General features: G+C 45.7%; 2 protein-coding genes across 5 annotated transcripts; one reads left to right on the top strand and one right to left on the bottom strand.

The window, feature by feature from the left end:
- Window positions 1–20,634: 20,634 nt before the first annotated feature.
- LOC100924791 (zinc finger protein 501-like) lies at window positions 20,635–46,881 on the bottom strand. 2 transcript variants are annotated; one of them, XM_031944816.1, is made up of 4 exons: window positions 46,572–46,881; window positions 43,899–44,015; window positions 41,030–42,068; window positions 20,649–22,749 (listed from the first exon to the last, which is right to left on the bottom strand). In XM_031944816.1, the coding sequence occupies exons 2-4, from the start codon at window positions 43,978–43,980 to the stop codon at window positions 21,531–21,533; spliced, it is 2,340 nt and encodes a 779-aa protein (XP_031800676.1). In that variant the 5' UTR covers window positions 43,981–44,015; window positions 46,572–46,881; the 3' UTR covers window positions 20,649–21,530. The 2 variants fall into 2 exon arrangements, with proteins under 2 accessions (XP_031800675.1, XP_031800676.1); XM_031944815.1 differs by lacking the exons at window positions 41,030–42,068; window positions 43,899–44,015; window positions 46,572–46,881 and adding exons at window positions 25,359–25,572; window positions 36,506–36,612 and having other exon boundaries at window positions 20,635–23,173.
- Window positions 46,882–52,598: 5,717 nt separating this feature from the next.
- Window positions 52,599–68,972, top strand: LOC100926957 (zinc finger protein 391). 3 transcript variants are annotated; one of them, XM_023507069.2, is made up of 7 exons: window positions 52,599–52,660; window positions 57,225–57,302; window positions 60,332–60,518; window positions 61,060–61,179; window positions 62,120–62,195; window positions 64,775–64,969; window positions 65,566–68,972. In XM_023507069.2, exons 4-7 carry the CDS (start codon window positions 61,084–61,086, stop codon window positions 67,005–67,007), a joined length of 1,809 nt encoding a protein of 602 aa, XP_023362837.1. In that variant the 5' UTR covers window positions 52,599–52,660; window positions 57,225–57,302; window positions 60,332–60,518; window positions 61,060–61,083; the 3' UTR covers window positions 67,008–68,972. The 3 variants fall into 3 exon arrangements, with proteins under 3 accessions (XP_023362837.1, XP_023362838.1, XP_031800674.1); XM_023507070.2 differs by lacking the exon at window positions 60,332–60,518; XM_031944814.1 differs by lacking the exon at window positions 57,225–57,302 and having other exon boundaries at window positions 52,614–52,660.
- Window positions 68,973–70,707: the final 1,735 nt, after the last annotated feature.

The following is a 70,707-nucleotide window of genomic DNA, read 5'->3' as shown; positions in this document are numbered from 1 at the left end:
CAGAGTTAACACCTCCAGAAGAGTTTCTTCCCCAATTCCACCTGGGAACTATGGATTATAGTAACAACCTGGCCATTCCTCAATGCCACCTCTAAGCCATAAAATTAACCTATCAATGACATGAAACACCGGGTTTCTCTTACTTTTCCCAATAAATTTACCTGCTTGTTCCTTGTTCTTTGTTATCTTCCTCTTGGAATTTAGCCCATTTTACTTGGCGTTACAATTATGATAAATCTTGCCCCTCGACTTGAAGATGAGTCTGAGCCTGCAAATTCTCTTGAAATACCTCACTACACTGGTCTGGAGCACCAACATTTGGGGGTCCCTTGAACCCCAATGTTTTGGGGGTTTCCTTGAACTCCAACACTGTGTTGCTTCAAAGGAACTCCACCTTTCTTTAAATTCCCATCCAGACTTGCTTAAACCTTCTGCCTTGTCCCCCTTACATTGGACTTTGAGTAAATTGTCTTCAAAATTGCCCCTTTTTTGGGCAATTCAATATCACACTTTACCTTCACACTTTGCTTTATTTCCATTTCATCTTCATATTCCAAGCAGCTCCCAGTCTCACACATGCCACTGAATCTTTCCATTCTTACATTGTACCAATTAATTGCAAAGGTTGTACATTTTGAGTTGTATATTCTATTTGTTTCTTTTAGGTGACTTTGCCTCTGATTTATCCAAACACCTAGATTCTGTTGGATCATTCACAGAAGAAAAGACAGTGGTAAGATAAAACATTCTTCTAAGATTCAATTTTCACCTGCTAAGGCCTAAAGGCTGCAGACAGAAAACATTTTTCCTTTGCTTTAAGGCTTTCTTAGGCTCTCCAAAAGAAAAAAAGTCTTAATTGCTGTTTGCGTGTAATCTTAGTCCTAGAAAGCTTCGAACCTCCTCCTCTACCCCTCCAAAAAAGTCCACTGATATATTTTAGCATTTACTCTATCATCGAAAGCATGATTTGGAAATTTGCAATACAGATATTAACATTTCAGTTGCAAAGTTAGTGTCTATTTTACAATACCATAAACTTCTGCAAACTGGGGGACATATTTCTTTTTGTTCTCTGCTACCTCAAACTGACCAGGATTGAGAAAACCTAGAAGAGACCATCTTGCAGTTTTCCCTATCTCCTCTTAAAGTCTGATGGGTCAGCAGAAGTAAGTCCCTGGTTATTAAGAAGGAGACTTAGCATCAGAACTGTAGAACATCACAGAGAATACGGTAAGCTATTTTAGGTATATTGTTCAGTCTTTTATTTGTGGTCCAACTCTTCTTGACCTCCAGACCTTATTGTCCCTGGGGTTTTCCTGGCAAAGATTCTGGAATGGTTTGCCATTTAGGGTTATCTGGTAGATTATTAAGGCAAACAGGGTGAAATGACTTGCCTTGGCTCACACAGAGGAAGGATCTGAGGCCAGATTTGAACCTGACACCAGGCCCAGTGTTCTACCCACTGAGCCAGAGTACTAGGTAGAAAACAAATTAATTAAGTCGTGCAAGATTTTAATTTTTTTTTAAATGACCATCTCTTGTGATGCAGGCCACTTAGAAGAAGGCAACCCCAAATGAACAGCAGCAGCATAAGCTTATTGCTCCCTCCCTTTTCTGGAGAACAGTTAGGGGGAGTTTATTTTATGCCTGGAGTGGGGCCAGGACCCAAGCTTCCCACATGCATAAGAATTATCTGATTATCAAATCCTAGAGACACACCAGCAGTGATGGGGATCAAAACCAATTGTTTTTCACTTTTAGGGCAGAATTTTTGATTCTTGGGATCTTCCCAAATTCTCAAATATTCCCAAATATACTAATAATTTAGGGTTAGGGTTAGTATATAGTTAGTATATTATTATACTAATAAAAAGGTATTAGTTTTCTATAGTTGCTATAAACCCACTAGGGGTGTTAAAATCAAAGGATTCTTCTCAGAGCCAAGGAAGTCTACCCATTTACATTAATCTTGTCCAAACTTTTTCACAGAAAGTGTTGAAACTACACTTTTGATCATTTGGATTCTTTGAAAGAAATCTTTTCCCATTTCATCAGGAGACAGTCCATGGTCTTTAAAAACATACTGACTATATCCTATACTTAAAAAAATTTTTTTTAATTTACCGGAAATATTTAAGCCAGAATCTGAACAGACCCAAAAGAATTATTTTGGATCTAAATTATTCAACCAGATAATTCGCTACAATGAACTCACTGAAGCAAACCCCTCAAAATAAATGTTTATGTCAATCCAAAGCTTTGTGGGTTGTGTCAACATGCTGTGGAATACATAATTGGGACAGTAAACAGAAAGAAAGCTTCCCAGGTGACTTTTGACCCATATGACACTGAGGTATATGCCAGGATGTGCATTCTTACCAGGAGCACTTAACCACTGATGAATCAGAACCTGAACCAGACCAGAAAGGGGATCTCTGAATATCCAACTGCAGTCCTTTATATACATCAGAGCCACTGAACCAGGACCACTTAACCAGTGGTCAGAACCATGGTGCCAACCAGAAACAGTGGCCACAATACAGAATCCAGTCTCTTGGTTATGTACCCAGAGAAAAATTAGGCAAACATAGCAAGTGCTTGTTAAAATCCAGGCCTTGCTTCAGACACCTGAATCACCACAGTACCATGTTCATCAGGATGTCTGGGAAGCTACCATATGGAAATCCCCCCCCCGCAGTTTTAACAGACTGATTAGTCAAATGCTGGACAAAACCTAGAAATATAGATGAATAATACATAGAAATCCACAGGACACACCCAGGAGACAGACTTACCTGGCTTTCTGCCATTCGGGACCGTGATCTTTATAACTGAACTTGGTTTGCTCCGTAATCTCTAAGGTAAATTTACTCTTGTACAAAAAGGAGAACAACTCAACTTTTCAACTTTCCTACCCTCCTCTAATAGTTGCCAAAGTTGTTATATGAGAAACGAGGTAGGTAATACCTGCCAGAATAGATCTATGACAATGCAGAAATTCTAGAGGTAAAAACCTAGGTCTTGTGGCTTACTCACAGATTTGATCTTAAAAAAAAGTGAATGCCAATTAGGACTCTTCTAAAACCTGTTATATAGATACATTATATCAGCAACGGAAGTAATTCTTTTACAAATTGCAATCTTGTATGTTCTTCTTAACTCATAAAAGCTACAGGAAAAATACGTGTCATAATTCCATACTTCCTTCAGTGTTTTGAAAGCCGAACAAATCTAGTAAGGCAAGGTCATAATTTCACACATCTGCTAGAGAGACAAACCTAGTTAATGGACTAGAGGTACGGATGAAATACCACGTGTGCAAAATCCTAATTTACAAAATTACAAGGCTACATTTCAAAGAAGTCACGATGGGCTAATTAAGAGGAAGAGATTTTACATGTCAAAAACTTGGCATCAAGGAACTTCTTCCATAAAATAAAAATTGAGGGGAAAGTTTTATAGATGCCATGTTCCCATCTTCCTTCATTGGGTTTCTCATCTCAGGATGGCAAACATCTTCCCTTACTGCTATTCCATAAGTCGTGTCTTGGTCAGGTGAGGTTAATATTAACAAAAGACCGACTTTCAGTTAATCAGCAGTTGCAGGAGAAATGGCCCTGTGCCCCAAACAATAAAAATTATAAAAGGAAATCAAAGGTAAAAAATTCTTTTCACAAGATCATATCTATCAATGAAATGAGCATGTATGGAGCATCTTCCTCCTGCTGTGCATATATCCCTCTCTTTAATCATGACAGTATTTAATTCCCAGGTTTACAAAGTTGTTCTTCACAATGCCCCCTGTGAGGAAGGACCGTGCGAATATTGCTACTGTTATGCCCTGAATAAAATTCTTATAGCCCCACCCCTTTTCCTTGCCATTAGGACTGGGAGAGTTGAGTCAGGAAAAACCTTGAAGCTCTGTCCACTTTCCATTCCACTGTATCACAAAATCCAGGTGCATTATCTCTATCCTTGTGGGGATAATTCCCCCTCCGTTTGAGTATTGCCCCTCGCCTTGCTGTCTCCTGCCCCCAATCTTCTTATCTTGACTCTTATCCTGTCAGGACTAAGTTATGATCCTCTTTTGGAATTATGGCTTGTCCACTCACCCAGTGTCCTCACTCCCTTATCTACCTTTGTTTCCCCTATAAGATTGTATACTCGGGTTATTCTGTTGGCAAACCCTAGTTAGCTATAAAGGTTCCCTGCTTCAGTCCCATCCCAATCAGCTAGCCTAAACTTTCCACAATTAAAAGATTAAAAATCAATCTCTGTTTTGCCTCAGTTTCTCTGGCATTACACCATCCCCACATCATAGAGAAGGAAATTGGACCTTAGAGAGAAAGAACTTGCTATGGGTCCCAGTCATTGGGATTGGGATTAAAATGCAGGTCTTCTTCACGTAATCCAATGTACACATAATATACGATGTACAATGTTTTCATTTATTATTTTTTCAATTAAAAAGCACTTTCCTTTTTCTTCTCAATTGAACCAAAAGAAAATCTTCCTGTATTCAAATACATGGCCACATCAGCTTTATGGAGAAATGTATGGTTCGTTCTGTACTTTAAATATACAGTCTCTCACAGGACATAAGTAGTGGGCTTCATCTACCATCCGGAACTGCATCGATCAGAAGTCTAGACTTTTAATTATTTTTTAGATTTGCAGCTAATGTGAACCTAGGAGAAATCACTAATACATTATTCTGGGCCTGCTCCCTCCATTGTCAGTTCAAAGAGGTCTTCTTGGGTTCCTCTGTGAAAGTCATAGCAGGAATAGCCCTACGATGGATTTTCCTACTGGGAATTGATTTGGCTTTGGGGGGGGTGCAGTTCAGTGCCCAAAGATTCAGCCCAGCAACAAGAGAGAGAACAAGTATCAGTGAAAAGAAAAAAGGGTTCTGAAGTATATTTGAGGATACTAAATTCATGTCTCTAAAAAGTGGGAAATCAAATGGAAATTTGGAGCTGAAGGAGATGAGACATAAGACCAGAAGAGTGAGTTCATGAAAGCTTAGAGTTAGAGTTCATTTCTTCTGGTTAAGGAAACAAGCCCAGAATGAGCTAGACATGGTCAAAATTCATACAAACCATAAGTAAAAGAGTTGGGTTTCAAACAAATGTTCTATTGTATTTTTATTTTATTTTGTTGACTCTTTTCCAATTACATTTGTGTCTGGTTCGGGCCTCACTCATGATTTCCCATCAAAGTAGCCCACTTTGTCCCCTCCAGTTTAAATGAAACTTTTATCTACTAATATTCTATTCCTTTAAGAAAGCAGAATGAGAAGCAACAGGATCTCCATTTTGTCACTGTACTGACAAAAATGGCATTTAAATTGACCTCTCTGCAATTTAGGTCTGTCTTCTGGGATAAAGTTAGACAAGGCTAATCCTTCTATATAACAGCCATTATCTCCTATGGGCTAAACGCTTCTCCTTTCTTCAAATGGATGTGTGTGTGTGTGTGTATGACAATCTCCAGTTTAGCTTGCCCATTATAAAAGATGGTACTCTCCCCTCCCTCTAGCATCTTCTTATTCCCCTCCCAATCTTTCTCTTTCTTGCTTTCTCTCCTCCTCTCTTCCCTCTTTTCTTTCTCTCATATTCTTATCTCTGTTCTCTTTTACCCTCCCTTCCTTCCCTTTTCCCTTTGTCTTTTTCCTAGTTCTCGTCCTTCCCTTCTCAAACCTCTTCCTTCTCTCCAACAACCCAAATCAAAGCCACACATTTATATTTTATTTATTTTATTTTTCTTATTAAAGCTTTTTATTTTCAAAACATATGCCTGGATAATTTTTCAGCATCAACCCCTGCAAAACCTTGTGTTCCAAATTTCTCCCCCCCCCCTTCCCTCTACTCTGCCAGATGGTGAGTAATCCAGTATTTGTTAAACATTTTAAAAATATATGTTAAATCCAACATATACATACATATTTATACAATAATCTTGCTGCACATGAAAAATCCGATCAAAAAATAAAATGAGAAAGAAAACAAAAAGCAAGCAAACAACAACAAAAAGAGTGAAAATGCTATGTTGTGAACCATGCTCAGTTCCCATAATCCTCTCAGATGGCTCTCTTCATCACAAGATCATTGGAACTGGCCTGAATTGTCTCATTGCAGAAAAGAGCCACATCCATCAGAATTGATCTTCATATAATCTTGTTGTTGCTGCACACACTTATATTCTTATGAAAATACATTTCCTTCTTGGCCAAAGATAATTTTCTTGCAGGATAAACAGCTTCTCCATCTAAGGCCCTGAATTGAATCTCAGTCAGAAATAATGCCAACACTTATATCCCAAAGAGATCATAAAGAAGGGAAAAGGACCTGTATGTGCACGAATGTTTGTGGCAGCCCTCTTTGTAGTGGCCAGAAACTGGAAACTGAGTGGCTGCCCATTAGTTGGAGAATGGCTGAATAAATTGTGGTATATGAGTATTATGGAATATTATTGTTCTGTAAGAAATGACCAACAGGATGATTTCGAAAGGCCTGGAGAGACTTACACGAACTGATACTGAGGGAAATGAGCAGGACCAGGAGATCATTCTATACTTCAACAACAATACTATATGATGACCAGTTCTGATGGACCTGGCCATCCTCAGCAATGAGATCAACCAAATCATTTCCAATGGAGCAGTAATGAACTGAACCAGCTATGCCCAGAGAAAGAACTCTGAGTGATGACTAAAAACCAGTACATTGAATTCCCAATCCCCATATTTATGCCCACCTGCATTTCTGATTTCCTTCACAGGCTAATTGTCCAATATTTCAGAGTCCGATTCTTTTTGTACAGCAAAATAACAGTTTGGTCACATATACTTATTGTGTATCTAATTTATATTTTAATATACTTAACATCTACTGGTCATCCTGCCATCTGGGGGAGGGGGTGGGGGGGTAAGAGGTGAAAAATTGGAACAAGAGGTTTGGCAATTGTTAATGCTGTAAAGTTACCCATACATATAACCTGTAAATAAAAGGCTATTAAATAAAAAAATAAAAATAAAAATAAAAATAATTAATTAAAAAAAAGAAAGAAAGAAATAATGCTAACAAAAGCATTCACTATCGCAGGGCCCGGAGTACCCCAAACAAAAGAACTCAGCTCCCTCCCTCCCAAGCAAGGGGCAAATTGATACTGAAGAAAGAAACTGGTATAAGTATAGAAGTCCTTTAATAATCATCTGGGTTATATACATAGGGGCTGGTGGGGCAGCTACCACACAATTCATTGGATCCTCTGATCCCTGTCATGTGATCTGAGGTGGTAGCCAGATTATACAGTGGATCTCCAAAAGCAGCCCCTCTCTCCAAAAAAAAAAAAAAGATTGAGGATAATTATAAAAATCAAACAGAGAAGGAGTTATAGGGTATCATGCATACATTAATGCATTTTGGCTAACGTTTAGATTTACTGCTCAGTAGTGGGCCTGGTCATGTACTGGTCAGTTTGAGATACACACAAGGTTATTGGCTGAACACAATGTCCTTGTTATGACTTTACCCTCTCATCTCCTCTACCTTGCTATGGCGTTTACCTCAATAGGAACCCCATATATTACTCCTGAAATCCTTATGGCTTTCACCATTGGGGGCCCCCCAGCTATCATGGCCTGTTCTCAGTACTCATCCCTCTTGCCGCTGTTGCCTACACCCTTCTTTATTTATATGAATAATTAAAAGTCATATGAAGAAGAGGTCCAGGTTGTGAGAAACGGGACAAGGGAGATCTCCTTTTCCCCTGAGGAAACAGAGGTGGAGGATGATCCTAAGTCTGGTCAGTGATCATCTGAAATTATTTTGGAAGGTGTTGATTTAGGAGGAAATGTCCATTTTCTAATCTATTATTCCATGGTTTATTGCCTTTGTCAGGACAGCGGTTTATTTAGTGATGGATTAATAGGTGTCTGCAGGTTCTATTGTCGAGAAGCCTTCCATTCAAGACAAGTGGAGGCCTTTTCTTTACTGTAGATTGTCTGATGGTTAAGGTTTGAACTCTTGACTAAAGGCGAAATTTCCCCCATTCTTTGTAAAGATAGGGTTTCTCTACAGCCTGCAAAAGGACCTACAACCTTGCTTTCTACATAGTTAATTGTGAGTTAAAAGGGTAAAGAACAGATGCAGGAGTTGAGCCACCTTGTTCCTGATTGGTGGAGACTGGGAGACATTGAGGCGCAGATGGAATTAGTCTTGTGACTTTCCTGTGATCAGGAAAAAGTTGAAATTTAACAGAATGACAGATAAAAAGCAAGATGTGACAGGTTTAAAAATGTGTTCTTACCTTAGACTACAAGCTGCCTTTCTGCAGCCTCCCTTGTTCTTCCTAACTCTGCTCACTGGGGCTTAGAACAGCTCTTTAGATTCCGCCAACCAAGTCGTGAAAAAAAATAGAAAAATAGAAAATATATAAAAGATCTGATGTTCTGGTGGACACGTGACAATGTTCTCTTTTGTTTTGGTTTTCCTTTTCTGTTTTTATTTTTTTCTCATTCTTTTTTTTTAAAAATAAAATAAATCTATTTTATTTTTATAGAAGATTTTGCAAGGGTCAATGTTGAAATTTAAAATAAATTAAAAAAAAATATGAAGGGCATATAAAATGGACCCAGTGAAATCCAGGCATCATAACTTGGACCCACCTTTTTTGAACCTGGAGACGAGAACTTTCTGGGCCTGTCAGAAAACACACAAGCAATACATAAACAAATCTTCTTCAAAATTGTAATGGATAAAATTATATTTTAAGGAAAGGGTTATCATCAACCCAATCATCAAAGTTGTCTCCAACAGATCTGAAGTGGGTCATGGGAGTTAAAGCAGATGTAGGTTGGGTATATGACGCCTCAGGGTCCTGTGGCAGTGAGGCAATACTAGCTATGTGACCTTAGACTGATCCCATCCCTTCACAGAGCCTCAGTTTCCTCAACTGTTAAATGAAGGAGCTGGACTTAATTTTCTTTAATATCCCTACTACTTTTTAATGATTTTATTATTAAATTCTGAGCTTAATGAACACTCTACTCCAACAGAACACGCCCCCCCCCCCAATTTCCATATATTTCCCTTCTATTTCTGTCAAGTTCTGATTCAGTCACTTCTTCTCTCCAGGCCTCTCCAGGCCTCATCAGGAAGATGGGACACAATCTCAGCTCCCATGAGTCCAGTCAGATGACAAGCAGATCTATTTATCTGTAGGAAGGGAGGAGGCCCATGAGTTCAGAACGCTGTCAAAACTGTTGGCTGAATTGATCAGTAATGAACAGAACCAGCTACACCCAGCAAAAGAACACTGGGAAATGAGTGTGGAGCACAACATAGCATTTACACGCTTTCTGTTGTTGTTTGCTTGCATTTTTGTTTTTCTTCTCAGGTTATTTTTACCTTCTTTCTAAATCCAATTTTACTTGAGCAGCAAGAGAACTGTATTAATATGTATACATATACTGCATTTAACATATACTTTAACATATTTAACATGTATGGGACTACCTGTCATCTAGGGGAGGGGGTGGAGGGAAGGAGGGGAAAAGTTGGAACAGAAGTTTTTGCAAGGGTCAATGCTGAAAAATTACCCATGCAGATGTTTTGTCGATAAAAAGCTATAATAAAAAAAACTGTTGGTTGATTTTGCTTTAGTTTTTTATGACTACAAAGGAAGATTCAAAGGGGAGGAAGACTATAAATGTAACACCAAAAGGGATTAAGACAAGTTTTAAAAATAAAGTCTTTAAAAATTACAGAATCTTCAATTTGGCATTTCAGGCTCCTCAGTATCCAGGCTGACCGAACATCATTCCCCTTCAGGTACTCCACACTTGAGCCAGCTGGTCCAAACTCATTCTCTTGGCCCCAAACCCCTATCTCTCCTTCATCCTCCTCTCAGGCAGTCACCCTCCGAGTCATCATGAACTCCTCACTGTCAACCCCCCATATCCAAGCTATGACCAAGGTCTGAGAATCTCCCCTTCTCTTTTCTGACACTGCTTCTATCCTGGTACAGGCTTTCCTTCTCTCATACCTGTGATTAAGCTATATTAAGCTAAGGTCCCCTGACCTTAGGGGGCTTTCTGTTCTAACAATCTCTCAGTGATTCTAAATCTTCCGACTTTAGAATCTGTGATCCTGAGGCCCTCTGATCTAAGCATGCTGTTGTTCTGTCAATGATTATAAAAGTCTTCTGGCCTAGGAATATAATATTTCTTCCCTTAGACTTTAGGGAAGATATATTAGTGATCCTGAAACTATTGTTGTAATAATCTGTCAACGATTTCAATTCTTCTGACCTTAAAATAGTCCTACAAACATTACTGTCTGTTGGTCAGTGATAACCATATTCTTGAGTCCACTCCTTGGTTCTGCTCCGAGGCCACAAAATTAGCCTATCTGCATATATATAACATGAAGAACTAAACAAATGTCTCTTTGCTAAATCTTCTGGACTTCAGCCCATTTCAGTTGGCCTTACAATTACAATAAACTTTCACCCCTTGATTTGGAAATGGCTTCAAGCCTACAAATACTTTTGAGACACCTCACGACGCTGCTCCGTGACCCCAAACTTTTGGGGTCCCTTCTCAACTTCAACATCTGGACTACCTGCCTCTACTCTCACCATTCTAGTTCATTCTTCATTCAGCTACCAAAGTGATCTTCCTAAAGTTCAGGTCTGACTATATTACTCCCCTACTCAATAAAGTTCAATTGCTCCCTATTTACTCCAAGAGTAAATAGAATATGCTTTGTTTGATCCAGTGACACTGGCCTTCTGGCTGTTCCATAAATAAAATACTCCATCTCTTGGCTCCAGGCATCCTCTCTGGCTGTCACCCATGTCTAGAACAGTGTCCCTACTGTCACTTGCCTTCCCTGGCTTTCTTAAAGTCCTAGCTAAACTCCCATTTTCTGTAAGGAAGCTTCTTACAGCTCTTCTTATCTCTGGTGCCTTCATTGTCCATTATTTCTTATTCATCTTGCATTTGATTCTTTGCTTGTTGTGTCTCCCATTAAATTATGAGCTCTTCGAAGGCAGGGCTGTTTTTTTGCCTCCCCTTTGATCCCTGAAGCTTAGTATGTCTGGCAAACAGTATTTGCTAAATAAATGTTTGCAGGCCAACTGACCAATTGTTCCATGAATTCAGAGTTCAAGTTCCCACCTCCATGTCTTTTTCCAGACTCTCCCTTGTGCCTGGAATGCATTTCCTCCTCATTTCTACCTCTTAGACCCACGGTGCATAGAGTGCTAAGAACTTAAATCAGAAACACCTAAGTTCCAAAATGTTTTCAGACACATACTAGCCGTATGACTTTAGACAAGTCACTTAACCCATTTTCCTTTCCTGTAAAATAATATCACCTACCTCCCAAGGTTGTTGTGAGAATCAAATTTAATAATAATTGTAAAACAGCATAGGATCTGGAGATGAAGGGGCTATGGGAAATATTAGCTATTATGATTATTATTAGCACTATTTGAGTTTCAACTGGGTGGCTACTTTCCATGAAAAGCATTTCCTGAGTAGATGAGGATTTTCTCCTCCTCAAATCATCTTGCATTTATAGTTTACATATGGTCTCCCCCCTTCGATAATATATAAGTACCTGCAAAATAAGACTCCCTCCCTTGTCTCTTTATCCTTTTTTGTCTAATTTGTAGTAATTGTCAACCAGTTATTGAATTAAATAGATTGAGGCAGGGGGTCCGCTAGATTTGGAGTCAGTGTCCAATGAGATCTTACATGGACAGTGCTCGGCACAGTGACGGGCCTAGAACCCTGAAGCCCCCCAGTGGAAAATCAAGTCTGCATCCTAAGCCTGGCCCTGGGTTTGGGCGTCACATTAGGCCTTTTTAGCCCTGGAAGTGGCTCGGATAACCCGTTTGCTCAGGGCAATCCCAGCTCTAAATCTCACCTGCCTGACGCTGTCATGATTAAGCATTTGAAATGCTGGCCAAGTTTGGATAGAGAGGGATTAGGCGTCTCCTCCCCATTGGAGGACTTTGGGCCCCATAGCCAGGGTCAGCTACTCCCCGGTGAAAGGTCTGTGCTGTATATTTAACATCTACTGGTCATCCTGCCATCTGGGGGAGGGGGTGGGGGGTAAGAGGGGAAAAATTGGAACAAGAGGTTTGGCCATTGTTAATGCTGTAAAGTTACCCATGCATATAACCTGTAAATAAAAGGCTATTAAATAAAAAAAAGAAAGAAAGAAAGGTCTGTGCTGTGGTTCCTGAACCCCCAGACACAGGATGTGCCCAGTTTTGAGAAAGCGTTTATGCCCTGAGGAGGTAGAGAGGCGCCCCCCCCCATAGGAGAAATAAAAGGGTTCAGAGGAAAGGGGACATAGGCTCTCTCCCAGGGAGCTGGGGTTTAATTATTGGGCCAAGTGGAGTTAATGGGACGTTAAAGGCTTGTCCTTTGGGCCTCAGTTTGCACACCTGCAAATAACGGAAAACCAAAAGGATGGAGGGAGGCGGCGGCTTCCGGCATCTTTGGGGGGAGGCAGGCTTGAAGAAACGGAAGCTCGAATGGAGCTAACGCCGCTCCATAGTCGGCCGAGGCACCGGAAGTCCCGCCTCCTCAGCCCGGAGCGCAGCGTGGCCACTCTCGGTCTAACACCGGAGTCGGAGGCGGCTCTCGAACCCCAGTCAATGCCTTCCCGCAGGGAAGCTGCCTCTGCGCAGCCGTGACGGCCCCATCCATGCACGGCCGCGCGTGCGCCTACCAGCGAGACGCGCTTCTCCCCGCAAGCCTAGAAAGGCCCCTCCGGAAGTGCACCTTCCTTTCCCGCCGGAAGTACGTGGAATCGCGTTCTTGTTCTCCCCTGGAGCGCGCGCCCGCTCGTCCGAGGAGGCTTGTCCCGGGCGGTTCTATCCTGTTACAGGTCCGGCCCGGCCTGCGTCGGGAGCCCGAGCGGGCCGGTGAAGACCGGCACCTCGGAGCCGCCCTCCTGCCCCTCCCGCCCCACTCGTTCCCAGCGTCCCGGTGGGCTGACTTCCGGCTCTCCTCGAACTCCTCCCTCCCTCACGGCCCTAGTTTCCCCCCTCTGTGGGCCTCAGTTTAGGCGTCTGTAAAATGAACCAGTTAGATGGGTGGAATCTGAGACACGCAGAGCCAAAGAAGGTCATAGCTGGAAAGGACCCTGGAGTCCGGGCCCCGTTTCAGAGACAACAGTGCCCGAGGGGCGTCAGGGAGATTGAAGACTAGCCGAGTGCCCAGGGGAGCCTTGGGGATCACTTTCTGCAGAGGGGCAAAGGAGCCCAGCCAGACTCACGGTCCCAGAAATGAACGAACGAATGTCAGGCAGCCCGTTACCCCAGCGGTTCCCTGCCTTGTGGACATCTTTTTAAATGCCAAAAAAAGCAGCCTTTGGGCAAATCACTTAAGCTCCTGAGGCCTCAGTTTCCTCACCTTTAAAGTGCTGACAATAAATACAAGCGGACATTTTCATAGCACTTCAAGATTTGCAAAGCGCTTTGCCTGTTATCCCAACCACCCTGGGAGATGAGTGCTACTGTTACTTCCAATTACTGGCTATATGATCCTGGGACAGTCAATTGCCTTTCCTATGGCTATCCAAGAGTCATAGCTATAGTGTCTGAGGTAGAATTTGAGCTTGGTTTTCCGACTCCCAAGTTCAGTATTTTAGATGTAATATAAGTTCTAGGGGAGACAGCCATGAGTTTGAGGTCCCCTGACCTTAGGGGGCTTCTGTTCTTACAATAAGTCAGTGATTCTGAATCTTCTGGCTTTGGAGGCTGCCTCAGGGAAGTCCACACCCAATCTAAGAACCACAACCAACATTACTGTCTTGTTGGTCAGTGATAACCAAATTGCAGAGACCTCTCCTTGGTCCTACTCTGGGCCATACAATAAGCAACTCTCTAACATGAAGAGCTAGCTAGACGTGTCTCTGTGCTTCTGTCGCTGGGCTACATTGTCTTGGACTTCAGGCCACTCCGGTTGGCATTACAGTTACAAGAAACTTTGCCCCTTGACTTGGGATGGGTTCAATCCTGCAAATTCTTTTGAGACTCCTAGCGACACTGATCTGTGACCCTCAACCTTTTGGGGTCCCTTCCCAACCTCAACAATTGCCTAAAGAAACGTAAGTTATTAAACTGGAATTGCTTGGTGCAGATATTTAAAAATAAAAAAGGCCTAACATTTGTATAACCCCTCATTATGTGCCAGGCATAGTTCGATTATCTCTTTTGTTCCTCATGACAACCCTGTAAGGTAGGTGTTATTATAATCCTCATTTTACAGATGAGGATACCGAGGCAGAGCAGGTGAAGTGACTTACTCAGTGTCACACAGCCAGTGAGGGTCCGAAGCTGACTTCAGACCCTGACCAAATTGGATTTAAGGGCTCTTTGCAATAACTTCACAGTCCCTAGAGGTTAGGAGGTCCCAAGTTGTACTTGCCTATCCACCATAAAGGCCTTCTCCGTGAAGTGTTCTTGATTTCCTGTCATACAGTGTATCCTTCCTGTGACATCTCAACAGGCTCATATAATTTGGCCCCATCTAATTCACTCTCCTATCTCCTATATGAGATCATTGAGGCCCCAACCAAGTGACTTGCCCATAATCACAGAGGTATTAAGTGTCTGAAGCAGGTGACATTTGAACCCAAGTTCCCTCAATCCAAATCCAACCCTCTTAGAGAAAGATTACTGGCTCTGGAGTTATAGGACCGGGATTCAAATCTCACCCCTGATGCTTGCTTACTGCTCAGGGGACCTTCCTCTCTGTAACTGGGAAATGAACCGAGTGGGACTGTTGGGGCTTGGAGGGTCTTTCCAGCTCTCAAAAGCATTCTGTGGGATGTTAAAGGGAAGCTTGAAGGTCTTCCTAGACAAAGGCTCCGAGAGGACAGGGGGTCTGGCCAGCCTTGCAAGGGCTTGGCCAGAAGGCCGATATTATACCTTAGTGTATTCTGATGGTTGGGGATCTGGAGAGATCTCATGGATCCTGCTGGAAAGTTCCAAATAGTGCCGATTTGCTAATTGCCTTTTTCCCTTGTAATGATCTTGAAAGTCCCACTCAATCTCGTGAAAATCAGATTGGTTTGTTTATTTCCATAAACTCAAATCTAGCATCCTTGGACTCGCCCACCCCACGCATGTGTCTCAAAGCAGAGCTGGGTGGGATTGTGTAGAGGGTCCAGCTCAAGTTCCAGTGGAGCTGACCCTGATGTCCTCAGAGGGACAAGAAGTCAAGCCAATTCTGGAGCTTGGGAAAATGGGGTTAAGCAGATAGTTAGGGTCTTCCCCATATAGAGCTAATCTAGGTTTGGATTTTACATTCAACAGGTACAAACTAAAAAAGGGGGATTGAAGTTTATTGCTGATGCAAACAAGAAATAAGAGTAAAAAGACTCGGAGTGGAAAAAATAATATGCAACTTAATGGGCACCGGTATCACAGTAATAAAGTCAGACAGTCAGACAAACGGAGACATCATCACCAATTTGGAAAACCTCAACTACTGACTCTTCAGGCTGGGGGAGCCCCAAATCACGCAGTCAGTCAGAGTGTACCCCAAAGAGGGAAAAATTCCAGGCAAGGCCATCCCTTCCTTGGATGAGGTTCCAACGGCCCCCTCCCTGTACTGGGTTTTTAGACACTGAGAACAAAGAAGGCACTACGCCCAGTTTATTATTTGATATATGACCATTGGACAGAAAAGCTCCTCAGATATGGGGGCTTCCACCAAGGGGAATAGTTTATTTATTCCCTTAAGCCAGCTGGTTCCACTCAGGGAACTGGCCAGGTTTCCAGGGTGAAACAAGCCAAGGCTCAAAGGAAGATCTTAAATCAAGCACAAGAAAAAGTGACCGGCTCTTCCTGTGCCTCCCAGTATAGCTCATCAGATAATTGCAAGCACGTTCTTATGTTCTCGGTACAAGGTTATACAAAGGGCCACGGCTGACATTCAGAGAGATTTCTTACAGCCACAGAAAAGGCTCCCAGGACCGGGCTGAGACTTCCCATGATTTCTCACACACCATCTGGGCCTCATCGTGACCTTTGACGTCCTTCCCTGGGAGCAGCTGTGGCTCACAGTTACCTGTTTGTGTGTGTGTGTATCTTAGCCTCACCTGCCCCCAAACTTCAAGCTTCATTGTCACTTTCCCCAAAGCCTCTGGCTTTGCTTACTCAATGTTTGTTGAATTAAACAGAACTGTCTGAGCACAATAGGGAGAATATTATTCTCCCCATTTTAGATGCGATTCCGGTGTTTAGTGACATGGAGCTCGGCAGTCCTTGACTTTCCCCCAGCCATGAGCACAAGACTTCTGGGTACATGGCCCTCACCTTGTTCATCGTTGTCCACAGTGTAGCCCAGTCCAAGGGGGTTGATAAGATCTCTATTCTGTTTTAAAGGCAGGGGGTTGTAGGAAGCTGACCTATGGCTAGGAAACCTGCCTTCTTATTCCCTTACCGATTATATGACCCTTGGTAATCAATTTAATTGATGTAAAATCACCCCAGGCAACCTCCAATCTAAGTTTCAGAGTCTTTGGGAATTTCCACTGATAAAGGGGTTCTCCTCATTGGCAGTTTCCTGTATCAGTAAAGTACCAGTTCTGTACCCCACCCCCCAAAAAAAATCTCATTTGTATCACTCCTCCCCCTGGAGACTCCTGAGGCTAGGTATTGAGTTTATCTACTATGTCTATTGATTTAATGTTAATTTTTCCCGGTAACATGTAGAACAATTTTTATATTGTTTTTAAAACTTTGAGTTCCAACATTGGGAGTCCTCTCCCTTTCTCCCGGTCCCCCTACCCCGCTAAGAAGGCACATGTGAAACCGTATGAAACATTTCCATAAAAGTCATGCTGTGAAAGAAAACATAGATCTCCCCCTCCAAAAAACCCTCAAGAAAAATAAAGTTTAAAAAAAAGTCCATTTCAATCTGTGCCTGTCTCTTTGTGTGGTCCTGCATCAAAAATGTTCATCTTTTTTTGAGTGAGTGAATAAAAATGACACTTTCTTCATTTGCCCAGATTTTGAGTCTATAAATTGGACTTGGCCTCCCAGCTGGAATAAGAGAATATGCTGAGGATCCAAGATCTGCAGGAAATTGAGAGTCCAGGAGCCAAGAGAGGCCCCTGCTTCTGGGAGTGCGGGAATATAAATATATATATAAAATTCAGAGGGAAGCAACCGCCTCTGATTGGAGGGGAAACTTTTGTTGGAAGAGGATATTGGCTGGGTCTTCTCCCTGGCCCTGAGTCAATCCAGCTGCCTGAGGCCCAGCACAGAACAATCTTCCCCAACCTCATCATTTGTGCCCTTAGCTGATCTCCTAGATTAGCAACAGAGGACAACTGGAGCGGGGAGAGCTGGGAGGTCAGAATCCTGACTTTGACACTTCTTCACTGTGCGACCCATTGAATTAGAGTGGAAAGTGACCTTGGATTTGGCCTCTGCTTGAGTGAGGGGCCGGCTCCCCAATCTTGAGACAAGCCATTCCATACTGGGAAGCTTTTGGAGATCTCTCGCCTGAATCTCCTTTGTAATTTCCCACCACCACTCCTGTTTTTGCCTACTAGGGCTTCTCCGAGCCTGCTGGTGTGTCCCCCACAAGACTAAGTGAGCAAACTAAGCCTTCCCATTCCTTCAACTGATCCTTGCATGGCTTGGTCCAGGGGCCATGGGCTCACATCTTCTGAACAAGCTCCAGTTTATCCTGTTATTTCTGCTTATTGAAATGGTTTTTTTGCCTTTCAAACTGAGTCTCTTAAAAAAGCATCTTCTGAGCGCTCCCTTTCCTCAGTTGAACTTAGGCTCCTCAGATCCTCCTGGTTCCCTCTGCATCTCATCTTTCCCTACATCATGATCATTCTCCCGTGTATGGGATCTATTTGTAAACATTTGTATTACCATTTTGTGTCGTAAACTCCTCGAGGGAGTGGACCAGCTTTGTCATCTTGGTATCTGTGCTTAGTGCCTAGCACACAGTAGGTGCTAAGGAATTGTTGATATGACCCACCTGATCCCCGATCCCTTTCTTTTTGGTGCCGGTAGTTTAGCTTTGCCCTGGCATTGGGTCCATATGGAGTAGAATGTAAGCTCCTTAAGGGTAGGAAGGGTTCCCTTTTTCCCATTCAGTGCCCAACACATAGTAGGAATTTAATAAATGCTTGTTAAAATTGAATGGGACACTTTATTTTTCAAATTCAAATGAAAATAAGAATGAAAACAAATATAAACACTTTTGGAACTTGGATTCTAGGTAATGTCGTGGGCACAGATTCCCAGAGTAATTATCTGCCAATCTGCCTGAGAAATCTGAATATGAGGACAGCTTTGAGTGACATATGGGAGACCCAATGGCGAAGAGATGGAAAGAAGTTGGGGGGGGGGCAGTGTGACTCAGATGATGACAACCTCAGCCAGAATTGGGAATCTGAAGTAAATACTGGTGGCCAGAAGCCTTTGAGACACAATGGATGCGGCAGATCTTTCAGTGAGGGATCAGATCTTGCTCTGTAGCAGAGTGCACAGGGGAGAGGAGCCCTGTGAATGTAGCAGAACTAGGGTGCGCCATATTTGTCAGGGCTTCCCCTTGCTCCCCAGCCAGCCATGTCGTGAAAAGAATTTATGGCTTTTTAACGAGATCAACCAAATCATTTCTAATGGAGCAGTAATGAACTGAACTAGCTATGCCCAGAAAAAGAACTCTGGGAGATGACTAAAAACCATTACATTGAATTCCCAATCCCTATATTTATGCCCACCTGCATTTTGGATTTCCTTCACAAGCTAATTGTACAATATTTCAGAGTCTGATTCTTTTTGTACAGCAAAATAACAGTTTGGTCAGGTATACTTATTGTGTATCTAATTTATATATTAATATATTTAACATCTACTGGTCATCCTGCCATCTAGGGGAGGGGGTGGGGGGGTAAGAGGTGAAAAATTGGAACAAGAGGTTTGGCAATTGTTAATGCTGTAAAGTTACCCATGTATATATCCTGTAAATAAAAGGCTATTAAATAAAAAAAAAAGAATTTATGGCTTTTAGACTTTAGGCGACATAATTATTTCACTTGATCCACACACAAAGGACATAGGTGCTATTGTGCTTTGGAGGTAATGGGGTGATGTGACTTGCCTAGGATCACACAGTTAGTGTCTGAGGCTATATTTGAACTCAAAGTCTTCTGATTCCAGGACCAATGCTTTATCTACTTTACCATCTAGCTGTCTCCTCGCCCCCCATTAGATGCTTTTATAATTCCCATTTTACAAATGAGAAAACTGAGGCAAACAGATTAAGTGACTCATATAGAGTCACTAAGCTAGCAAGTGTGCAAGGTTGGTTTAGAACTCAGGCTTTTCTGATAATGGCTCAAGTATTCCATCCACTGTGCCATCAACTAACTCCAAGGAATTAAATTAATTAAACTAAACCCTTCCAAGCATCTGGTTCATGGAGTCAAAAATAACAACAGCCCTTTTTGTCTTCAGCCTCAGTTTCCTCTTCTGTAAAATCAAGGGAAAAACTAGCTTTGACACTCCAAAGTATTGCTACTGATGGCACAATCCATGAGAGGGGACCAGGCAAAGGAGTGTGGACCAAGAGTGCAGAGGCCTGGGTTCCAGTCTCCCTGCCCTAGACTTACAGTGGGGCTGACTTTCATCCCCTTGTGCCTGGACCATTGCAGTAACTCCTGGAGGATCAGTCTGCCTCAAAGCTCTGTCCACTCCAGCCTCTTCCTCAGTTTTCTCAGTTAAAAAAAAGGAAGATGGAGAGGGATGGGAATGGCCCAGAACTACATGGTCTCCACAATCCCTCCCTGCTCTCCATCTAGGACCCCATTTTCAAGGTTCCCAAGCTGTGAGCAAGGCAAGCAGCCCATCACCCTTAAGAGCCGCATGGGGCCCCGCCCACCAGGCCTTACCAGTGTCAGAAGCACCCTGAGAGCGCAGAGGGATATTTCCAGTAAGTTGCCAGTCCCTCAGGAACGCTGTGCCTAAGATCAAGATCTCTTTATTCAGATTAGGAAACTGGAAGGCCCAGCAGAGGGAGGCAGGGCAGAGACCCCAGCTCTCCAAGGGGCCAAACCCTCCTGATCTCTCGCTTCCCTCCCGCACCTGTTCCCCCACAGTAGGTGTTTCACAAATCCTTGTTGATTGGTACCCTACCGCTGCTAAGGAACAACCCAGGAACAGCCAGAAATGTCACGAAAAGAGCTCGTTGCACATCCACACCCTCTGGGCCTTAGTCTAAAGCCTGAAAAATATTTGACAGGTTACTTCACTAGTGCCTTATAGCAACCCACAAAATAGGTATCACCCCCAGTTTACAGAGGAGGAAATTGAGGTTCAGAGTGATGTCTTACCAAAGATCACATAGCTAATACACGACTGGGATGAGATGGCTCTAAATCCAGCTGTTTATGTGGCCACCGAGCTTCCTGAGCATAAACCTTGAAATGTCACCGAGGGCAGTACTCTGCAGAGAGAGACGTTGGGGATCCGATCCACCCATTCTGTACCCCTGTCAGACAGAGAACAGGCTTCGGAGTCAGATTGTTCACCAAGTCCCTGAACAAGCCGACTTGGGAAAAGAGTCCTAGGAATCGTGACGGAGTTTACAGGACCAGGCAACAGCGGGAATGGGGGAACTCAACATTTTATTAAGTGCTCTTTTCTTATACAGTAAAGAGATGTACAGGAAGGTTACAAAGACATTGATCTAGCACCCAAAGAGCATTTCGAGATCTCTCAAGGCTCAGAGGCCAGCTCATCACAATGGGAGGCCATGCTCGCTTCATCCCCCTCCTACCCACTGCAACTTCAACAGCCCAAGCGTTCCTGGTGCCATTTTCCTTGTCCTCCTCTGACCGATACGTGACCCTCCCCTACCTTAGTAGGTTTAATGAGCTGCTATAATCACACACACACACAAACACACGCTCTCAATTCTCGGTGGCTAACCCTTTCCAAACGGTCATTATAGGTTACAGTTCTCTGTGTTATATGCCATATCTCCCTATTAACATTTAAGTATCACATCCTAACTGAGAATTTTTCATGCCCAAAACTGTTACATATGTGTTAGGTGCTTAGCAAATGTTTGATTAATGAATGGCCTCTAATACATCTAGGTTTGGAGGCCATTGCATCTAGCCCCTTCATTTTGCAGATGGGGAAACTGAGGCTGACAGGCGTGAGATGCCTTGCCCAGGGCCACAGAGCTAGGAAGGCAGGATTTCAATGTGACTTCCCGCTGCCAAGTGTGAAAAAGCCACATATCTGATTGAATAACTCATAACAGATAGTTGTAGAGAGAACTGGCAGACCTGGATTTAAGTCCTTCTCCACCATCCTAGCTGTGACCTCGGGTAAATCAATTCATCTCTTTTTTAGTGATTTAGGCAACTCTGTAGGATTAAGTAAATTGCAGAGAAGGGAACTGACTCATCTGGGAGTTCCCTATGGCACTGAAATCCAAAGCACTATTCATTAAGTTGATGGGATTATTCTCGAATATGAATTCTTTGATGTCTAATAAGATTGGAACTCCCACTAAAAGCTTTTCCGCAGGCATTACATTCAAAAGGCTTTTCTCCACTATGAATTCTCTGATGCTTAATGAGGTCAGAGCTCCTCCTGAAGGCTTTCTCACATTCGTTACACTTATAGGGTTTCTCCCCACTGTGGATTCTCTGATGTTGAATGAGATCTGAACTCCACCTAAAGGCCTTGCCACATTCATGACATTCGTAGGGTTTCTCCCCGCTGTGGATTCGCTGATGGTCAATAAGGACCGAGCTGGCTCTGAAGGCCTTGCCACAATCGGGACACTCGTGGGGTTTCTCTCCCCTATGAATCCTTTCGTGTTCGATCAGGGCTGAGCTCCCTCTGAAAGTTCTTCCACATTCGGGACATCCGTAGGGTTTTCCTTCCGTATGGATTCTCTGATGCCGAATAAGGTACGCGTTCCTTCTGAAAGCCTTCCCACATTTGATACACTCATAGGGCTTTTCTCCACTGTGTATTCTCTGATGGTTGATAAAGGTTGAAATCAATCTGAAGGCTTTTCCACATTCGTGGCACTCATAAGGTTTCTCCCCGCTGTGTATTCTCTGATGTTGAATTAGATCCGAACTAGCCCTGAAGGCTTTCTCGCATTCATTGCACCCATAGGGCTTTTCTCCCGTGTGAATTCTCTGGTGGCGAATCAGGTGAGATCGCCCCCTGAAGTCTTTCCCACATTCGAAGCACTTATAGGGTTTCTCACCACTGTGAATTCTCTGATGCTGAATAAGGTACGAACTCCACCTGAAATCTTTGCCACATTCGTGACACTTGTAAGGCTTTTCCCCTCTGTGGATCCGCTGATGTTCCAGAAGGGCTGAGCTCCCCCGAAAGGCCTTGCCGCACTCACTGCATTCGTAGGGCTTCTCCCCGCTATGAATTCTCCGATGCTTAATAAGGTCTGAGCTTCCCCTGAAGGTCTTCCCGCATTCGTTACACTCGTAGGGTTTCTCTCCACTGTGAATTCTCTTATGGTTGATAAAGCTGGATCTCTGCCGGAAGGCCTTGCCACACTCGCTACACTGATAAGGCCTCTCTCCAGTGTGGATTCTCCGATGGTTAACGAAGCTTGAGTTTTGCATGAAGGCTTTGCCGCATTCGAGGCATACATAGGGTTTCTCTCCACTGTGAATTCTCAGATGGTCAATAAGGCTGGATCTCCCTTTGAAGGGCTTCCCACACTCCGGACATTCATAGGATTTCTTCACGCTCGGGGGTCTCGGGTTTTTCCGAAGTTCTGAATTCTGTTTAGGACTCGGGCCACGCGGATCACAAGGATGGGCTTTCTCTTCGAAGGCCTCTCTCTGAAACATCGGCTCGGTTTTTAATCCCGGATCGCTGGCCCCCTCCCGGGCTTTCTGACCGGTGGTCACTTGATCACCCCCTCTGTCTTCTACGTTTGTGCCCGCTGGGCCTTCTTTCGGGCTCCCTAAACTGCCCTTGTATGTAGAGGCTTCCCCCAAGTCAGGGGCCCGGGGAATGGCTCTCGGAAGACCCGCCCACATAGTTGTTTGGGCGTCAAATCCCGCACACATCTTGTGCTTTGCCACAAACTCCTGGTCATCTGTCTCAGTGCCGTCACCTGAAATGTAAAAGAAAAAAATCACCTCCATTTGGTTTGGAGAATCAAGGGGCCAGGTCCCCCAAACTGAGAAGATCTGGATCCCATCTGGCTCTTTCTAGTGTGAATTCCCTTCTTGGTCCTCCCAGCCCATGAAGCCCTTTCTCATAGTCTCAACTGAAGAGAATGGCTCTCTCCTCTGATCCCCACAGCCCTTTGCAAAAATTGCTAAGAAATATCCAGTGGCAAGGAGAGGGAAGGGCGATAAACTAGAAGGAATAAGAAAGCGAAAGATCTCTGACGCTGATGCAGAGCACTGGGCCTGAGTCAAAATCTGGGTTCAAATGTGGCCTCAGACATTGCTAGCTATGTGACCCTGGGCAAGCCACTTCACCCTGTTTGCCTCAGTTTTCTTACCTATAAAAATAATAATAGGCCTTCCTTCCCAGAGCTGTTGTGAGGATCAAATGAGATCATTGTTGTGAAGTGCTTAGCATAGTGCCTGGCACACAGTAGGTGCTACATTGACTTTAGCTGCTGCTGTTGTTGTTACAGAGAAATAAAGAAGTCAGACAAGATGTGGGAGGTGAGCCCCGCCTCACTGTCTTCCTGGGGACTAAACTGAAAGGCATTTACTCTGATTACTGATCCATTCATTCAAGAAACACTTATTAAGCACCTACTCAGTGGGAGGAAAGAGGCAAAGCTTAGAAGAGACTCAGACCCTGCCCTCATGGAGCTTCTAGTCCTGTAAGAGACTAAGTTGCCCCAGCACACCACAACAAAACAGCTGCCTCCAAGGCACCACATCTTAGACAAACATGGGAGGCAGATGGCTACAATGAAAAGGCCCTGTAGGCCTCCATTTCCTCCCCTATCAGATGAGAAGACTGGACCAATGACTTTTCTAAGATCTCCTTCAGTTTGCCACCTATAATATTGTGGTATCTAAGATGGAAATGGAGCCAGAATCCTTATCTCATGAACACTGGGAGGAAGCATCTCAGGATGTTTAGTTTAAAGGGGAGGCTGGGAGGCCTGAGAGCAGCCTCCATGCTTCTGAAGGGTTGTTACACAGAAGATGTCTTCTGAATGACTGCAGGCAAAAAGCTAGAGGCAAGGAGCAGATCTCCACCGCTGGAGGTATCAAAGGGAAGGCTAAATGAGAATCAAGGATGGTGGAGTAGATTGCACTAACCCTTAAGGTCCCTTCTGGCTCTGAGATTAGCCCAAATAAGTGAGCACAGAGGGATTGTGGGGAGAGCACTAAGAACTGGGGCAATAAAAATGGCCTTAGAGCGAAGGAATAAACAACCTCTGCCAAGACACAGAGAAGGGATGGTGGCTATGGGCAGCACCAGGGTGACTGGAAGGGAGGAGGGGTCAGTGGCCTCCATCTACTTCTCCATGCCTGGTCTCTCTGCTGTCCTTCAGTCTCTCACCTCCGACTGCCTAATGGATACCTCAAAGTGGATGTCCCGGAGACAGCAAACGTTCAAAACTGAACTTGGGACCTCCCTTCCCCCCACCCCCAGCCCTCACATGCTGGATGCTCATTTCTATCCCTGCATCCCTGCTTCACAAATGGAGAGTTCTGGGCACCCGGAAGGGGGACAGATCTTTCTTGGGGAAGGGGGAAAGGCCTTGGGAGTCACCCTTTGCCACGGGATCCCAAGGCCTTTAGTTCTTCACTTCTCCTGCCCGTGGTAATCGCCATTTCTGGCACAGCTGTGGTAACCAACTGATGCCTGTTGACTAAAGCACCAGTTCTGATGGGGACCTTTCACCTTGTCCCCCACAGAACGAAGTAGGCCGCTTGAGGGCTTGGGCCAAACCATACCCTCTTCACCAGGCCCTCTTTCTTTTCCTATTCTTCTTCCTGCTCATGGGGCTCTGGGCTCTGTTTGATGACCATTTACATGCTCTTTCCCCAAAACAAGTCATTACATGGCTTCCCAGCCTCCCCCAGACCGTGTCACCGCGGGCAGAGCCCCGACTTTGCACCTTATCTTCCCGAAGGCATTGTCTCCTTTTGGAAAGGAAGCTCTGGGAGGGCAGGGCTTGGACTTGCCCTCTCAGCCTTCAGCTCGAACCTGGAACCCATAGGTTGCTTAAGAAGTGCTCTGGTTCATTCATTCCTTCTCCCCTGCAGACAGCGGGGGTCTCCCCACCTTCTCTCCCTTCAGGGGCTTCTTTTCTTACTCACCTCTCAGGACTCCCTTGTTCTCACTCTCCCAAACGTGTCTTCTCACACCAAAATGGGGCTTCGGGTGCCATTGGGAACCTAGGAATTTCACTACTACGGCAGCGGACAGAAGAGCGCAACCAGAACAGCATTTAGCTTTTGGGAGGGCTCACTCCGTGTCCCGCCACGAACGTCCCCCAGGGCAGCATCATAGTGTGGACACGGCTCTGCCTTCCTGAAGGAAAAGGTAGAAAGTCTGTGGTCAGAGTGGGATCCTATCTGTGGAAAGAGAGCGTGATGAAGTGGGATCCCTCTAGCACTGGATCTTGGGCTAGAAGCATGGTTCTCAATGGTTCGTGAGCCTGTGAGGCTACATTTGCTGACTGCTCCCAGCATTCCTGGGGACACTGACCCACATGCCCTCCCATCACTCCTTTGTTCTGCTCGGCTAAGGCCCAAATCTGGTCTCTTGGCTGTTCCTCCATTTCCCCTTGCCATGCCTCTGCCCTGGCTGTCCCCCATGCCTGACGTGCCCTTCCTCCTCACCTCGGCCTCCCAGCTCTCCTGGCTTCTTTCAGGGATTAGCTCAGTCCTTACTTTCTTCTCTCTTCATACCCCCCCTACCTCCCCCCAGCTTCTAGTGCTCTACCCCACCTTGCATGGATGCTGTGCTACCCACGTCGTCTCCCCTGCTACAGAGTACATCCCTCCAAGGCAGGGATCGTTTTAATTGGCCTTCGGATCCCTGGCACCACAACTGAACCTGGCACACAGTAGGCACTCAATGAATGCCGGGCGATGGAGTGAATGTAGGGTTCTTGGGACCCGGCCCCTCTGCAGACCTTCTATCAACTTGGAGAAGGGGGGGGTCTCAGCCAGAAGAAATATCCAAGGTCTCCCGCATCTGAGCCCTTCTGTCCACTCTCCCAGCCCTTGGGCTAGTTCAGGCCCTCCCTGCCTTTCACTCTGGTGGCAGACTCCTGAGTGGACGCCCTGCCCCCAGTCTCTCCCTACTCTGGTCCATCCCACACCGGCTGCTGCCAGAGTGATGTTCCCGAAGAGCTGGGCTGACCGTGTGACGCCCTCCCTCAGTCGCCTCCCGGGGCTCCCGCTGCCTCTGGAATGACAAAATCCCTGCACAACCTGGCCCCAACCTCTCCTTCCCGCCTCCTTGGCAAGTACTTCCTCGCCCTCCTGTGCTCTGACAGCCATCCAAGCTGGCCTTCTCCATCCCTCATACACACGTGGCCCTGCATCTCCCATCTCCGTGCCTTTAGCCTGGCCGTCTGGGCCCAGAATGCACTCCTTCCTTCCCTCCACCTCCCAGGGCCGCTCTCTTCCCTTGAGATGCAGCTCAAGCAACAGCTGCTACGGGAAGCCCATCCGGTGGACGCCCCCTCCCCTCCTACTGCGCCCTTCCTCTCAGCTGCTTTGTTTCTGTTTCGGAACTTTCCAGATCATGTGTCCAAAACCAAACTCATGCTTCCTCCTCCCAAGGCCTTCCCTCTTCCTAATCTCCCTAATTTTTTTAGTGGGTCACCCCCACCCCTTGGTTCCAAACCCAGGAGGCATCCTGGTGTCCTCACTAAGCCTCTCCCCCCAGGCCCGAGCTCTTGCCCTCCCCTCTGCATCATCTCTGGGGTACCCCCTCCTTCTCCTCTCTGACTCTGCCCTCCCTCACCACCCTGGTGAAGGCCCTCAGCACTTTATGCTAATAGCTACTGAGGGGGGCACCTGCCTCAGGTCTACCCCACTCCTGTCCAGCCTCCATTCAGCTACTAGTGATCTTTCCAAAGTGCAGGTCTATGTCACCTCCCCCCAATAAACTCAATAAACTTCAATGGCTCCCTAGTATCTGCAGAATCAAGTATCAAGTCTTCTGACTGGCTTTTGAAGCCTTTCATGCTCTGCCCCCTCCCACCTTTCCATTCTCCCACATGTCCCTAGGACTCAGTGCCTTGAACAAGACCCTTCACTTTCTAACTTTACACTTTTTCCGTCTCTTCCCTCAGCCCAGAAGGTGCTCCCTCCTCATCCTCAGCTGCTTCTCTGGCTTTTTTTTTTTTTTTTGCAAGAAACCTTTAATGTTAGTGATTTCGCTCCAACACTGTTGTTGGGGGGTTGCTTTTCAATCATATCTGACTCTCTGTGAGCCCTTTTGAGGTTCTCCTGGCAGAGGTACAGGAGTGATTGGCCATTTCCTTCTCCAGTTCATTTGACAGATGAGGAAACTGAGGCAGCCAGGATGAAGTGACTTGCCTGGGGTCACATAGCTAAGAAGTGTCTGAGGCTGGATTTGAACTCAGGCCCAGCTCTCTGTGCACTGCAGCCCCAATCCCTCTACGATTACTCCCATTCATCCTGTCTTTACCTTACTTGCACTTAGTTGTTTGCTTCTTGTCTCCCCCATTAGACTGTGAGCTTAGTGAGGGAAGGGATTGGTCTCCTGCCTTTATATCCCCAGTCCCGACACATAGTAGGTGCTTAACATACGTGCTTGGGTGAGACTGCACGTCCATAATTCTTTTTTTTTTTCATTAATTCCCTTGAAATTCTTGACCTTTTGTTTTTCCATATGAACTTTGTTGTTAACGTCCATAATTCTTACAGAACTGGAGAAATCTTGAACCCAGGGGGCACTTTCGGCCCTCCCTTGGTCTCACTCACACCCACATGAGAACAAAACTTCCATCTCCAACAAGTGCTGGTGGAAGATTTTTCTGGAGATCTCCAAGAAGGGGAAACTCGGGATTCCAGAGGCCCGGCCTTCATTTCTGGCAAGCTCTAACTGTTAGGAAACTTGTCCTGACATTTGCTTTGAAGCATCTCCCCCCCCCCAGCCCCACCCCCATTGCTTCTCCACTCTCTAGGCCCAGGACAAGGTCAATCCCTCCTTCCTGAGAGAACCCTGCAAATATCTGAGGACAATTATTATGTTTCCCTGCCCCCAACTCTCCACTTAGAGCCAAACTCCCAGGTTCTTAATCGGGATTCGGAGCCACTTCCAAAACTTGACCATGGTGCTCTGGGTGCTCCCCGGCTTATCGAGATACTCACCCTCTCTCCTCCCCAATCCTGCACCATGCGCTCCTCGAGGCGACTGACCCTGGAGCCCTGCAGTGATGCCCAGGTGGAGTTCACTAAACCTCCCAGATGTTTTTCAGATGACCTGATATACAACCACAGTCAAACACACACACAGGGTCACACACACAGTCAGACTCAGAACCACAGACACACACACACAGAGTCACACAGACACATACAAAGTCCCCTCCCCCCCATACACAGAGTCCCCTGAAGACTAGGACATAATGAGGAGATCGGGTGGAAGGCTGTGCAAGAATTGCTACTGATCCCTGTAGAATCCCATATCAGGGAGGCCAAGTATACAGAGGGCCGGCCTCCAAGTCCAGATGGCCAGTCCAAGGTCAGGCTGATACCTCCTGTTTGTGGGAGGCCATCACCCTCTCCTCAGGCTCTAAGACTCCCCTGCAGGGAAGGCACCAACCAGCTCTGGGCAAGGATGTTTTCCTACCCTGAGTTCTGTATACCAAGATTATCACCTGTTCAAACCAAAAAAACCCCACACCTGGTCAGCCCAAACCTAAGCCCGTCAAAATCCGCTTTGGATCAAACCTCTTTCGTCTCTAATGTTGGTAATTTCCCCTAGTTCTGCATCATACACAAATCTGACAAACACGCAGACTGTGCTTAATTCAAGTTCCAGAGAAAAATGTTAAAAAAAAAAAAAGCCCCATAGTGCTTTTGGGGGTACTCTCACTAAAGCATTTCCTCCAAGTGAACACCACGGCTGTCCGCACTATACGCCGGCCTCCGTTTCTCCATTTTGTCTATAGAAATGACATGAGTGACTTTACCATATGCTCTGCTAAAATCAATGGAAAACCTCTCTACCCAACTCCCCCGGTCTATGAGTTCAGTAACCTTGGGAGCAAAGGAGCCTGGGCTCCTATGATCCATTCTTGATGAAGACACGCTGCTGGGATCCTCTCCTTCTGGATCTGGAGGCACCCGCAGGGTACCATGAAGCCATGAACTGAACCAGGAGGGACAACATCTTCCTTCCCTCTCCATTTTACCCCAACTCTGAGAAATGGGCCTGGGTTATCTGGTTTGGGTTCTTTTGTCCTTCTCAATTGTAGATGCAGGTCATGAACCCCACCACGGGACCCCCACCCCAGACACGGGAGTTGAAGAGCTGGGATTCCAGGTGGGACGTTGCAGCTGCAGGGGAGCCCAGAGAAGCCTGAAGGGGCTTTGGGATTTGGAACTGAGACTGTGCTCATCTATGAACCCAACCTCCCTTTCCCCACACACAGAGGTGGTGCAAAGAGGGAAGAGGATTGTGTCTCCCTCTCTGGGGTTGGAGAGTAAGTTTCTAGCCTTGTGATTATACTTTATGGAGTAAAGACGTCCGTGTAAGAGTGAAAAAAAATCCCAAAACCACGTTAGCTCTTTGTATGTGCCAGTTCCTTTCTGAGACGATCACTTACAATCCCTTTCAAATGTTTTAGGATTTTTCCAGGAACCAACATCAGGATAATTGGGTTTGAAGACCCAATTTTCTTTCCTTTGGAAAAAGAGCAGATTGCTCACTTTTTTTTCAGAAGGAAGCTTTCTTTCTCCAAAATCGTGCAGAGATTATTTGCCTGTGAAGCAATCACATATGCTGGTTCCTCCTATCCCTGCTTTCTGTCCTCTTCTTCCCCCCAAGATAACTACAAAAAAGGACCTCCGACTCTTTTCTGTCATCTTGGTCCTCTTGACTTATGTCTTGCCACTGGGCTTCCCCAACTGGCAGAGACGCGAGGCTGTCCCTCACTTAAATTCAACTCAAGGGCAAGTCAAGTCACCACCCTCCTGATGTCCTTGGTCCTCTTCGAGAATGAAGGATGAGAAACAAGTATACTTGCTAGCTCCTTCTGAGCATTAGCCAAAAGCCCATCACATATGGGGCTTAGACATGTAAATTCTGTTCTCAGGAACTATCTTTTTTTTTTTTTTTTTTACTTTTAATATATATCACTTAATGAATCATGTTGGGAGAGAAAAATTAGAGCAAAAGGAAAAACCAGGGGGAAAAAAAGGAGTGAACATAACATGTGTTGATGTCCATTCAGTCTCCTGAGTTCTTTTTTGGGATGCAGATGGCATTTTCTGCCCCAAGTCTATTGGGATTGCCTTGGACAGACACTATCTTTTCAACCAACTCTTCACTTTCCAAATTTGCCTTACTCATCTGAAGACCTTATCACCTTTACTTGACAGTAGTGGGTGTTTTTAAAAAAATCACCAGGGGGCAGCTAGCTGGCACAGTGGATAGAGCACCAGTCCTGAAGTCAGGAGGACCTGAGTTTAAATATGGCTTCAGACACTTAATACTTCCTGGCTGTGTGACCTGGGCAAGTCACTTAACCCCAATTGCCTTAGCAAAAAAAAAAAAAATCACCTGCATCCCTAAAGTCTTGAGTTTCTTACCCAAGATTTCATAATCCTTAGCAATGTTTGCTATATTCCTTACAGCTGCTGCTTTTGTGGCCATGTGAATCAGCAGGGGGAGGTAGCAGACATCAGGTCTGACAAGGGTTTCTGGGTTCTAGTTACTCTCCCTGGGCAGAAAGCTGACCTCTCTGTTCTTAATGTTGAGTTGTCAAATAGCAATCCCTCAGAGGGAAATCACCAACTACTCCCTCGGGTCCCTTCTTTCTCTGACCCTTATTGGAGACTCAATGGCACCTGTAGACTCTGGGTAAAGCAGGAAATAAATAATTCCATTGTTGAATAACATTAATTCCTAAAAACAACAGGTTTCCGTTGTTCCAATGCTAATCCCATTATAGGAGAGCCAGCATGATGGGCAAAATCAGAACTATGCAAACTCACAGGAAGAGGGTGGGGGAATGAACTTAAAAATACTCCCTTGAAGAAAAATCCCTGCCTTTGAGGGCAGAAAGCTCATCTTTGAGTCCCGGTTCTAATCCTTCATGGCTAAAGTACCAAGCAGGTCATCTGAATTAGCTTATTTCTTGTTCCAGAAAACTGGGATGGTAAAACTTCTACTATCTGTTTCTGAGAGTCTGGAGGAAGGTACTCTGTAAAGTTGAGAGTACAAAAGAAATTCAACTGCACATGTTTAACTATCAGATTGCTTACTGTCTTGGGGAGGGAGAAAAACTGGGAACACAGTGTTACAAAAATGAATGTTGAAAACTATCTTAACGTGTATTGGGAAAAATAAAATACAATTGAAACATTTTTTAAAATTCAAGTTTTAGTTCTCATCATTATCATTTTTCATAGTGATCATAATAATCACACACCAGTTGAGTCTACGGGCAGCTGGGTGGCCCAGTGGATACAGTGCTAGGCCTGCAGTCAGGCTCATTTTGGGGGATTCAAATCTGGCTTAAGCTCTTTCCTAGCTGTGTCACCCAAGTTAATTCCCTTCACTCTGTTTGCCTCAGTTTCTTCATCTGTAAAATGAGCTGGAGAAGGAAATGGTAGTAAATCAACACATGTTTACTTTTTAAAATCTCTCCCATGGTTTTTCCCTTTTGCTCTGATTTTTCTCTCCCAACATGACTCATAAAGAATGTGTATTAAAAATAAATAATGTTTTTAAAATAGAAGGAAATGGCAAACACTCCTGTATCTTTGCCAGGAGAAACCCTTATGGGTTATGAAGAGTTGGACACAATGGAAACGACAGAACAACAGGTTAAGTCTATCATGACCGACTTTAGAGAGGGGCCTCTGACTGTGGAACAGGGAGCAGCCTTAAAAGAAGCGACAAAGCTCAGAAGGAGCTCGACTTTCACGGCCTGCTCACCTGCAGCATACGTGGCAGGATGAATGTTGCCATCTCCACCTCTCCTGTGTTCTTCTTAGGGAACAGCTGCCCTAAGGAAGGAGAAAGGACCCTGGGCAGCCCCACCCAGTAAGTCTGCAACAGTGGGGACCAGCCAACAACACTTCCTAGGCACTACCTGCTGTGAAATCCCTAAGCAAGAGTCTGTTGCGTGTTCCAGTTGGGTGAACTGTTCCGAAGTCCATGGGTCCCAGAGGGTGACGTGCTTTTCTCCTGTGTTAATTACTTCTTTTGAGACTGGTGCTTCCCGATGCCCAGGCCTGAAGCACAGTGGCCACTCTTAGGCCTCCCTCCCACCCCCACTGCCACCACCTGGAGCTTTAATCTGCTCCAATCCTGAGCATTTAAGCTGACCCTTCCTTAGGTAACCTGGCTCCTCACCACCATCTCAAGCCCTCATCTAATGGTACCAGATTTAGTGAGATGTCTTTAATGAGGCCATCCAATCAAGGGTAGCTCTCCTGCAGCTCCAGCTATGTACCAGCAGCAGGGATGATAGACCTGGGTCAGCACAGACCAGTAACGACTGTCCCTTCCTGGGCACTCTAGGCTTTTGGACAGAAAAATGGTTAACTGGTGAGGGAATAGTCAAAGACTCGAGCCTAGAAGGAATCTTGGACATCATCTCCGCGCCCTGAGCAGTACAAGCAACGTCTCCTTCCTCAATTCTGCAGGCTCAGTTTGCATCTGCCCTCTGCTCCCATCACATCCCATCTCCTATCATACTTAGGTGGGCACACTGTAGCGCTGGCCAGAAGGAAAGCTCTCTGCAGCAGGGCAGAGGCCACACTTTTTTTCTTCTCTGTATCCCCACTGACAAATACAGATTTCTACATATATATTAGGGGCTCAGCAATTTACTCTGGACCTTGCACTTTATAGAGAAAGAAACTGTGGACAGAAGGGGGCAGCAAGGAGGCTAAGGGCAAACAACCAGGTGGTAGGACCTGGACCAGAACCTGAGTTTTCTAGCTCCCCGACCCACAAGGCCAGTGGCCTCTCCTCTGTTCCAATTGGAAAGCTGCACATAGTTGCAGGGAATACTTCAGGTCCTAGAGAACGACTGGAATCTTTGCCATCACAGAACACTTGAACTGGAAGGGGAAATGGAGAGCAAATGAAGGAAAGGGCCTTCCCAAAGGTCATGTGATGAGTTAAGGACAAAGGACAAAGTTAATGCACTATGTTAAATATTACAAGTTAAATACGGTAAGTTAAGGACAAAGATGGGGTTAGAACTAAGAGCATTGCCCCTAAGTGTCCGAAGCTCCTGATGGGAACTCATCTGTTTCACAGAAAGAGTGGGGATTGGGCGTTCCCCCAAATTCCTGCATCTCCCACACCCTCTCTGAAGCCGGCCCAAGTGGAACCTGCAACGAACAGGGTGGAGGAACAAGTCCACTGCAAAAGGAAAAAGCGGGGCCTTTTGGGTGGCTTTTGCTCAAGGGATCTGATCAGCCATAGCAAAGCTGACAGGAAAAGAATCCTGGCCTGGAAGAGGTCATGAGGCCTTTTTTCTGACACCGGCATTCATTCACTGTGAAACCTTGGAAAAAATCCCTTTGCCAGTTGAGGCCTAGTGGGAAGTAATATCTTCCAGTGTGGGAGCACTATCATTTTGAACGGTTTTTGATTCATCTCATTTTAAATCCCCGCCTTCCGTGGAAAGCCTTTCCCTGTCGCCCCTCTGGACTTGTAGGCCTTCCCTCTGAGATGACCTCCCATTGGTCCCATCCGTATCTCATATGTACGTAGCCGTTTGCATGCTGTCTCCCCTGTTAGATGGTGGAACTGTTTATTCTTTTTTTTGTAGCCCAGTACTAGCCCACTAAGCTAAGTGGTGACGGTATAATGTCCATTTGACAGAAAGGGAGACTGGAACCCAGAGAGTAGAATTTATTATGGTTTTGGGGGGTGGGAATGGGGGAATGTGTGTGGGGGTGAGGGCGAAGACTGAGTTTGAAACCAGACAGCACCATTTACACCAGCTAAGTCTGGGAAGGTTCAGCTGGGTGACAAATTCTTTGGGTCACAGCAACACATGAGATTATCAACTAAGTTACAGGATTGTGATCCCTAGGGAAATAACAGGACTTGAAAGAAAAGACACAATTAGAGGGGTCAGTGGATAAAGGAGAACCGAAGGGACATCAAGGGGAGCAGGCACTGAAAAAGATTAAATAAGGTGTTTGTTCAGCTGTTTCAGTCATGTCCGACTCTCTGTGACCCCACTTGGGGTTTTCTTGGCAAAGGGACTGGAGTGGTTTGCCATTTCCTTTTTTTAGTTCATTTTACAGATGAGGAAACTGAGGCAGAATAAAGTGCCTTTCCCACAATCACAAGCCAGTGATTGAAGCTGGATTTGAACTTAGGCCTGTCTGGCTCCACACCTGGCACTCTTTTCACTTAGCTGTAAGGTTAAAATGGCATAAATATCATTTTAATAACTCTTGTTCCTAAAGATAATGGAAAAATAAAGAAGCTGGACTTGATTTGTAAACTGTTTGTCCAGTTGTAAAATGAAGATCCCGATGGACAAACACGCAAAGTCATCTTGAGCAGGTTCTTTCCCTCCCTGGGCCTGTTTTCAGCTCTAAGGTGAACACCGTGGGGTCCGCTTCCTAGGTGACTGAGCAAACTGACTCATTTCCCTGGGCCTGTTTCCTCCTCTGTGAAATGAGAGGCTTGGATGAAATCACTAGGTGACTTTGAACAAATCCCTTCTCCGGCCTCAAGTTTCCTCACCGGTAAAATGAGGATGCTCAACTTGAGGATTCTGGCTGTGCCCATGAGGTGGGATTCTGAAGTCCCTTCCCACCTGGGAGCTGGTTTCCTCACTTTGTGATCTCTGAACTCTTTTCCTCATCCAGATTTCCTATGTGTGAAACCTCTACCACTCAGCCCTCCAGACTGCCAGCAAGCTCTGGTCCTGAGGTCTGAGGGCTAGGCCTCCCCTCTTCTTTCAAATGAAGAGAACTGTGGGGCTAGCCTGTCTCTGACGTTCTTGCCGCCCATCGCGCTCACCAAGTCTGGGAGTCAGAGGTTGGGGCGCAAGGTTTCTTCCTCTCTAAGGTGAGCAGGCTGTTTGCCCAGCCTACAATTCTCTAAGCTCCCATTTCCTCCTAAGATTCATAGATTTAAAGCTAGAAAAGATTTGAGGTCATCTAATCTAAAGCTAAATGGGTCATACATTTGACAAAGAAACTGATGGCTGAAGAGTAACATTAAGAGCCTTATTCCATTTATATCCAGGTCCTAGCATTCTGAATCCTATATTCTCCCCACTACCCTAAGCTGATATGGGGGAACTGAGGTCAAATCTTGGCTCTGGCCCTGGTTTTCGATGAAACTTTGGGTGCTTCCTCCTCGGTAAACTGCATCAGGGTGGGACTCCAATCAATCAACAGGCATCTATGAACTCGGCAAGTGTCACGCTAGTAGGTCGGCAGCGGTCAAACAATTCGAAGGCCTCAAAAGTTCCTAACTGCGAGGTATTTCCGTTTGATCCGGACATGGGGCAATACAGAATCTATACGAAGTCGTTCAGGGCTGGGGATGGGAGCAGAACCCTCAGGTTCTCAGACCTCAAGGGAGGCGTGGCTGAGCCTTGAGGTGGGGATCAGGAAGGATGATGGGCAGGGCGGCGGGCTGCCGGGAGGTGGTCAGTTTGGCTGGAAAGGGAGGAGTAAGGGCAGGAAGGGCTTCTTGTTCAAGAGCCTGGGAGCAATGGAGTCACTGGAGCTTGGAGCGGGACGTGATCACACTGCATTCTGGGAAAATCCCTTAGATGGCTGAAGGATGGCTTGGCCTGGAGAAGGACCTCATCCCACCCTCATCCCCCGCGCTTCCTGTAGTGCCTGGATTGGGGGGAGAGGGAGGAAAGGGGGAGACGGTGGCAGGGGTATATGGGAGATGCTGTGGAGAGGCGGAGCGCAGCGGCAGCCAGCAGTGTGGGTGTAAAGGAGGATGAGAGGTCCCTCTCTCAACTCGTCGACCCGACTCGGGCCCCCCCGCGCCCCCCACCCCAAAGGTGGGGCGCTCCTGACAGAAGCTGGAGGGCCGCAGTGCCCGGATCGTGCTCTTGCGCCTGCGCTTGCGCCTGCGTTTGCGCCTGCGTATCAGCACCCGCGGGGGGAGGGGAGGGGCCGACACGGAGGAAGCCGCCCCGCGATGCCGGGCCAGGGAGAGCGGCCCTAGAGGTCGAGCAATCCGCGCGCCCGAGACCCAGCCCCGCGCGCCCCCCCATGCCCCGCAGCCCCAGGGCGCAGGCACTCACCCGAGCCGGGCCCCGGGAGAGGACGCGATGGCGCCGGCGGAGCGAGCAGCCTCCGGCCCTTAGCGGGGGAGCTTCCGCCGCCGCTCTAGGATGCGTGGAGGACCGAGCATCTCGATGGTGCCGGCCGTGCCCACGCTCACGCTCGCCCCCGCCCCCGCCCCCCTCCTCTGCTGGGGCCGAGGGTTCCAGACCGCGTTTGGGAAGGCGAGGGGACACAGGCCCCAATAGCCATCGCGTCCCTCCACGTGCGGTTCTCCGCCGGAGGAATGTTGGGAAATGAGAACGGGGCAAAACCCAAGGAACATCAATAATATTTATTAAAATAAGAATAGCTTACATTTGTATGATAGTTTAAGGCATCAAGGTGCTTAATCGGACGCTTTCTCATTGGAGTCTCGTAACAAACCTGAGGTAGGTTCTACAGGCATTATCCAGAGTGTCTGAGGCTCAGAGATGAAGCCGCTCGTCCATCCGGAGTCCATTCAATAATAACAATAACAATAATAACAATAACATAATAATAATATAGCAATAACAGATAACGTTATATAAAGCACTTTACATATATTATCGCAGTTGATCCTCGAAACTATTATCCCCATTTTACAGATGAGGAAACTAAGGCTTAGATTAAGTGACTTGCTTAGGGTCACACTGCTAGTAGTGTCCAAGGCTATCAATGCTGGGTTTTCCTGAGGCCAAGGCCAGCACTCACCTACCCAACCACCCACAGACACGTACTAAACACCCTCTCTTTGCACAGCACCATTAGTAACTGAGGATCCAAGAAAGGCAGCCACAGGCCTCGCTCCCAAGAAGGGAAAAAGGCAAGACTTTTAAGTCAGGATTCAAACCCCGCTCTCCTGACTCCCCAAGTATTATTTTCCTATCTTTTTTTTCCCCCACTTAACAAAATTTTTCTATCCCTCCCCCCCTTAAAAAAGAAAAACAAGACCCTCATAACAAATATGCGTAGTCAAGCAACAAAACAAGTTCTTATTGGCCATGTCCAAAAAGCCCACGGCTCATTCTGCAGTGCTGGCCGTCACACAGCTGTGTGTCGTATGCCGTCACCCGGGCCCTCTGAAGTCAGCCTGCCTCTGGCATTCTTGGCCGAGACAGGACGGGTGGGCTCCTTCTCCCTCCTCAAGTCGCTCTAGAAACATCTGAGCGAGCAACAAGGGTTAGTGCAGGGCATACTAGCCTTGGAGCTGGAAGGCCCGACTCGGGCTGAGCCACGTCGTGCCGGGTTTCAACTCCCTTCCAGCTGCTAACAGGTTCTAAACCTACAAGTTCACTGGTGCGGCTTTGGCTAAGTGCTATTTCTGTGCTAGAACCAAGTTTCAGCCTCTGGGGACTGGCCTGGCTGATCCCTAAGCTTTCTTCCAGCTCGAGAATCCCAGGCCCATTACTTGCAGGACCTAAGGAGGTCCTCAAACATGAACAGCCACACGTATGGACCCATTCTGTGCTTCTAAAGTCCGACCCCAGTACTCTTCCCCAGGAAGCAACGGCTGCTAACCTTCCTGGGCCATCTCTCCTAGTGCTTTCTTGATATTTACATTCAAGACCTTTGGAGCAATTGCTAACTCTGCTACTGACACTGAAAAGAGAAAGTCAAGGTGGCGACAGGGGGATGGGCATTTGGAGGCTTAGGGACTTCAAGACCCAGGGGACCCAAGAGATCAGCTAGTCTAAGTGAGGTAATGGAGGCCTAGAGTGACTGTGGGAGCAGTTTCTCTGTACCCCACTCCTGGGGGAGGCTGGAGAGGAGAGTCTGGCTCAAGTTTACATTGCACTTGACCTGAAGGTCTCTTCCAGCCCAGATTTGGAGGATAAGCCAGGTACACAGAAGTAAAAAGACCTGCACTGTCTCCACAACACGGCAGTTGTGCTCAAATGAGCTCTGCGCTGTACTTTGGTGACTCTGGGGGGTCACAGTCAGCTCCGGGTGATCTTCCTTCTCTCCCCACCCCAGACTTGGGGCTCCACGAGCAAGGGGATCCTGACGGCTCACTGAACCACTGGCTCTCCTGCTCACTACAGCAGGCCCTCCTTACCATTCCTCCTCAAGCTTCTCATTCTCCAAACCTCTCAACTGAGGACCTCATCTCCTATTTCACTGAAAAACCTGAAAGCATCTGCTCCCTCCTAGGTGGCATCCCTGCCTCAAGTCCCTCCCCACTTCGAACCATCTTTCATATAGCTACCAAGATGATTTCCCCAAAGTACAGGCCTGCCCAGGTCACTCCCCTCCTCAAACTCGAGTGTCTCCCTATTCCCTTTGGGACCAAATGCAAATTTTGTTTGTGATTAAGAGCCCTTCACACCCAGGCCACTTTCTCCCTTTCTACACACAAACTCCATCTCCCAAATGCTGCCTTTTTCACTGGAGCCCACGGCTGGAGCAGGACCCTCACCACCCTCCTCGCCTCTGCTTTCCCTTCTCCATGGCTTCCTTCAAGACTTGGCTCAACGTCCCTTTCTGTAAAGTGCCTTTCCTAGTCTTCTCCCTCCCTCTCGGAGAACACCTGTGCAAAGGGGAGCTCCTTGAGAACTGTATCACTGTCCTAGTTTTATAGATGAGACAACTGAGGCTCCCAGAGTAACACAATCAGTTTCAAGTTTTCTGCGTCACGGTCCAGTGCGCTTTCCATTCCAAAGACAGGGTGCTCTTGCCTCTCAAACTCATTTCCTGCTCTGCCTGTTTTGACTCCCACCAATAGCACGTCCCCCGGTACCCATCCTGCCAGGTACCCTCTGCTGGCCCCTTTCAGTTTACTCTTGTATATTATCCTTCTCTCTTTGAAAGACTGTCTTTCCTTCTGTCTGTAGTCTCAGCACTTAGCACAGTGCTGGGCACACAGCAGATGTGTAATAAATGTTTACTACCAACAGACTTATTTCTATTGGAAAGCCATGGGCATCCCTCAAACTTGATGTGTCCAAAATGGAGCTCACTACCTCCCTGCTCCCCCTTTTTCCATTTCCTGGTTTCCCTCCAAATTCTGTCTGGGGTAGCAGGTCTCCTTTCACCCTCTCTGGTTTACAAACCGACATCCTCGCCCCCCCCCACCTCAGCCCACCCCCAATACTCACTCGGTCCCCAAGTTCTCCTGCTTCTGTAACAGCTCTCACTTTGTACACCTAAGACCACCACCCTTCAGTCCCCTCTCACCAGGACCACGGCAATACCTGCTGGGGGGGTTCTGCCTGCCTCTAGCCTTTCCCCACTCCAGTCCATCCTCCACTCAGCTGCCAAAGCAATCTTCCTAAAGTGCAGGTCTGACCATGAGACACCCCTCCTCTCCCCCTCCTCGCACAGGGAGCTTCAGTGGTTCCATAGCTGCCAAACTCAACTGGCAGTTAAAGCCTTCCAGCGGAATGGTACAGTGGAAAGCGCCCCAGATTTGGAGTCAAGGGTTTGAATCCCAGCCCTCCTAATTATCAATACAGGGAGTTCTCCTCTCTGGTAGTTGAAGACTTACAAAGCACTTTCCTCACAATAACCCACAGGAGGCAATTGGTTCAAGTACTACCATCTCCATCTTACAGAGAAGGGAACTGAGGCTCAAGGAGGGGAGGGGAGGGGAGGGGATTTGCCCGTGGTCACAAAGGTGAGTGTAAAAGCCTGGGTTCCCAGGCATCCCAGGCTGGCAGATGTGACGGGTGCTTTTTCCACCACTCCACACCGCCTCTCCAATTGGGATTGTACCTTCCCTTTTGTCCACGAATAGAGTATCTTTGGCAGTACTGCCACAGAGGGTTTTCCCCAAGTCAACACTTTGAAGAGAAGAGACCCTTATTAGCTTATTCCCACAGAGCCACTGTGCTCAAGCGGAGTACCAGTGGCCCTCAACACTATAGTTCTCTAAGGATTCCGAAGGGCTTTCCTCACAACAACCCTGTGAGGTAGGTAACAAGTGTTATTCTCCCCATCTCAATGAAGAGAACAGGCTCAAAGGAGGTGCCGAGTCTTCCACCTCCAGGTAAGGCCCTCTTTCCCACGGTACTATCCTGGCTGGCAAGTCACTGAGCCGGCAGTGGGACAGAGCGCAGGAGGCCGCAAGGTGAATATTCACGCTTAGGGGGACAGGCTGCGGAGAAGAAAGAGAGCTCGGCGATGACCTAGGCCGAGCTCGTATTTTACAGAGGTTCGAGGCGAGGCCACGAAGGTCTGGTGACCTGCCAGGTCCTTCATCTTTCTCTCCATCCCCAAGAAACCTTCTTTATACTCTCGTGTGCATCATCTGATGCTGAATCAGGTTGGAGCTCCTGCTGAAGGCCCTGCCACATTCACTACATTCATAAGGCTTCTCTCCGCTGTGAATTCGCTGATGTTGAATGAGGTTTGAACTCCTACTAAAATTCTTCCCGCACTCATTACATTCGTAGAGTTTCTCCCCACTGTGAGTCCTCCTGTGTTGGATAAGGCATGAGCTCTGACTGAAGGTTTTCTCACACTCGTTACATTCGTAGCGTCTCTCTCCACTATGAATTCTCTGGTGGCGAATGAGATCGGACCTCACCCTGAAGACTTTCCCACACACATTGCATTCGTAGGGCTTCTCTCCGCTGTGAATTCGCTGATGGTTAATAAAAGTGGCGATCTGCCTGAAGGCCCTGCCACACTCACTGCACTGATAGGGCTTTACTCCAGTGTGGATTCTTTGATGCTGAGTGAGGTGTGAGTTCTGACTGAAAGTCTTTCCACAGTCATTACATTCATAGGGTTTCACTCCAGTGTGAATTCTCTGGTGCTCAATAAGTTTGGAACTCCCCCGGCAGGCTTTTCCACATTCGTTACATTCGTAAGGTTTCTCTCCGCTGTGAATCCTCTTATGCTCGATAAGGATGGAATTGCGGCTGAAGGCTTTGCCGCACTCATTACATTCGTAGGGTCGCTCTCCGCTGTGGATTGTCTGGTGGCGGACAAGGGCAGAACTCGCCATGAAGGCCTTGCCGCATTCGTTACATTCATAAGGTTTCTCTCCGCTGTGGATCGTCTGATGGTGAATGAGGGTCGTGCTACGACTGAAGGCTTTGCCACATTCGTTACACTTGTAAGGCTTCTCTCCACTATGAATTTTCTGATGCTGAATAAGGTTGGAGCTCCTCCTGAAGGCTTTGCCACACTGATCACACTTATGAGGTTTGTCTGCACTGTGGGGTTTGGACTTACTCGTGTATTCCGAAGTCAGCCGGCAGCCATGTTTGTGCAGCTCACATCTCGGGGGTCTCTCTCCTGCAGGTTCTGTCTCGGGTGGATCGGGATTTGAGCTTTGGCCACTTTCCTTTTCTTCCGGCGGCACACTTGCGGAGGTGGTCCCATTATCAAAATCGCTCTCTTGGTTAGGTGAGCCTTCCGGTATTTTCCCTTCTGGCTTTTCCTGTTGTACCTCTGACCTGTCCCCCGATCCCAAAGTTTCTCCAGATTTGGAGTCCTGGGAAACGGCCCCCTGGTCACCTACCAATGACTTGCCTGGCGATTCTACTTTGGAAACTTCCTGTTCTGAAACAGGCTCTTCTTTTGTTTTTTCATTTTCAGTTTCATTCTTAGATTCTGAAATGATAAAAAGAAAAACACAAATCTATACTGTGTGAAAGGGACCCACGGATTAGAAATTTCAGAAGCGGTATCACAGAAATGTAACAAGGGCCAATGAGGAGGACAAGTTGGGAAGGACACAGGACGGCTCTGATTCACGGCTACACAAACGATGGCGCCGGGGCTTCCCCCTCCCATTCTATCACCTACTCTTTGTTCTACCCCCTTAACCACCGCCTCTCTTATCCAAGTTCTCTTAAAAGTGGAATAATAGCATCAGGAGGGCAAAAGTCCATAATGAAAATTAAGAAGGCCAAAAAATCTTTTCCTCTTATGTCCCAAGCAATGGTTGCCTGACACAAGATGAGGGCCCCCCCCCAATGCTGGACAGGCCACATCTGGAACACTGTGTTCCTTTCTGGACACCACATGTAAAATGGGTCACTTAACATATAGGAGAATGTGTTTACGGAAGGACAACCCTGATGATGGGTCCCAAGAAATCATTCCATACGAGGGACGACTGAAGAAATTGGGCTTGACTAACCCTCTACAAGGGCCCAGCATGTGGAAGAAATATTCCAGGAGTAATGGAGCAGCAGGGCTGGCCTTGAGAACTAACAGAGCATCTAAAGACAGATTTCTTTCTGAAGCTGTTCTTAGGTGGATTCCATAATAGCCCTCAGCCCTCCTGACAAATTCTCGGACCTGTATTAAAATAACTTTCTCTATATGTCAAGGAAGCTACTGATTTCTTCTGATGAAGGGCTCGGAGCAGGGGGATGGACAAAAATTCAAATTTTTCTAGTTTTCCCTCACTATCATCACCCTAGCTTAAACCCAGTGATCATCACTTAGACCATTTTAATAGACTCCTAGGTGGTTTTCGCAACTCCAATCTTTTTCCCCTCTCCAGTAATCCTACATGTGGTCAACAACATAAATCTTCCCAATGAAAAGGTCTGACCATATCGGTTTCCAGCAATGCCCCTAAAGCACAAGTTAGCCCAGCATTTGCAGCCCTTCACTCTGGCTCTGATCTACCTCTCCAAGCTGATCTTGCACTGAAACCTTTCACGTAGGCTGCATTTGGGAGCCACTTCCTCTATTCTGCTAAGAAGGATCTCTCCTTTGACTTTATTACACTCGACTTTGTATATCATGCTAAATTGTGGATGTGTCATAATCCCCCATCAGACTGCTGACTGCCTGAAATAAAATCTCTTATGATTTTTTTTTTACCTTTGTGCCCCAAGCCCTAGGACGGTGCTTGCACGCAAGAGGTACCTAAACAAATATTGCCAAGAGTACTATCTTTAAGAAGTCCTTCTCGAACTCCAAGCTCGGTGGTGGCAGCCATGTAATTTAAAATGAAAACGGGGGGGGGCGCCTAAACCTTTTTTATTTTTCGCTAGAGATGGACAAAGGAGGGGAGTAATCACCAGTGGCTGGTACAAAGAGCAAGGAAAGCACAGAACATGAAAGAACCCACCAAGAGAGGTGAATGAAATCACCAGGACAAAGGTACAGGAGCAGAAGAAATAGTTAAGGGACAAGAATGGAGAAGGTGAATATTGGCAGGCAGTGAGCTACTAGGGAAGAATGATGAAAGAAGCAGAGAACACAAGGGCTGGCTTTATAAAGTCCAGAATTACAGAAGAGACAGCAAGGAAAAAAGAAAAGGATGATTTTTTTCTTCTATGGCTCGCCCTAGTAAGGCAGACTAGAGGGTCACTGAAGAGCTGCATCCATATCAAAACTGCCCAAGCAGCCATCACATCTCCATCTGCCCCCATCTAGGCCCACCCACTGCCCACTGTCCACAGTTTCCCCCCCACCCCTTACCTGGGCAGGCTCTTCCCTTCTGCAAGTCTCCATCATCAACCTCCTCTGGCTCCACAATCTGCAGTTTTTCTTCTTCCTCCATTTGGAAAATGGTGTCTGGCTCAGGAACTGGAAATCCTGTTCAGGAGAAAATAAACAGTAGAAAGAAATTTGGGCTGAGCACTCTTTTGGGCAGAGTAGTTCCAGAACTCAGGGACATTTTCTGGGAAGGCTAGGGACAAATATGGCAAGGAGCAACTGTCCAGAGATGTGACATTTAGGTGACACGAAGGGAGAGGCAGTGGATACTCAAGAAGTCAGAATCCTTTGTTGATTCTGGTCTTCCTGAGTGCCCCACCCCCTTCAGAAGCCAACTCAGTTTCTGATTTCTCACAGAAACCATTTCTATTCTATCCTGGTTTCAGAGCCAGAAAAGATCTACAAAAAGGACCATGCAAATTTCGCCTCTTCATCGATGCCTTCTTTCTGATCTTGACATATCTGTACTCTTCATGGGCCTGAAATGACTCCTCCTTTCATTTGTAGTCGTTATACACTCTCCTTCTAGGGAAAATTTTAGTAAGCAAAAGATGTCTGAGGGTTTTTAAGGGAATATGACAGATTTTCAATTCCCTGCGTCAACTTCTAGCCAACAGGTGGCTGTCTAGAGATGGGCAGTATCCAGACCTGGATAAAGTATCAGTCCTATCCTGGGCGGCAAAGTTTCAATCACAAGTTATATATGTCTCTGTAATATGACCCATGTGTTCATCCCTTTGGTCTAAGGCCAAAGCCCAGCTGCAGTAGAGAGAGAGCCTTCTTTTTTCTCCCTCATAGACACCCCCATCGCCCAAAATACTACAGTTAGAGAGAACACATTGAAAATGGAGATTGTTTTTGTTTCAATAGTTCTATTGTGTTCCCTGCATTGGAAAGAGAGAGATGGCCTTCCATCATAAACATCTAATCCCTCTTCCACCTGTCTCCTGGCCTGCTGGGGAAGAAGAGAAGCACCATTTCTTCACAATTTCTCCATCCTGTTTCCTGGCCTGGCTGCTGGAGCAGAATAATTTAATTCTTGCACACTCCTCTCACCGGCCACCTGGCCTGAGGTGGCTCCCCCACACCCGTATCTATAGCTCCTCCTCTCTTCCAGCTGCATGTACCCCTGATGCCAAATACAGTATTTGCAGCATCCACCTCCTAAGGTTGTAATGAAGAAGTACTCTGTAAACTTTCAAGAACCGTTAGAGAAAGGTGACCAGCTGTTGTTTGCGGGGAGGGGACCCAAACTTACGAGTTGGTCTGGAAACTCCTTCCACTGCTGTGGATCGAGCACTGTGACTTAGTCTTAAACATGGAGAGAACAGGGATTAACAGGCCAGGAAAAGGACAAAGAGCTAATATGTGCCAAAAGTCGGACTTGAAGTCAGGTCTTGCTAACTATAAGGTTCTTTTTTTACTCCTCTGCCGCATCCTATCTCAATTATTAACTTTAGTAAATGTTTACTGACTAAACACTCCTCTGCCACATTTTGTCTCAATTATTAACAACTTTAGTAAATGTTTACTGACTAAATACTCCTCTGCCACATTGTGTCTCAATTATCAACTTTAGTAAATGTTTACTGATTATATACTCCTCTGCCACATTGTTGCTCAATTCCCATCACTTTTGGTAAATGTTTACTTAATAAATAACCAAAGAAAGGTTTCGGCAAAGTCACAGAAGACAAGTGGAAAGCAGATTTATTAAGGAGAAAATGAGGAAAGTGCCCTTGATGACTCATTGGGGAATGGAGGTGAGCCTGAGTTCTTCAAGGCTCTGCTAGGAGAGAAGAAACTCCAGCAGAACTTCTCAAAATGGAGAAGTTTCAAGTATGCCCAGATTGATGATTTCCTGACTGCTGTCAGAACTCCAGCTGAACTCAATTTGGAGAGGCTCACGACCACGGTGGTCAGAAGGGAATTCAATTTTTGGCTTCAGCAACTCACCGAAGTCAAAAACGTCTGGTCAACAACGTTAGTTCTAAGAGGGAAAGCTTTTAGGGAGGTCTTGGATTCGATGGGCAATTAAGGTCCTTACAAGTCTCAGATTCTGGCGTACACTGAGGCAGAAAGAAGTTACCATTTAGGGAGCAGCGAGAAGGCAGGCCCCAACAAATTGACAGATCCTTGATTACCAAGCACGGGGAGGCTCTGGATATAGTTTTAATTTGTGAACAGATCTATGCCCAAGACCCTTATTCCTATTCCTCTCCCCCACTTCTAATCCGAAATCGGTCTGACCATTAGCCTGGCGCGGTACAGCCACGGGCACGTGCCAATAACCACACCTTTTCTTTTTTCCAAACACCTGTAAGCAGCGCTTGCTGAGGAATCACGCCTACCGCGCCCCACCCCCTGGCACTCTTACGGGCCGAAAAAGTTACTAGGAGCATTGACAATCAGGCCAGCGCTCTACCACCATGTGCGCTGCTTAGTAGTGTTAGTAGTACAACGGGCACCGCAACAGCCTCCACCTGGTCCGCCGGTTCCCGGAGTCTCCCCCTCTCCCCTCCCCCCTCCACACAGCTGCCACGTCCCCCGGTCCAGCCCCGGGGGAAACAGCTCCCCCAAGGCTGCTTCCCCCCAGGGCCCCAGTCCACCTTTCCAGCCTCAACTCCCCCGACTCCCCCCACCCACGCTACTTACATTCCAGCCTACCAGCTGTTCCTCGCACACATCCCCCTTCCAACCTCGGCGCCTTTGCCCAGGTCTGGAACTCTTCAGCTTTGGGGCACGCCTCAAGGTTCAGCTCCATGAGGACGGCCGCCTTACCTATCCCGGCCCCCCGCAAGGCGTCGCTCCGCCCCGGCCCCCCGCGCCACAAGACGAGCCCCGCGAGGCCCGGGGCGGCCTCATTTAGGTCTGGCCATGGGCAGAGCCGCGGGGCCCAAGGCCCAGCCCACACTCCAGCCTACGTGTCCAAGGAGTGAGGGGAGAGGAGACGTGGGCCAGGGGCGGCCCCAAGTTTGGGGAGGCGGGGTCGAGGAAGCGGAAGGGGCGGGATCTCGAAAGCGGAAGAGGTGGGCCCGCCGCTCCCGGCCCCCCGAACTCGGGGGTCCTAACGTTCCGCTGCGACCGGACCGAAGCCGCCCTCTTTCCCAGATTCCCGGAACCCCAGACTCGCCGGAGTCCTGACTCCCGGGCGTCCCGCAAGTCCCCTTCTCGCCGTGAGAACCACCGAGACGTGCCGGCACCGCCGGCTCCTCCTGCCGGTAGGAGGCACTTCCCGTACCACTCTAGGACGCCTCGGAGGTCCGGCATCTCGCTGCTCCGCTGGAAGCTTCCCATTGGCCTGGAGAGGAATGGGGCCAGCTCCGGGGCTAGCTAACGAGGAGCTCCAGATGTGCTATAGCAACGCACCCTTGGGAATAGGAGAAATTGTTTTGCTTGACTCTGCATATTTTTTTTGTGAGAGATTAGGGCTTTTTTTTTTAAGGTTCTTTTTTCCAGTGAGAGTAAATAAATACGTAATAACTGAATGAATAGAATTTAATTATTAAAACCACAGAATAACAATAAATTGGACAGAATGAGAACGCAGAAGATAAAATTTAAAAACTGAATTTCTCAAAAATCAAAAGTTTTTGCACAAAGAAAATCGATGTAGTTAAGTGGAAGGGAAACCAAAAAAAAATATTTGCAGCAAGTTTCTCCGATGAGGGTGTTGTTTCTAAGATTTACAGAGTACCCCAAAAGTTTTAGTCTATTTTCAGCTTTAATAACTTAATAAACTATATAAACAGAGTGTGAGACCTTCTCCTGTCTCACTCTCTTTCTCGCCCCCCCCCTTTTTGTTGGACTTTATTTTTTCCAACTACATATAAAGAGAGTTTTTCAACATTGACTTTTATAAGATTTTGAGTTCCAAATTTTTTTTCTCCCTCCCTCCCCCCTGCCCCCAAGATGGCAAGAAATCTGATATAGGTTATGCAAGTCCGATCATTAAATATATTTCCTCATCAGTCGTGTTGTGCAAGAAGAATCAGAACAAAAGGGGAAAACCACGAGAAAGAAATAACAAGAAAAAGTGGAAATAATAAGCTCCGATCTGCATTCAGACTACATAGTTCTTTTTCTGAACGTAGATAGCAGTTTTCATCATGAATCTTTTGGAATTGTCTTAGATTATTGTATTGCTGAGAACATGTCTCTTTTTTTTAAATTAAAGCTTTTTATTTTTCAAAACATGCATGGATAATTCTGCAACAAAATCTTGTGTTCCAGTTTACACCTCCCCTTGTCTTCTCCCACCTCTCTCCCCTAGAAGGCAAGTAATCCAATGTATGTTAAACTGGTAGAAATATATGTTAAATTCAATATATGCATTCATGGCTATACAATTATCTTGCTGTAAAAGAAAAATCAAATCAAACCAGAAAAGAAAATGATGGAGAAAATAAAATACAAGCAGACAACAACAAAAAGAGTGGAAATGCTATGTTATGATCCCCACTCAGTTCCCACAATCCTCCCTCTGGGTGTAGATGGCTCTTTTGATCACAAGACCACTGGCACTGGTCTGAATCATGTCAGCGTTGAAGAGAGCCAGGCTGAGAACATATCTCACTCTCTCAAGGACAGGAAAGCTAAATATCCACTTAAGGTTTCCGAGGGATGTGGGGGACACTACTTTTTCTTCTATTAGCAGGAGTGACTTCAGCATCCATGAACTGTTCCTCATTGTTATAAGGAACCCAGTTTCGTATAACCACTTAACATCGATCAGCTTTATTTACCTCAAAGACAGCCAGAACAAACATGCAAACATTTCCCACTAATATACCTGGGGTATAATTTCCTCATACACCATCTCAATGTCTGGGTGTGGAGAGAGGCTCAAAATTTAGCCCAGGGCTTATAAGTATCAGATCTCAGTGTGTACTACAAATGATCTGACATTGTTTAAAAAAAAGATAAGTCAAACAATAAAGCAGAGTAGGGAGCTGTTGCTTGTCCTTTGTGTGCTGGAAGAGAACCAAAATGCCATCACTGTCTTCAAGGTACAGTGTATCTGTGTGACGGTGGCTGATCGGACTACTATGAGCCTGGAAGGCTCTGCCAGGGATCGGGCATAAAAAGTATGCCCACCACAAGAAGGAAAATGTCTCTAAATTTGTGCATCTCCTGTTTCTTTTGTGCTACTGCAATTCTGCTTTGCTCATAGAGCACAGCACCTTCTCTGATGTGAACATGCCATGCTGTACCAGGGTCTCCCCTGTCTCATAATCAATTCCAAAACTCTTCAGAGATTGGAGAGGGCTGAAAGTCTTAAAAGGTGTGCTTGAATCAGACTACCGAGCGCTTAAGGCTAATTACGTATTCCACAATGACTCTGTTAGCGTTTGTTTGGGAAAATGGCCCTTCTCACCATTGGTGCTTACTCAATGTTTGGTGTATACAGATAATCGTAGGCAAAGATTAGAGGGTGGGGTGAAACAAGCCAGATTTCACTTGGCTGCAGGACAAGGAGGAGAGAGGTTGGCGACTTTGGACTTGAGAATCCAGGAGCCTCGGGGCAGTTTTGTCTGTCTCCCCCTAAAGACCTAGGACTTTAATTTATCCTGACTCCTGCTGTTCCTGAGGCCTCCAGGGAGCTAGTCTGGACTTTACAAGAGACATCTTAAGAGCATCCTTGTACCTTCTGATCTCTGTGTGAGTACTTGCCTTGTGGGAGCTCTCCAAAATATAGTCAGAAGATTAAAGGCAAACATATGTGGAGGCAAACAAAGTAGTACAGAAAACTATATTTGATAAACCTAAAGAACTCGGATAGTAGGGGAAGGACTCTCTATTTGTCAGAATCCACCTGGAAGACTAGCAGGCAGTCTGATAGAAATCAGGGATAGACCAGCACCTCACACCTAATATTAATGTAAATTTCAGAAGGATCCATTACTTAAATATTAAAAATCACTCATAACAAATTCAAGGAGCAAGGAAGAGAGGACAGGGAAGAGTTTGCAATGGAACCAGTGATGGAGAGGATCATACAGGATAAAAGGAACAATTGTGATTCTGTAAAATTTAGCACAATTTTACACAAATCTCTAGTGCAGTTAAACTTAGGAAGTAGGTAACTGGGGAAAATATTGGCAGTGAGTTTCTCTGATAAGGATATAAGTATGAGCCACAGCTCAATAGATAAGTGGTTAAATAATATGAAGAGGCAATTTTCTAAGGAAAGAATCCAAAACATGAAGAATGCCATTGGAAAAAGGTTCTAATCATTAGTAATCAGAGAGATGCAAATGAAGGGAAGTTTGAGATGCCTCTACACTCTCATCAGGCTGGCAAAAATAAAACAAAAGAGGAAAACGACAAATGATGGCGGCATTGTGCCTGACATATAGTGGGTGCTTCCTAAATGTTTATTGATTGAAACAAGATACAGCTGCATTGTTGGTGGAGCTGTGAAATCAAAGAAAGAAGATAAGGATTTTATACAAAAATATCTGTAGCAGCTCTTTTTGTAGAGGCAACAAACTGGAAATTAAGGAAGTGTGCTCCTGTTGGGGAATGGTGAAACAATCTATGCTATATGAATGTAATGGAATATTATCGTGTCATAATAAATGATAAAATGGACAAATTCAGAGGATGATGAGTGACAATGGTTAGGGTGCTGGAATGGAGTCAGAAAGATGACTTCCAATGCTGCCTCAAATACTAGCTAGATGACCTTGAGCATTTTATGTTACTTGACCTCATTTTAGCTCAGTTTCCTCATCTGCAAAAAAAAGGGAGTAAAATGCATCTACCTCTGGGGGTGGTTGTAAGGCTCAAATGAGACAAGGAATATTTGTAAAGCATTTTGCAAACCTTTAAGTACTATATAAATTCTAGCTATTATTACTCTTGTTGTTCGTCTTTCATTTTAGAAGCCGACTAATTGCGTCACAGATGATGTCTTGACTTGCTCATGAATTGGATTGAAGTGAGGCAGAGTTACACAAAGTTCTCAGCCTCACTCACTATTATCTTAGCTAGTATTCCAAGGAAACCAGAAAGACCTTTATATTTGTGTTCATCTTGCAGTGAAGCTTGCACTAGAATACTTTATACAATAATTTCTTTATAAAGAAAAGCAACTTTGAAAGATTTTAGAACTCTGATCAATGAAATAATAAACCACAAGTCCAAAAGAATGAAGTTAAAATGTTCATTTCCCGACAGAAGCTGAACTTACAATTCAAAAACATACATTTTCAGACATGGCTAATGTGCAGATTTCTTTTGCTCGACTATGTAGATATGAATTGAGATTTTTAAAATTTTCTCTATGAGGGAAGTAGTAGAAGAGCCAGATTAATAATAAAAAAAAATTAAGGGGCACTAGGTGGTGCAGTGGATAGAGCATCAGCCCTGAAGTCAGGAGGACCTGAGTTCAAATCTGATTTCAGACACTTGACACGTCCAAGCTGTGTGACCCTGGACAAGTCACTTAACCCCAATTGCCTCAACAAAAAAAAATTAAACACATCTGATAATGAATTAAAAATTATTATATGGCCATAAGATCAATGCCTGACCTCCAGAGAGTGAGAGTACATGCTATGCTAATATATTAATTAATGAATGAAATGAATAGTTTAGGAGGCAAATGGAAGGCCTTTCAGAACTAATGCAGGGGCAGTGAGATGATGCAGTGGAGAGAGTACCATCGCTGAAGTCAGGAGGACCTGAGTTCAAATCTGACCTCAGACACTTAATCCTTCCTAGCTGTGGGACCTTGGGCAAGTTACTTAACCCAATTGCCTCAGCAAAAAAAAAAAAAAGAAGAAGAACTAATGCAAGAGGACCAGAATTAGAACAATAATAATATTATAAAGAAAAACAATTGTGAAATTCTTAGACTTCTGATTAATGCAGTGATAAATGATTCCAGAAGACTGAAGGTGAATCATGTCACCCCCCCCCCCCAACCTCCACTCCTGCCACAAAGGTGATGAATTGACAGTGCAGAAAGAGCTGGCCATTTTCAGACACCGCCAAGGAGAACAGCTCTTTCCTGGACTATGCGGCTTTGTATGAAGGGCTTTATGATTAAGGGTTTTCCCCCTTTGATTTGTTCCATGCAAGACAAAGTAGAGCCATAGTGGGAAGCACAGATGAATAAAAAGAGAAATGGAAAAAGATCACGCTGCTCTCTGGCAGGAGGGAGAAGAAATGCCCCGAGTACAGGTCGGGGAGGAACTCTCTGATCAAGATACAAAAGAAAATCCCCTGTTCTTTTTTAAACCAACATAACCACGTGCTTGAGCTGATGAATTAGTCCTCCCGGGAAGCTCAGAAAGAGCTCACACAAACCCTCCAAACCAAGCTCCTCCACCTGTGCTAGGAGCTTTAAGGGAGCCATCTCCAAATTCTTTCTTTAGCAGGGGAAGGGAAAGGAATATGCATTTATGTAGTGCCTACTGTGTGCCAGCACTGTGCTAGGAAGAGATGATGGGTCATCACACTCACACTTGTCCTCTAGGAGTGATCTATGAACTAAGGCGGGTGCCCCTGGGCCGGGCTCTAGGTCTCAGCTTCCTCTGGGTACCGTGGCCAGCGAGGTTGAATCTGCATTGAAGGCCAAGGGCCTCTAGGGGACAGGCTTGAACAGGGAACCAACGCGAAGACCTCCGCGGCGTCCTAGAGCGGCACCGGAAATGGTCCTGGGAGGTGAGGTGGGAGCTGTCAGGGGGAGGAGGACGGACTTCCGGCGGTGCCATTTTGCGCTACCCGGTGCTCGGGTAAGTGTGCTAGGGGCCTAAGGGCGGGCGGTGGGCCCTGGGTGCTAGGGCTCTCCCTTCTGTCCACCCCCCGTCTCCGTCCGCCCGCGTCGGGCAGGGCCGGCCGGCCAACCGCGTGGCGGGGGGGGAGGTCGGCGCCCTCCCCGTGACAGTCTTCTCCTCGCCTTCTTTCCCTCCCCTCCCACCTACGGTCCGCACATGCGCAATAGTGGCCCCGGCCCGCTTGGGCCGGGTGCGAGCTGGCCCGGACCTGCCCCTCCCCTGCCCAACAGTGGAAGCCGAGGCACGGGGCACGCAGCCAGTCCGCGAGTCATTATTAAGCGCCTACTGTGTGTAAGGCAGCCTCTGAGGAGGACCGAGACTCGAGAGCCGACTCGCAAGGGTAACGGAGCTCCCCCTCCCACCCGCTCGAAGCCGGCCCACTCTTGGGGGCCGATCCTGGGCAAGTGGTTCTCCCCGGAGCTCTCCTTCCCCTAATGTAAAAATGCGAGCTCGGGCCTGGATCTTCATTTCATGTTGCTTTTGGACATGTTGGGGAGGGGGGTGGGGAGTGCCACTTTTAGGGTAGCCCGTGGCTTTGAGCGACAGGATTGGATGCTTCAAATAGTGCTCGACTCCCCTGCCTCCTTCAGTCTCCCGCCACTCCCCAGAAGGGGTTCGGGCCACCCTTTCACTTTTATTACGGACAGTCGTGAAGCTGATGGATGCCGAGGGTAGAAAGTTCCTAGCTCTGTGGCGATTGGTGAGCCCCAGCAACCCTTAAGGGCCCCCAGTAGTCTATCTTAGGGGAGGGCGGGTAATGCTAGCCCCCCTCGGTTTTATAATCCTCATCTCCCCTCGGAACCTCACCTAGTTACTTTCCAAAGTGCAGGGTTGAGATTGGTGATTTCTAAGAGTTGAGACCACGGCCATTCTCCTAAGTGAATTGTGCAAAGAAATGGCCTTGTTCAGTGATTTTTGTGAAAAGGCAAAGCATTGTGGGATGTGAAGAGATGGTCTTGATGAGGATAGAGTCTAACCAACTAGCTTAGTGCTTTTCAAGTGCAAGTCCCTAGCAGATTTCGGCGGTGAAATATATCTTCTTTTAAAATCCTGAAGTAATTATGATTTGCAGTTTCAGCATTGTAAAGGAGCGTGGTCTCTAGGAGAAGTTGGCGTTACTGAGTTCAAATCCTGGCACTGATTCCCTTTATGACATGACCTCAATGTGTGAACCGAGAATGCTATTATCAGGACCTACCTCACAGGGTTGTTGTGAGGAACAAATGAAATAATGTTTGTAAAGCACTTTGGATACCTTACCGGAGTCTGTAGATGTCATTATTGGGGGCCCTTCTTCAATCAGAGCATTTGCCAGTACCTTCACACAGCATCCTGGATGGGTGGCTAAAACCCTCGGGAGACAGGCTTAGCTACTCCACCTCTGGGACAATACACACAACCCTCACCAAGTTAGATCTGCTGGGTCGCTTACTTCTTGGGTCGAGCCACCTTTACACCCCTCTGAGGCATTGGATGTCCCTTTAGAGGAGGTCATAGAACCCCCAAGTTGGAATAGACCTAAGTGGAATCTGCAGCAAAGGAAAAATTCTCTCTCCAATAGGGCAGTTTCCCTTTGTGTCTTGGGCCCTTTTGGTATCTAGGGAAGCCCCTGGGACCCTTCACAGAAGAATACTTTTAAAAGAATACAATAAAATACCTAGGTGTACAAAAGAAAACAATTTTTCTGGAACACAGTTAGCAAAATATGGCAGGTAAAGAATCCCCAGGCAGTTCTGGAAAGAGGACATCCAGCTTGTTCTAGGAAGTGTTAAAAGGGTTTTCCTTATATCCAACGGAAATCTGATTTCCGGCTACCATCACCCCTATTTCTTAATTATTAATCCAATCCCTCATCCACATAATCGTGCTACAAGTCCTGCTGTAATGCCTTCTTTGCTTTTTTTTGAGGAGTGCGAACTGCCACGTGAATAAGAGGTGATGACTGACTGAAACTATTATGGACACTTCTCGCTCTACGGAAATTTGCATTGGGCGAATTTGGCTAAAGAATTCTAAATTAAACCTGCATTCCAAAAAAAAAAAAATACTGTTAATTTTATAATTCTGTATCTCTCTTATTTCTGAGGCTCCAAGTGAAGTAGAACTGATTTGCAGGGAAACGATCTCTACCTTGGGGGGAGGTAGGAGACCTCTGAGCTGAGGGGATGCCTTTGCTACATCCACCCAAGTGATCTGTGTCTATCTCCCTAACTCACCCTATATGTCTATCTCCCTTTGATCTGATTACCTCAGTACCCTATATCTGTCCTTTTCTGTCTGTGTCCCTGTCCGGCCTGTCTCTCCCTTCCTGGCCCTAAAAGTTCCTTTTCCTGTTCTCTGTTCTGTATTTAAATTCCTGTAAAAATCACTTTATGAAGCAGTCTACTGAACAGTTCACTTATATGAAGTGAGAACATGTGCAAATGTGTGTGTGTGTATGTATGTAAATAAAACTAGAGTAAGAAAGAGTACCCATCCAGGAGTTAGGAGACCTTGTTTATGATCCTGGTTCTATCTTATGTGACGTAACAAGTCCTTTCTTTCTAGACCTTTTGTACAGGTGTAAAACAGCTATTAATTTCTATTTTTAACTTTTGTTTTTCAAATGAAAGTTTGTTTTCTTTTCCCCACTGCACCCCCATTTCTCTTTCCCTCCCTCCCTTCTTTTTCCCCCTTCCTTTACCCTCCCTTTCCTCTTTCCTTATCCTTCCTCTCCTTTCTCTCTGTCCCTTACCTCCTCCTCCCTTCTTTTCCCCTCTCTCCCCTTCTCTCTTTTAAGACCAGATTTTCCTATCTCACCCAGGCTAGTACAGCAGCCACTCGTGGACTCAGTCTGAGCAACCTGTTTGAACTGGGTTGGCCAATCCCATCTCTCCCAGCCTGGTGACCCTCTACTCCTAGGGGGTCATTGTATTGTTCCTGACCTTAGTCTGGGTACCTGATCAATCTTGCCCTCTGAAGCTCCCAACTCCCAACTCAAGAGAACCACCAACCTTAGTCTATCCAGTAGTAAGGACCATAGTATGCTCACTTCCCCATTTCTTCCCATTTAAAAGAAAAATTAAAATCCTTATAACAAATGCATTGTCAAAACAGATTTCATATTGTCCATGCTCAAAAGTGTTTCATTTTGTAGTTTGGAGTCCATCCCCTCTGGCAGGAGATGAGGAGCACGAATGATCAATCATCAGTTCCTTTGGAGTCCTAATAAGTCATTTCATTGATAGGAATTGTTAAGTCTAAGAAACTTGTCTTTATAGTGTTATTATTGTGAAAATTGTTCTTCTGATTCTGCTCATGTCACTCTGCATCAGTTCCTATAAACCTTTCCAGCTTTTTTTCTCACTCTATCCTCCTTCATCATATCTTAGAGCACAGAATACTATTTCCAGCATTTGATTCCATAATTTAAGCCTTGGGGGTAACTCTGATGCTGCCACCAGCATCAGACAGGGTTGAACATCCAGGATCACTCAAAGTAATTATATGTAGGTTAGAAAGCCAGTCCAGTTCCCTGGTCTTTTTGAAGGCTTCTGCTTCTTAAAACTTGCAAATCCTGATCTACTCCCTCTTGCAGTCCTGGGACGCCCTTGGGGATCTAGTGCTTATGTTACTGTCTTTGTTGGTTTCTTGCCTACTAGTAAGAAGAAGGCTAATGATTTCATATGCAAGATAAAGAATATTTGAATTTATAAAATTAGAAGCTGTTCCCTAATAGATAAATGGTCAAAGGACACACAATTTTTAAAAGAAAGAAATCTAACTTATCAACAGCTGTGTGAAAAAATTGCTCCAAATCATTTAAAAAGGGAGAAATAGAAAGTATAGAAAGTCTACCTCTCATCTGTCAGAGTGGCAAAAAAAGGTAGCAAAGGGAAATGACCTGTGATGGAGGACTGTGGGAAAATGGATGCACTTGTGAGTCAGCCCAGCCATTCTGGGGAGCAATCTCACTGCCCTCAAAGTTACCAAACTGGGTATAGCTTTTGACCCACAAATAACACATCCCAGGCCCCGGCCCCGGCCCCATGCAGAACTCTTTTTGTAGGAATCCAAGGCTGTCAGGTTGCTGTTAAGGGCCTTCTCTACCATGAAAGCTGCCAAGAGCATGGCCTACTCTCATGAAGTCCCTTTGGCAATGGTGAAAAAGGAGCAGAAACCTGCGGGTGTTGGCCTGGGAAGGGCTTTAGACTTATTTTACTTGGCCCCCATGGGCAGAAGTGGAAGATGGGCAGATTTTGACTTGGCATAAAGGAAAACTGTAATTTGAAATGTTTAAAAGTACAGTGAGCTACTTCAGGAGATAGTGAATTGACTTCCCCAGCACTGGAAATCTTTAGATTGAGGCGGGATCCCCACTTGTCAGTACAGTTTGGACCAGATGTCCTCTGGGAGTAGATTCCAGTTCTGTGACTTTTAATTCCCATAACTCATTTGTGGCTCCACAGGGTTTCTGCCTGCTTCCCCTCAGATTCTAGTTGACTCGGTGACTTTTCTCATGGAGATTTCTTTTTTGCTTTAGTTGTTTGAGGGTGGTGTAATTTAGGACGGAAGTTTGGTTACGACCACATCTGGACCCACTACTCGAAGACCCTGACAGGTAATACTTATGACTAAATTTTCTGTAATAGCACCTTCTCTGTGGCTGGCATTGTGCCAAGAGTTTTGCAATTATTGACTCATTTGATCTTCATGACAGCTCTGGGAAGTAGGTGCTGCTATTATCCCCATTTTACTTCAGAGAAAACTGAGACAGACGGGACAAGTGACTTGCCCAGCATCACACAGCTAGTGAGCTTGTGAGGCTACATTTGAACTCTGGTCTTCTGTCTCCAGGTGCTGTGCCATCTAGCTTTATTCTAACATTTGAAAACTTTAATTGGTCATCTTTGTAATTTTAAGGAAGTCTTATGGATTGCTTTTGTTTTCACATCACCTTTATTTTCATTTATATCCCTTTTGCCACGCTATCTTTCTTTTAAAAAAAATTCAACAAAGAAAAAATAATGCACATCAACAAAAATTAGTCTGTGGCTCAGTCATATTTGGTGATATATTTAATATTCCACAGCCACTGTTTTTCCCAATTCTGCTTTCTTTACTTTGCGTTAATTTATATAGTCTTCCCAAGTTTCCCCAAATTCTTCTTCATTCATAAGAATCTCTTCCACACAGTAGCTACTAAGCATTTATAAAAAGCTTACTATGTGACTTCTGACCAGCAGGGCTGCCTAAGTGGAAGTATAACACTGTTCTCATAAACCTATTCTAGTAAAAACCTGAAATTTGCATCAGACTGAATAATGATCAAGAAATCCAATGAGAAACTACAGGAAGTTCGTTTGTTGCTCTCTAGAATATAACTTCACAAAAAACCAGCCAATAGCCCGTGGGAAATAGGAAGGGGCCCTGTCAGCAAAGCCGCCGACATCTCAGGCAAACCAAGCTAGCCAGTCTAGGCCAAAAGAGCAGCCAGAGATAGGGGTAGCTTTCAAAGAAGGCCATGTGTGTAGAAGCTCCCTTGATAAAGACCCAGAAGGGTCAGGAGGCCTCCAGATGGTGAGAAAGCTCCTGGTAGGGACCTTAGAAGCTCCAGAGAGTAGCAAAGAACAGCAGGGTATCGACCAGAAACCCAAGGTGTCCAGTGCTGTCCTGATGTCACAGAGAGGGCCCTGAAGATTTGAGTCTGTAGGGGAGAAGGGGGTGGAGATTTGTGCAGGAACCCAGGAGTCCCAGGTTGAGGACAAGCAGAGCTTAGACCTCCACCCAAAAGAACAGCAAGAACCAGCCTGATCCTGGCCTGAAGCTTTTGTCTCAGCAACCAAAGTTGGAGAGTTTATTTCATAGAAAACACCGACCAGTGTCAATTACCCTAAATATGGAGGTCCTCTCAAAGGAGAGAATAAGTCCGTGGCTGCTGCAAGCAGACTCTGAAAGGAAGAGATGGATTTCCCTCAAAGAGGACGTGAATATATCTAGGAGAAATAAAGCAAGAGACTAGATTTAAAAAAATAACTAACTGCTCTGAAGGGAAGGATTAGAAATGGAATAAAAAGATTAGATGAGAAAGTGGGGAATCTTGCCAAGTAACAGATGCCCTGAAAAGGCAGATCTGCCTGTGGCCTGGTGACTGCCACACATCCGATCACTTGGAGGCTGAGAGCTTAGGCAAATTGGCCTTTAAACAGGGGAAGATAGAAAGGAAGTTGCTGGGACCTTGGGAGTTCCGACCTTCATCCAGATAGTTGTTTCTAGATTTTTCTTGTCCACATTGGTAGCCGGACCGATCCATCTTGGGGCAAATTTAAGTCAGACTGCTCTAGGTTTGTGTGGAAACTTCCTTTCCCTGCTGGTGTTGTGGGAATGTAGATTAACTCACACCTCCCCAGAGTGCAGTGCACAGAACCAGGAGACCAGTTTCAATGATAACAAGCGCTCTGAGAGACATAAAAACTCCCATTAAGGCAGCGACCAGTCGCCTTTCTAGTGGCCCCATATTGATGCAGGCTTCTTCCCTCCTGACCGAGGAGGGCTCACGGGCTGCAGCCAGAGAAGGACATTGTTAATAATAACTGTTAAATGCATGGCCAGTTTGGCGGTTTGATTTGACTATGCAAATATGTCATAAGGATTTTTGTTTTGGGGGTTTTTTTTTGGTGAGAGGGAAAGAGAATAGATTTTCTTTCATTGGAAAAAAAATTATGAAAAAGATGATTTTAGAGAATTCTGGGTAGCATGAACTGATGCAGAGTGAAGTGAGCAGATGCAGGACGATGGCTTTTGCAAAGACAGTGCCCTTTTCCCATCATCCTTGTTAACTGTTGAGGGTGCCCCCATTCCCCATCTCCATCCTCCACTCAGCCTGTTTCTAATGGAAGTTGTACAGAACGAAATGCTTGCAAAATGGTGAGGAAAGTCTTTTCCTTATCTTCTTTTCTTCTTCCTGTCTTCTTTCCTTCCTTCCTTCCTTCCTTCCTTCCTTCCTTCCTTTAGTAAGAGCTTTTTGTGTTCCAGCTTCTGGGCTACACTACTAGGTATACAAGGAAAAGCAAAAACAGTCCCTGTCCTCATTGACTGTAATGGAACCATGTGTGATGTAAAAAGAGAAGATGCAGGAGGAGTTGCAGAGGGAGGGCATTAACAAACAGAGTGATTGGGAAAGGTCTTCCAGAGAAACTGGGCTTTGAGTGGAGCCTTTTTTCAAATTTCAGACTTACTTACCCACCAAAAATAAACATACCTATGGTAGAGCAGAACCCAGAAGGAGGAGTCAGCATGAAGTCACAACTCTCGGTGTCATGCAACTTGATTGTGAAGAAGGTGCTTTCTAGAGCTCCAGTTAGCACTATGGTTTTGTGAGGAGTGGGACTGTTCTCCTTAGGTTCTCTACTTTCTTTCCCAATGAGTTTGGGCCAATGGAGAAGGCTTTTTACCTAGAAACTATTAAAGCTTACAGTTGCTCTAAGACTTTTGGCAGGCAGGCAGTGTCTTAGGCAGACAATAGCTGAAAGGCCCATTGGGCCCAGAGTCGAACAGCAGAAAGAAATAAGAATTTTTGCAGTGCTTTCAAATGGCCCTAAACTTCTCCCTAAAAACAATGTCCACCTTTTTAATCCAATATTTTTTCAGTTATGCTATATGGCCCTGAGTCCTGGAATACCAGTCTATGAAGAATTCAAATTGTCATATACTCAGAGGGCAAAGGAGAGGTGCATGATGGGCATGAGTATAGACACTTATCCATGACCAGCGAAGAAATTCCCGGGAGAAACAGCATAAGGGATGTCGTCAGGGATCTGTACAATGAGGAAAGGAGGTAGGCTGGTTGGGTAACGAGAACCAAGAGCCTTGTAAGCCTTGTTAACAGATCTAACGAGGAGGTCCCTCGGTGTGGTTGATGAACCCTTTGTGAAGGAGTTACAACTTAAGTCTTGAGGAAAGAGATGAGCTCATGAGGCCGTAATAAGGAGGAAGTCCATTCCAGACGTGGCAGATCAGCAAGGCCAATTTCATTGAAGTGGGAAGGGATGTGACAAGATCTGGCTTGATGGGTGGTTGCGTGAAATGAGTCTAGAAAGGTGGGATGGAGCCAGATGATGGAGGCCCTCAGATGCCATGCTAACAAGTCTATTTTCTCCTAGAGGGAATATGGAACCTCTGTGCGCTTTTGCATAGGGGCAGTCAGGTTTGCTCATTAAGAAACTTCATTTTGGAGTATGTTATGGAAGGTGACCCATTCGACTTCAAGAGTAGTTCAGACAGGAGCTGGATAAGCATTAGAGCAAGGGTTGGGACGGATCTCTGGGAATTTTCTCTTGTCTCCAGAGCAAATCACTGATTTGTTTCTTCTCTACCAGGAGGGGTTCTCGTTTCCAGACCTGATGTGGTCTCCACTCTGGTTTGAGGGGAAATGCCTTATGTCCAGTACATACAGGGACCTGAGGACGGAGAGTTCTAACAATGTGAGCCCTGCCCAGGTGAGTGAGGGAGGAAGGGAGAGAGTGATAGATGCCAAGACTCTTTTTTTTTTTATTTAATAGCCTTTTATTTACAGGATATATACATGGGTAACTTTACAGCATTAACAATTGCCAAACCTCTTGTTCCAATTTTTCACCTCTTACCCCCCCCACCCTCCCCTAGATGGCAGGATGACCAGTAGATGTTAAATATATTAAAATAGAACTTAGATACACAATAAGTATACATGACCAAAACATTATTTTGCTGTACAAAAAGAATCAGGCTCTGAATTATTGTACAATTAGCTTGTGAAGGAAATCAAAAATGCATGTGTGCATAAATATAGGGATTGGGAATTTAATGTAATGGTTTTTAGTCATCTCCCAGAGTTATTTTTCTGGGCATAGCTAGTTCAGTTCATTACTGCTCCATTAGAAATGATTTGGTTGATCTCGTTGCTGAGGATGGCCTGATCCATCAGAACTGGTCATCATCTAGTATTGTTGTTGAAGTATATAATGATCTCCTGGTCCTGCTCATTTCACTCAGCATCAGTTCGTGTAAGTCTCTCCAGGCCTTTCTGAAATCATCCTGTTGGTCATTTCTTACAGAACAGTAATATTCCATAATTTTCATATACCACAATTTATTCAGCCATTCTCCAACTGATGGACATCCATTCAGTTTCCAGTTTCTAGCCACTACAAACAGGGCTGCCACAAACATTCGTGCACATACAGGTCCCTTTCCCTTCTTTATAATCTCTTTGGGATATAATCCCAGTAGTAACACTGCTGGATCAAAGGGTATGCACAGTTTGATAACTTTTTGAGCATAGTTCCAAACTACTCTCCAAAATGGTTGGGATGCCAAGACTCTTGTTGGGGAACTATAAACCAGGCCTATGCTCATCTGTGTGCCTTTTTCCTTTGCTCTTCCCTCCTCACTCCCCAGGTTCTTACCCTCTGCCCAGATGGGGAATGCAGGCCATTTGAAGATGGCAGCCATGTCCCCAGCAGCCAAGTCTCAGGTAACCTCGAAATCCTTATCTCTTTTGCTACCTATTCTGCTTAGATGGCACTTCATCTTTCTTCATCATCCCACAAAGGGCTCATGGGAAGTCAGCTGCTTTGGGGGGCCTTTGATTCTGTATCTGTAAAATGAAGAAAATCATATCTGAACTCTCTTATCTCTCAGGCTGTTGGAAGGATCAGCCGAGATCAATGCACAGAACTTGCTTTATAAATCTCAAAGTTCCATACACATGAATGATTAATAATGATATTGATGAGAATGGGATTTAAATCTATTGGAAAAAGAAGTAGGCCCTTTCAAAAATAGGTATTTACCAGCGGGTACTATGTGTTTCCCCTTGTGTTAGAGATATAATCTAAGACTCAGCTTACTTAGGGAAAATCTTTTTATTTCTGTCTTGAGGGTAAGACACAGGAACCGTGTCTGACTGTTGACTGGTCACCAGAATTGTGGGCTAATAGTGCCTGGGAAAGGTCACTCCGATATACTAGAATGACTGTTAGCCTTGCAATCAAGAGATGTGGCTTGTAATCATGGCTCTGCATTTGCTGTATGTCCTTGGGCCCCATTGAGCCTTGGAGTTCTTATTTATAAAATGGGAGTAATTGGTCTTTGATCTGCCTCCAAGCTCTACTCATATGATTAGCACTAATTAAGATCTGAGCTCTTAGTATCATCTAGTCCAGTCTTCCATTTTACCAGTGAGGAAACAGATCTAGACCATTTCAGTGACTTCAGAGATTCCATAGCTATTGGGCAGCAGAATTGATGTTTAAATCTGGTCCTCTGACCTGTGATCTACTGTTTTTCCCACTTTAAGATACTGCCTGTCCCATGCCATTCAGCTCCAAATGGGATAATATATAAGATATGTTTAGAAATCTAAAGACATTATATGTGTGTGTGTAGATGCGTATTTTATATATATATATATATATATATATATATATATATATATATACACACACACACATACACACACAAATATGTGACCAATAATAAAAAAGCCAGTAATTGCACTAAAAATATATTGTGGGAGAAGAGATAGTCTGTTTTTGAAGACAGACATTTAAGAATAATACTGGATGCTTTGCCCTGTGCTAAGATGTTAGCCCAGCTCTATAACATATTACCTATGTTTTCATTAAACCTCTCTTGGACTCAGTTTCCTCCTCTGTAAAACTGGATAACCCTTGGGGAGCCTTACAGTTCTAAGTCTTTGATTCTATGTATCCTTGTGTATTATTTTCTGTATTACATATTATCATTAGGTATATATGTATCATTCCATTATGCTCTTTCTTTGTCATTAAGAAAGTTCAAGTGCAGAGGGTAAGAACTGAAGGGGACCAACTTCATGCCTCTGGGCTGTTGTTGGTGGGTATCCTACTTTGTGGGAAAGATCAAAGCCGGGCTGGTAGATGCTTCAATAATCTTCCAACTCCAGCCCTTTCATTTTTCAGAGGGAAAGGACTTTTCCAATGTCACAAGGCCAGCAAGGTGGACTTAGAGTCAGAGGAGGAGAGTTGAGATGATTGAAGTTCAAGCCTGTGAGCCTTGGTTTCCTTCTTTGTGAAATGAAAGTGTTATTGGTACTATTTACTGTGAGGGTCAAGTGACATACTAGGGATGAAGTTCTTTGTAAATCGTAAAGTGTATTTCAATTATGATCATTATCATCATAGCCCTGGGGAAGGAAAGGAACACCTTCATACGTTGGGCTATACTGCAAGGGGTGAAAGGTCCAAGAAGAATGCATTGTTTGCCGGTACTCACTCAGGGAAATGTGTTGCAATGGTTAAGGAGCTGGCCTCGGGGAAGTCAGGAAGACCTGGGTGTATGTGCCATTTCTACCCCCTGCTGGCCGCATCACTCTGGGCAAGTCCTGTTCCCTTTCCGTGCTCTAGGCAGCTCTCAAAGACTGTAAATTGCAGAGATGGTGCTGACCTGCATCGGTCCCCACTGAAGGGTAGTCTGGGATAATCGGCACATGCTTCCACCATGCAGTCTCCATCTGTCACTCAGTTGGCACTTCTGGCAGACACCTGCTCTTGGTGTGACCCGGTATATATCAACATTCTGTCTTTTCCACATCATTGTAGATGTTTACACCAGCCTTCACTCTAGACTCTTTCCTTTTAAAAAGCCCTCATCTTTTCATTTGACTTCATAAAGAAGAAACTCATCCCATGAGCTCCTTCATCTCACGATGACCTCCTTTTCTGTGGTTATTGACTTTGGGCCCAAGAGTCGCATACTTCCTTTGGGCAGTTAAAGTATTTCTAGTCTCATCCCTAAAAGCCAGGCCTGCCCTGGGCAGAAGCCAAAATGGGAAGCTTTTTTTTTGGTATGGAATCATGTCTCACTGTGAATTTGCACCAGGTGAATTTGCCCGGTTCACTCCTCGAGGGATGTTCCCGTCCCTGGCACTTCGTATTATGAGCAAAGGCCAACCCTAACCCTCCTTACCCAGGTTTACCAAACCCACATGGGAAGTCTAGTTCTCCTCCCTTCGGGGGCCCTTCTAATATAATTTCCTTTTCTTTGTGTCCCCTCACACGCTGACATACTCAGGTGGTAGCACTGAGTTCTGGGAGAACTCTGCGTTTTTAGCCCAAACCATCGTCCCCCAGCTTCCTCTCTCATTAGAAGGGTTTCCAGTCTCAAAACCTGATCTGACCTCCCAGATGGATCCAGGCGAAAGGCTGTGTATCCAAAATCTTCAAGGGATGGAGGAGGACAAAGAGATCCTGAATGGTGCTTATCCAGGTGAGTTGTGGGAGTCGCATCTGGGTATAAAGGGAGCTTAGGAAAGTAGAACCCTCCCCCCTTTCTAATGAGGCAGCATTGGTAAATTTTCCCTTTTTTCCCTAGTCTACCCAGTCGTGGGTGTGTTGGTGCCCTAGAAAGAAGAATTGACTGACTTGCCTTCTCCTCCCTTTGTGATTCTCCTTTTCCTCAGATCGTGGCTTCTTCTCCAGCATCCTCCATGTGTAATCTTTCATCCTGTCTCATCTCTATAGACTCCCAGACTATAAAGTTGGAAGGAATCTCCAAGACAGTCTGGTCCCACTCATACCAACCCCCTGCTCACCGCTTCTTTTCTGTCATTGCTTCCGCCTTCCATACTTCGGTCACACCTTTTCTTCTCAAAAGGCTCTCCCTCATTCTCACCTTGCTCTCCGTGTCATGTGACTTCTCTCATTTGCTTCCTGTATTTTCCACTTCCCCATTTTCCCTATGGTTTCAAAGGGTATCAGGGACACCCAGGAGTCATTTTTATTTGAATTCTTCTATTTCCTCTTTCAGATCAACAGTTTTCTTTCACCGGCAAGGGCATCCATGTTTTCTATTTCTCATTTCAGGCTACGGGATTGAGACGGAAAACAAGGAGGTTGTTCCAAAGCAGGAAATTTCCGAAGAAGATGAATTCAAGGGCATGTTGTGGGCGGGCCTGCAAAGGACTGTTCCCCAAGACCCCGAATTTGAAGAAGGCTGTGACTCTAAGGACACCTTAGAGGAGCAGAAGGAAAGCATAGTGCTGATGAGACTAAGCCAGTCTCCCCCTGCCCAAGAGAGTGGTTTCAGTCCCCTGTCTCTCTCCCAAGGGAGTATCCCTAAAGAAGAGGGAGGACATGAATTTACCATGTGGAAAGAAAGTTATGATCTGAGCTCAGTCCCTGTTGCGAGTTATATAGAAACGATAGGAGAAGGATCCCAGAGATGTGATTTATATGACAAAAGCTTTGAACAGGATTCAGAGCTTCTAACACAGCAGAATGTAAATAGTGAAAAAAAGCCCTATGAATGTAGTGAATGTGACAAAGCCTTTAGCCGGCGTTCGTACTTTATTGAGCATCAGAGGATTCATAGTGGGGAGAAGCCGTATGATTGTAGTGAATGTGGCAAAGCCTTCAGGTGGTATTCAGATGTCGTGTCACATCAAAGAATTCACCGTGGAGAAAAACCTTACCAGTGTAATGATTGTGGCAAAGCCTTCAGGAAAAGCTCAGACCTTATCCAGCATCAGAGGGTTCATAGTGGGGAGAAGCCCTATGAATGTAGTCATTGTGGCAAAGTCTTTGGTCGCAGCTCTAGCCTTATTCGCCATCAAAGAATTCATAGTGGCGAGAAACCCTATGAATGTAACGCTTGTGGGAAGGCCTTCAGAGATATCTCTACCTTTATTAATCATCAGAAAATTCATAGTGGCGAGAAACCCTATGAATGCGACGAATGTGGCAAAGCCTTCAGTCGCAGCTCCAGCCTGATTGAACATCAGAGAATCCATAGTGGAGAGAAACCTTATGAGTGTAACGAATGTGGCAAAGCCTTCAGGTGGTGTTCAGACCTGGTTCCACATCTCAGAATTCATAGTGGGGAGAAACCTTTTGAATGTAACGAATGTAAGAAATCCTTTAGGAAGAGCTCAGATCTCATTTTGCACCAGAGGATTCATAGTGGAGAAAAGCCCTATGAATGTAATCAGTGTGGCAAAGCCTTCAGGAAGAGATCCGATCTTATTCAGCACCATAGGATTCATAGTGGAGAGAAACCTTTTAAATGTAATGAATGTGAGAAAGCTTTTAGGACACGGTCAGACCTTGTTCAGCATCTGAGGATTCATAGTGATGAGAAACCTTATGAATGTAATGAATGTGGCAAAGCCTTCAGGCAGAACTCAGACCTTATTCAGCACCAGAGAATTCATAGTGGAGAAAAGCCCTATGAGTGCAACAAGTGTGACAAAGTCTTCTGTCGAAATTCAAGCCTCATTCGACATCAGAGGACTCACAGCAGAGATTGATTTTCGGGATGTTATTATCCCCTGTCCGTGCTAGGGACTTTGAGGACAGGGCTTCAGTCTCTATGACTTCTTCTCGTAGCAGATCATAAAGGTCATTTGCCTGATGGATCAATATTAGAGAGCGAGGGAACAAGACGATCGAAAATTCATGTTTACCGAGAATCACCTCTGGCTTTATTAGCTTTCAGAATGGGCCTCTTAGGTCAGGGACCAAAATGGAAGGGGATGCATAGACAGCCCCGGTAATTTCCTAGACACGTCATTTGTGCGGGCTGCTGCATTCAAAGGGTAAAGATGGGGGGGAGGGTCTTCTTTTTCATCCACGGTCTGTCCCTTCATCCTCTTCGGCACCTCTCTTCCATCATGATGGTTTGGGTTTGGGTTTTTTACAGTTTGCTACCGTCCTTAGCCATCCATTTAGAGCACATGGATTTGTTTTATTAGAGCATAGGGAGCACCGGTCTGTGAGCTGTACATAGGCAGGAACTTGTGGAGTTCAGAGTCCAATCTCAAGGATGATTTCCTGCTCTCCAGATGAGCAGAACTAATAGGTCTCCCAGTCCTTGAGGGAAATGAGAGCATTCTTTTGAACACCCTCGATCCTAACACATAAACACATGTACTTTCTGATGGAAATAACCCCACAGTCAACTAACTCACCCTTTCTGTCGCCCACGTCCAGAATTCTTTTCTAGGCATCCAGCCCCACTTAAGTTTTTGCTTAAAATCTTGGCTCCTGACTTGATTAAGTATCTGCTTTTGCATTAAACATGCACGGGATGATGTGTATCTGTGGAGAAGAAGGTAGTGGTGGGCCCACACAATCTGGGTTCATTTGGGTTCAGGGAGAAGGAAGTAGGGCAGCTGGAGCTGAGTCTGGGGAGAGCCCGCTGCAAGGGGGTAGGGAGGATGCCCAAAGCACAGTAGTAGGTGGGGAAGAGTGTCCCCTGGCCTGGAATAGGAAGCTCCTCCCATTAAGGCCCGACTTGTACCACGTCCAGGAAGCTTCCCTTAGCGAGCTTTGCTTTGGATGCACCATGTGCTGTGCTTGCACTTCGCCTTTGCGCTTGGTTCACTCCCCCTTGTATGGTTTTTGTGGTATTTGTGTCCTCATTGATATTGTAAACTCCTTGAGTAGGGTCTGGATTGTGTATCTTTGTATTTCCTAGTGCCGAGCACAGGACCTTGCACATAGTAGGTGCTTAATTAGCGATGGTTGATTTTTTAATAAAGGCAAGACTACTGATAGGTGTGGGATAGAATCATAGAATTTTAAAGCTGGAAGGGACCTTAGAGATAACTCAGTCATGTTATTTTATAGAGAGCAAAACAAAGTGCCGGGCCGTGGAGTCCCGGGCTCCTGACTGTAGCGCCCCTTAATAAAAAGAACAACCTGAAAAATCATGCCTCTACCACCTGCTAGTGTGGACAGGTCACTTCAACTCTGAGCCTCAGTTTCCTAATCTGCAACCATGGATATAATACATGTGGTACATTTTTTAAGGATCAAATATTTAAAGTACTTGGAAAAGAGCTGGGACTCTGGTGGACCAGGACCCTTGTTCGATAATTGACACACTGAGGTCTTGAGCAAATCACATTTGGCCCCTTAGTTTTGCCCTGTATAAAATGAAGGATTTGGCATTGATCTCGAATTTAGCTTTAAGCTCTAAAAGATAATCGGAGGCAATTCTAAAAGATAATTAGAGCCTAAGTGGAACCTGGGCTGCCCAGGTATGTAAGAAAAGGCTACATGATGAGGGAAAGTCAAGTAGAACCAGCTGGATCTGGAAAGGAGTAGAGTGGAATGAACCTTCAACAGAGAATCATGGTACCTGTATTTAAGTGTGGCCTAAACCACTTTCTTGCTTATGTGAAAATATCTTTGCCTCTCTGAGCCTCAGTCTCCTTATCTGGGGATAACACTTACCCACCTCACAGGGTTGTTGTGAGGAAAATGTTTTGTAAATGGTGACGTACCATATAAATGTGAGCTGTTACTAATCTAAAGATTATCTTCTCGTTATTGGGGTGCCCTAAGGGATCTTTCTTTTTCTCCTGAATCTTTCCCCAAGTAGATTGTTTTGAGTATACACTCCTTCAAAGAGGTGCACCGATCTCTGCTCCGCCCCCCCCCCCCCCCCCCCCCGGCCCCCAAGCCAGGTACTATGGGCAGCAGGAAGCTGCCAGTTCTGACTAATGAGTTTACTCCAATGGGCCCTTTCAGAGGAGCATGGACAGGATCCAGAGGAGGCCCCACCTGGACACCCCAGCACCGAACAGGGTAGGATGGCCCATGTTCACCTCTCAGGCTTACGAATGATTTTAACGAGAGTTGTTCACCTCCACAGCCACCGATTCCCAGATTTAAAATGTTGAGAATGACAAAATCCAGGACATGGATTTTGAAATTCATATTAAGAAAAGTGATTGAAGCCCATTTGAGCTCCAGTCACCTTTGAACCCTACAGAATCTGTGCTTCGGGACTCGCCAGGTAAGTTCTAACTCTACCACTAAAGTGTGTGACCTTGGAGAAGGGTTTCTCCATTTACGAAATGGAGACGTTGCGTGCGATGGCTCCTGAGCCCCTCTTCCCATTAAAAAATCCACCGTAAGATGCTAATTGGCGCTCCTCTCTCCCAAGGTGCATTGCCCTCGAGCATCTCCCAGCCTTAGCGGGGCAGCGCGCAGGCGCAGGCTGCATCGGGGTGGGGGGCGGAGCTGATTCTTGAGCTCAACCTCAATGAGAGAACCATCGATTCCTAGAGCCTCCAGGGCCTCCTAGAGCGGCCCACTTCCTCTCCACTTCCGGAAACCTGGGCCAAGAGTTGGCTGGGTTTCGGGGATGTACCAGGACGGCCTCGGGGCTAACCACGCCACAAAGAAAACCGAGGTTGTGTTTGAGTTGGCTTCCCGAAGAGGAGCAGGAGGAAGCGTCTTTTGAACATGGGTTGAGTGGCTGGGGAAGGAGTCCTGGAGGGAGAGGCAATATTTGAGCTGAGCCTCCGAGTGGGTCAGAATATGAGATATTGACCTCTTCCCTTGCGACTTCCCCGACCTATAGCCTGCTGTCCTCCCTTCTCTCTGCCTTTTTTTCCTCCTCTGTAAAAATGAGGTTGAGCTAACTCTGATTTTAGTTCCCTTCCAGCGCGAAAAAGCATCGCTCATGACTACCACCTTCTTACCTTGTCCCCTTCTATAAGGGCACAGACTGCAAAGGAATTAGGGCTACAATCTTAATCTAGAGCTTTTGTTTGGATTGTAAATGACAGTTCAGAGAACCCCTCTAATTGTGCTACTTCCCAATGACTAAATCAATTTACAAGTGGCAAAAGTGCCTACTGTGTGCTAGGCATTGAGCTCAATTAAACAGCCCATGCTTTTTTTTTTTAAGTACTGAAGTAGTAAGTATCTAGTACTGGAGGAGAGGATACAATGTTCACGAGTAAACACGGAATGAATATAAAATGAATACAAAGTGATTGTAGCAGGGGGTCGCCAACAAGGGAATCATGGAAGATCTCAAGACCTGAGCTGAGCTGTACGGGGAGGGGGCCGACAGTTCTAGGAGGCAGAAATGAGGAAGGGGAGCCTTTCAGCCACGGTGCTGTCTCTCGCTTGTTCCAAGATACATAGGCTAAAAAGAAGTTATATGATCTGCTTGTAAGGCGAGGCTGGGACCAGATTGGAAATGCCAAG

Source organism: Sarcophilus harrisii, chromosome X, assembly GCF_902635505.1.
Source record: "Sarcophilus harrisii chromosome X, mSarHar1.11, whole genome shotgun sequence".
Lineage (NCBI taxonomy): Eukaryota > Metazoa > Chordata > Mammalia > Dasyuromorphia > Dasyuridae > Sarcophilus > Sarcophilus harrisii.
The sequence above is the reverse complement of the archived record's forward strand: the minus strand, read 5'-3'. Positions and strand labels throughout refer to the sequence as shown.

Bases quoted from the DNA above. Each gene is read 5' to 3' on its own strand.
- LOC100924791 (XM_031944816.1), bottom strand. From the start codon at position 43,980: ATGGAGGAAGAAGAAAAACTGCAGATTGTGGAGCCAGAGGAGGTTGAT. The intron at 42,069-43,898 runs GTAAGGGGTGGG...TTATCATTTCAG, and splicing joins GAAGGGAAGAGCCTGCCCAG to AATCTAAGAATGAAACTGAA. The intron at 22,750-41,029 runs GTCCGATCTCAT...CTTCAAAGGGAG, and splicing joins GGGAAAGTCTTCAGGGTGAG to ATCCAGCCTTATTGACCATC.
- LOC100926957 (XM_023507070.2), top strand. From the start codon at position 61,084: ATGTGGTCTCCACTCTGGTTTGAGGGGAAATGCCTTATGTCCAGTACA. The intron at 61,180-62,119 runs GTGAGTGAGGGA...CTCACTCCCCAG, and splicing joins ACAATGTGAGCCCTGCCCAG to GTTCTTACCCTCTGCCCAGA. The intron at 64,970-65,565 runs GTGAGTTGTGGG...TTCTCATTTCAG, and splicing joins CCTGAATGGTGCTTATCCAG to GCTACGGGATTGAGACGGAA.